Genomic DNA, 60,948 nt, shown 5'->3' on the forward strand with positions numbered 1-60,948 from the left:
CTCATTAATTTCTTTCTCACACACGTTTATAACATCTATTTCAATCACTTTTTTTTTTTTACTCAAGAACCTTCTTGGTAAACCCATTTTCACTCATCATAGCTTTCCACATATTTCCACATACTCAAACCTTATTGTCTAACTTGCTATTTCCATCAAACCCAGTTTTCACTTCTCATATTTAACTCAAATGAACATATAAAATAACAATAACCAAAGATAAGAACAATGGTAAACTAAAACAGTTATAAAAATAATAAACAGATAAGGTACAATCAGTTGGACGTACAGTGGCACGGTGCTCATTCAGTAAATGCACAGCTAAACAGATGTGTTTTGAGTCTGGATTTGAATGTGGCTACTGTTGGAGCACATCTGATCTGTTCAGGAAACTGGTTCCAACTGTGGCTGGCATAATAGCTAAAAGCAGACTCTCCTTGCTTTGAGTGAACTCTTGGTATGTCTAACTGACTTGATCCTGATGATCTGAGGGATCTTTTGGGCTTGTATTTACTCAGCATATCTGCGGTATATTGAGGTCCTAGCTCATTGAGTGATTTATAAACGAGTAGTAGTACTTTAAAAAATTGATCCTAAATGTAACTGGAAGCCAGTGTAAAGACCTTACCTTACTGATAAGTTAATCTAGAGTGTGTCCATGATTGTGTGTGGGTCCATGTTCATGCTGTGTTAAGAACAGTCATGAGCTCTTTTGTTGTACTGGAGTCAGCATTGTCTATGTGAATGTTAAAATCCCCAGCAATAGCAAAACAGTCAAACTCTGAGGAAATTGTTGATAACAGTTCTGTAAAGTCCTCAATAAAGGCTGGAGAGTATTTCGGAGGCCTGTAAATAATTATAAGCAGGATGCGTTGAGCACCTTTTAACACCATACCCAGATATTCAGGAGACAAATAGTCACCAAATGATACTTGCTTACATAGATACATCTTCGAAGAGAGCAGCAACACCTCCACCTCTCCTAACCGCACTGCAGACACTCATAAAAGTAAAGTTAGGAGGGGCTGCGTCATTGAGTGTTGCACTGCAGTTTTCTTCTAGCCACGTGTCATTTAGAAGCAAAAACCTTTGTTCTTAAGTGAACAGATGGTTAAAAGTGCTAACCTAACAGTGTTGTTTTTTTACCACATTAATCTTAGTTTGAAAAAAAAATGTTTTTTTCTCCTCAGATAGATGAACACACACTCACAGATCACTGGGACCAGCTCAGTAAAGACCCATTTCCCATCTACACCGTGATTGACAAACAGTGCAAACAGGATGAAGATGCAGGTCTGTGTGTGTGTGTGTGAGGAAGAAAGTTAATGTGTTAGTTTCAGCTGTTTTATGGACGTGTTTCTGTCTGCAGACCCCTGGTTTGAGTTCACTCCATATGAAGCAGGTTATTCCCTCACTAGAGCGTTTGTGGAAACCTCCAGCTTTGGCAGTGAGTTTGACAATGGCTGTAAGATCAAGAAGCAGCCTGAAATGGACATGCTGTACCTGCAAGGTAACAAACTCTGTTTTAAAGGAGAGTTTACAGGTTTTCACATTTATAACATCAACTTATATTCTACATATTCTCCATTGTACACTCTATATTGACCTGAACTAGAGAATAGTATAAAATATATCAGCAGTTTTTGGGGTTGATCTGGAGATCAGGTCTGTCAAAACTGAAATATAAACCTCAACACAATGAGGTGCTGCTTTTCAGCATAAACCTTCTCAAGCACAGTGATTAAAAAAAGAGCATGTCTGATTAACAATAAGAGCTTAAATCAGGGTGTATTACACATCTTATTGAAAAATGTACACTTTTGGGTTTATTGTAAACGCTTTTAAACTCATATGTGTTTTCTGCAGGTCTGTGTGGCAGCGCTTTAGCTGATGGAGACGAGATCCGTAAATTCCTCTGGGAAAAAATAAAAGGTGCAACTTAATTTATTCTGAAGATTCAATTCTGCCTAAAGCTGACAGTCATTTCATTATCATGTGACCTTTAATTCCCCCCAGATTTCTTTCATCAATTCCTGCTTAAAAGAGAAACAGGGATGTTTGAGAAAATGAGGAAAGGTAAAACATTTCTTTCAGCTTTAATTTGTTGACAAGTCGACCAGTCTTTTGTGTCTAATGATCTATTTATGCTAATAAATAGTTAAACTCTTTAAACACTACAATTATGATTATCACCTGATATCTGAATGTCATAAATTTGAGGATGGATCAATGTGTGTTTTCTACAGAAGATCCAGACTGCTCTCCCACAGACGAGTTTTACCAGTTGCTCATGGATCTGGTGGACATGAATCTCTCTGTTTTGAATGGCATCGATCCATCTGGTCTCGATGAATCCATCAGGACAAAACTGACCAGTAAGATTTTCCTAAAGTGTGCTAGAAATGTATCTTTAATGGCTTTTCAGCAACATTTAAACAAGCTGATTAATAAAACCACAAATAACACAAGATGAAAAAACACATATTAACAGCATCAGATAAAAAAATAACTCAATGTGCACATTCCCCTGTTTTTACAGAGCTCAGTGAAGGCAAACATTTTCAAATTAGAAAACTGAATCTCACTGATAAAGAAGCTGCAAAACAGTCAATGGAACAATACACTGTGGATGTTTGTAATGATTTGAGTCTTCGCTTCAGTTTCTGGTCTTTTGGTAGGTTAAACTGTCTTTACAATGTGTTAATTTGTATAATGTAATACATACTTCTTGTATAATTTAATTTTTAATTTCTAGCCATATTAATGCATGAACCAAAATGTGCCTTCAGGCCGTGTGTACACCAAAGCGTTTTTAGCCAGCTGAAAACGCCTCACTGTGAGCGCTTGAGAGCATTTTGGCAGGCAGCTTTTTTTCTCCTTAGTTGAGACTTGCTTGTTGTTATGATACGGAAAATCTGCAGAGGTCTTTCTAATTTCACAGGTAGTTTGTTCCTGCATTGATTCTATATAAAATTGCAGATACAATGTAAAGTATTTGCTCTGACAGTTGTTTTAAATCATTTTGTTCCGTTATTACTCGCTCGGGAAATACTCGCTCAGCGCCTCGGTGCGCTCCAGGCGTTCTAAAAAAGCGGGGCTCTCATTGAAAACAATTGAAAATGCCAGCCAGCAGCGTGAAAAAACGTTCTGGTGGACACACAGCCTTACTTTAAGATTTAATAAATTATTCCATTATCAACCAACAAAACAGGTTTTATCAGACGGATGCAACAGAAGAACATTTAGGCATCCAATGAAAACATACACAGAATATAAAACAATATCAGAACCATTTACCGAATTTAACCCCCACAGTGTTATGTTTTACAGATATTTTCTTGAGCATTTGCAAGTGCATGGCTCAGTGGAAATGGGGCAGTAATTACGACTTCCTTCACAACATGACAGGTGAGAACAGAAACTCAAATAGACAGGTGATAACTGGGAATTCATTATCATTAATATAATAATGCTGATCTCTCAGATGAAGCAGTGCCCTCCACTCTTCAGAAAAGTGAGACGAGAGACTATGAAGATGGTGGGTTGTTGCTAAACTCACCGTACTTCTCAGTGCTGAGAGAAGAGAGAGACATCGACCTCATCATTTCACTGGATTTCAGTGACGACAAGGATCCTTTCACGGTATTATACATGCTCACTCATAAAAATTAATTCCTGCTTCGCTACAGTTCGGACGCTTTTGCTTACTGCTCCACGCTTTGCTCTATCGCTTTTCATGTTTTATAAACTACAGCAAATCAGCACAGTGCTCGAACGCCAAAGCTTGACACCAACCCTAAAACTAGAAACTTTTGTAACTGGAAGACTACTACAAAAAAGGGGAATTTTTCACTCCCACCAACAGACTGTGACGGATTAGAACTGCTCCAAGAATCAGCACCCAAGGATGACTTTCTGGAAAACAGCCAGGGAAGCCAGGATAATATATTACAGCCTCTGTTAACACCTGAGCAACAGCCCCCCTCTCCAGACATGTTATTCCTCTCCAGACATTTTATTCCTCTCACCAGCATTCCCGTTTCTTAGTTTCTCTGAGTAAATGGAAGAACTGATGTATGCTGGAACCAAACTATCACACTCTATAGCTGCAAGCCCCCAGATGTCGAGCCCAACGACCTCCAAATCCTGTGGGCCCAGCTGAGGGGGACCCCAAAAGGTCTGGGTGAAAGAGGTTGAGAAAAGGAAGAACGATCTTGTCAGCCCTGGAGTTAGGCCAGGAAGCTTTGTCCGCAAGGGTACTGCTTAAACACAGTTACCTGACTGAATTTTAAACTAAAATCCATCTGATGCGAGGACGATCCATTTAGATCTACTTTGACAGATAGATCCGTATAGCCCTGTGTTTCCAGGAAGATTTTTCCATTCCTATGTAAAGCACTTTGAATTGCCACTGTGTATGAAAGAAACTTGCCTTGCCTCAAAGGAATAAATCCCCTAGAAATCATTATTCACTCCCTCTCATGTCGCTCCAAACCTGTGACTTGTTTCTTCTGTCGAACACAGCAGGGTATTTTTTTTAAATAATCTTGCTGTTTTTTTCCTCATGACATTCATAGTGACCACAAGGGTTCAAACTAGCCTTATGTACACAATTTTAAACGCATCGATAATTACAAAGGCTTTATATCTATAATGGTCTTATTCCGTTTTGCCTGAGATCTCTGAGATTGTTAGTTTCCATGATTATTCATCAGTTCCTCTCCTGTTCGTAGTTCATTTGATTGCTGTCTGTGTATTTAAACCCTCAGTTTTCTCTGGTCATTGTTCTGTGTTGTTTTAACTTGGTTGATGTTTATATTTTCCTGCGTGCCCTCCGCGTTATTATTAAAGACTAATTCTAGTATTATCCTGTTTGTGCAACTCACAACAACCAAGACATCTGGCAATATAATTTAAACCATTTCATAAATCATCATAAAACCATTTAAAAATAAATGTTTTGTTTTTAATTTAACCATATCTGTTTGCATTCCCATTAACTTAGAGGGAGGTTCTCATCCCGATGATAGCTACTTGGTCACTTTTAATCTAACAATAATGTGATGCTTTTCCACTGCAGACGGTGAGGGACACTGCAGAGACATGCAGGAAACTAAACATCCCTTTCCCTGACATCAACATTCCCAGTGGAGACGTAAAGAAACCGAAGGACTTCTATGTGTTCAAAGGCCAAAACGCTCCAACCGTGATCCACATCGCTCTCTTTAATGTGGTCAACTGTGGAGGCAAGTTAGGATCTTACAGTAGACCTGATTTAAAAAGGCCTGTACTGATTTAAGTGTGTTGCTATTTCATCAGATGAATTTGAGAAGTACAAGGAAACATATCATACATTTCAAGGTCCTTACAGTGCTGAGATGATCGATGATCTTATGGACGTTGCTGGAAAAAACATCACAAACAACAAAGACAATCTGAAGGAGCAGATTTGTCTGTCCAAGAAGAAAACACAATAAAGAATAATAAATATCAGTGGCGGTACAGCGTTCTGAAATTAGGCGGAAAAGTACCTCAATGTTTGTTTTAAAAATTGTTTTTTAAATGTTACAACTAATGTCGACTAATATGTGGAATGTGCATGAAAATGAAAGGTGGGTCTTATCATGTGAACAGAGCAATAGGCCAATCAGACCTTATTCACAGCAGCACCATCCCGTTTTTAATGTGAAATAATGTGAAACCGAGCCTGTGACAGATCTTCAGTGGGTTGTACAGTTGTTTTTAGATTGTTCTGCAGATGAAAAACTGCAAAATATCTTCCCAAGAAATGTCCTTAGTTAAAAAACTTTAGACAGCATAAGCTGTAGAAAATGATAAGTGATCTAGGAGCTTTATAAAGCTTTTTACAGCAGATGCCATTGAAAGCTCAGCAAGTTTATCCCCTCAGAGCCTTGCTTTCATATCTGTCATTGCACTGCTCTGAATAAGTTACTTTTCTGTTTAATAATGTTAAACATATTTCTGCATATTTCAGTCTGTCCATTAAGCAATACATTACTAATCAGTAATAATCAAATTAACCATAACACAGACAACGATGATTGCTAACTAAAAATTGCATTACTTTGTTTCTGTTCAAATTAATTAATAAACTGTTCTCCCCCCCAAAAATTTTTGTCCTGGTCACTTGATATCAAACAGCACAAATGTTTAATATTATAAAACTGATAGTTGTGGTCCTGGATGCTAATCAAGTGTGTGTGTGTGTCAGAATCACTCTCTTTCCCAATAATCTTTTCACAATGGCAGCTGTTATAGATGTCCAGCAACATCGTAAGACCGAGATAAAGTTCTGGCAAGGAGTGGCTGAGCCTGAAGTCTGGTGGACTGTGGCATTTCCGGTGTGAGTGAGTACCCTGGTGAAGCCTGAGGGATGGAGGAGCCCAACGGAGCCGTAGGGGAACACAGGAACGCAGCAGATTGCCCGGAAGTCTGGCGATGGTGCAAGGCAAGGCAAGTTTATTTGTATAGCACATTTCATACAGTGGCAATTCAAAGTGCTTTACATAGAAATTAATTAAAATAGTTCTAACATATGGATAAGAATGCTTAACATATGTAAGAATGCCAAATAAGATGATTGACCCAAGTGTAGCCGGTGGAACCGATTGGTCGAGGGCTCGGAGTCGGAGCCAGGGAATCCCTATGCAATGCCAGAGCTGGTGACTCGAAGCCTACTCTGCAGTGGGCATGGGCGCTGGGTTTGGTTCTGGGGTGGTGATGGATGGTAAGTGGGACTGGATGTTATTGGCAGGATCCACTTCTACTTTCCCTACTGTTAAAGAATATCCTTCCACCCATAAGCAAAGTTGATATACTCAGCTAGAATCCATCAGGAGTTTTATCTCGGCATCATCATCTGTCTCTCGTCATTGAGTTCAACCCAGAACTCGTCCGTGAGCGTGCAGGTGGCACAATTGCAGATGTCAAAGACATTCATGTTTAATAAAAAAGATTGTGGGCAGACACTCTGTGTGAATGGCCCTGTATTCACATGACATAACTCGAGTTGAAGTTTCAAAAAAGTTGCCTTTTGATTCATTTCTTTTGATTGTAGGCAACAGTGCCTGGGAAGGGACGGGTTCAGTTCACTTCGTTTTCTGAAAGATCGACATCCTATTCATTGTGGCCACTAGTTTTTCTTCCTTTTTTGAAGGAAACTACTTTTCTTGATAGGAATTTAAGATTTAACTATAGTTCTGTATTATGATATTTGTTTTCAGTTTGGCTAGTCATTCATATGTATTAGTAATTATAATTATAAAGATATATAATTAGTGGCATTATCTTATCAAATTAATCAGTGTTTTTAAATTAATCATATGTTGGAGCCATTATATCGAATTGTAATTTTGGTTTGTGACACTAGAGGGCGTAATGAGTATATTTAAATAAGGTGATGATGAGTTACAGGTGCTTATATGGAAGGTCAAACTAACTTTTTGACCGTGTTGTGTTGAGTGTGCTGTGCTAGACTGTGCTTATGACCAACAGATTGGTTTGAATTAAATATCTAAATTTGTTAGTAGTAAGTCAAATAAGTAAAACTTGGAGTATTCATTTAAATGTTTTATTTGTTGTTTGAAATGCCAAATAGACAGTAAATGGATTAGCGTATCCAAATTTATTCTGAAAGTATAGACAATAACTTTTAGTTAAATCACAAATCAGTTTAAGTCAAAAGGTTTGACCAATCGAGCCTGGATGAGACATCAATGACTGAAGTGGATCGAATTAGATGACTACAGGAAAAATCATCTGATCTGAAGTCGAATGATCCTTTGATGGATTTATTTATTGTGGATTATTGCTTTGATTGATTGCAGATTTCAATGGACTACAAACCCGTGTGTGCAAAGCAAGAGAACAGCACAGAAGAATGCCAAAGTCTTTAGCCTTCAGCGCATCTGGAACTGAGGTATAAAAGCAATTTCACTTGAACTTGTGTTGAATGGCCATATATAAACAGTACACACACACACACACACACACACACACACACACACACACACACACACACACACACACACACACACACACACACACACACACACGCACACACACACACAAAGAAAGAAAGAAAAAGCGTTTAATGAAATTAACTGGTTTATCAAAAGCTCGAGTTTGCGCATGTTTAAGTTAATGTTTGGTGAAGTGGAGTGTGAACCCTGCTCTGCATTAGACTTGTCCAAGTGCGCAGACACAGTAGTGAACACACACCCAGAGCAGTTGGCAGCCATAGTCCTGTGGCTTTGGGGGTTCAGTTCCTTGCTCAAGGGTCTCACCTCAGTGGTGATATCAATGGGTGCTGGTTATTCACTCCCCCATCAACAATTCCTGCCGGACCTGAGACTCAAAACTGAAACCTTTGGATTACATGTCCGACTCGCTAACCATTAGGCCACAACTGCCCCTTACAATGTAAAATATGCAGTATTTAACCATATCTGTTTAACCATAAATATGCAGTATTTAAAGGTTTAAAAATAGCGGATGAAAATGAGTTTCATGATTTGGAAATAGAGTAAGATGGGGCTCAGACTCAGAAAGAAGAGAATGTTAAATAGTCTCTACAAAAACGAGAGGTTTAGCTTACTGCAAAGGGTTTGATGGCAAAACTCGATATTTTACAGAAACAAAGAAAGTCAACATTTTACAAAGCTAAAAGTTAATGGGTAATAGAGAATATAAAAATGAGGTCAAATGTATGTTTGAAATGTTTTGAACAATGCAAAGAAGGAAAAGAAGCACTCAAGTTTTTGATTGTTTTATTGCCTGATGAAGAGCAAAAATAACATGGGTTGTAGAATTCAGCAGTTTGGTACATAAAAGCTACAAAAGGAAAGTAATTGTGCTGCCAGTGAAATTGAACCCAGTGATAACGTTTCAAATGTTAAAACATGGGTTAGAAGTCACACTTCAAGCCACAAAAGAAGCCGCGACAGTTTGCACACCAGCAAATCTAATGCCTCTGTGAAACATGCACACCCTCAGCTCAAAGCAGAAAAACCCACTCTTTTCGCTCAAGCAGAGTCTTTAAAGCAGCACTAGGTAACTTTTCAACCTTCATTATATATTTTTTAAGACTCTTGTGATGATACATCGACTTACAATAGGTTGAATGACACGTCTGCCATAGCCTGATGGGGTCTGTATCGTTTTTAATCGTACTTTTAAACTTTGGGTTTCGGGTAGTAATCCGAGAACTAAAAGAACTACAAAATTCGACTGCTTTACGGCATATACGTCACTTCCACCAACACAGACACTTCCTTACATTCGGACGTGCGAGCCCAACTTTGTTCGTCGGATAATATAGTCATATCCGAAGCAGCAGAGACAAATAAGAAAGAAAAGGTTTTGTTGGAGGAAAGCAATAAGAGGAAATGAAAAAATGATGGGATTAAAGGCAGGACGAGGATCAAAATGTGACCAGCGTTTGCTCGTCAGCGTGAGAGGCGTGCCCGACCGATGCTGTCATGCTTGTTACGGTGAGCCACTCAAACATTGAACTGAAGTATCATATAGATTCTGTAAAACGCTAACCAATAGACTACTATAATGACGCTGGCTTGTAAACGTGAGCATCGTGATTATTTGGCGTTTGAAAAAAATAAAACCCATGAAATTATATTCATATGACATGCTGAAACATCTGCCACTGACTGTAACGTTACCTGGGATGAAGACATTTCACACGCGGCGCCAGAAGAACTCCTCCTGCAGTGTTCAGGGGAACTGTTAGTGCTGCACCGACCCGCGGGACGCTTTTATGAAGTTATTTGGCCCGCACCGCACCACTGTATATATTTTTACAACACGCCGCGCACCCGCGACCATTAAATAGACATACGGGGTCCGCGGGTTATGAGACGACCCGCACATCACTAGTTCAGGGCTATCAGGGTTGTCATGTCAACAAATGCACGCGCGATGGCATCCCCTGATGTAGGAGGACAGCTCTTACGACAGTAGTTGAGGACATTATTTTTTCCAAACTGTAGGGGGACCCCAAGAGCAAAAGTAGCCAAGTGGGGCTTTAAAAGCTAAGCATGATATTGAGCAACAGTTTGAATTGTTAGAGAAGTGTAAGGAACTAACGGATATTGATGCAAAAATCGCATCCTCCAATGGAAAGCTATCTGATCTCAGGACTTGTCAGCAAACATGCAAAATCAGTAACTGCATCTCTTCATTCAGAAGTTGAGACAGCCATGGATTAATTTGCAAAGCAGCATAGGTGCTATCTCACATCATCATGCATCTTCAAGACCTAGAGTAACTAATTCAGTAGGTGATAGAAGGTCTGATTTCACACAGAGTATGCTACACAAACATCAAGAAATAACAGAGTTGTTAACACAGCAGCAAAAGTCTCAAAATTTACCACCATGTGAGATTCCACTGTTTGAAGGGGATCCATGGCAATTCATTTTGTTCACTAAAGCTTTTAAACATTGTGTGAAAGGAAAAAACTAATAACAATGGTGATTGCTTGTAGTTCCTCTAAAGATACACAAGAGGGTGGCCAAGAGGAACAGTTTAAAGCTGTATGAATATAGCACCTGATAGAGGTCTAAGCACTGGATCTTTTCCGGCCAATCTTAAAGTGGCTACGGTCACTCATTTGCTCAAGAAGCTTTAAAAGATTACCGGCCCATCTCTGTCCTACCTTTCATTTCCAAGTTATTGGAGAAAATCGTGTTGGACCAGTTCCAACACTTTTTGTCAAATAACTCTATATATGAGGTCTTTCAATCTGGGTTTAGGACTGCCCACAGCACTGAGTCCACTGAGTGCTAAATGACATTTATCTGTCCACTGACTGTGGAGACACTGTGGTTCTAGTTCTTCTAGATCTGTCGGCAGCTTTTGACACCGTTGACCACCCTACTCTGTTAGCTAGACTGGGGACGTGGGTGGGCATAAAAGGCTCTGTCCTGTCATGGTTTCAGTCTTACCTTACTGACAGAAAGTTTTTAGTAAAAATGGGAAACTTCTCCAGCTCCATGGCACCCCTGAGATGTGGTCTTCCACAGGGCTCTATTTTGGCTCCCTCTCTATTTTCTCTTTACATGCTACCGCTGGGCACAATTTTTAGGAAACACTGTGTATCTTTCCACTTTTATGCAGACGACACCCAAATTTACATTTCAATCAAGCGCAATAATCCTGCAGCACTAAACTCTCTTCATCTATGCTTAGAGGAGGTGATGGCATGGCTAGCTCAATTTCCTATCCCTTAATGATGATAAGACCGCAGTCATTGTTTCCAGCCCAAGTGAAAGGTCCCAGTGCACATGTCCAGTCTTGGGGAGTCTATCTCCCTTTAAATCTACAGGAGTGCGGAACGTAGGTGTTCTTGTTGACCAGTCTTTAAAGTTTGATAAAGTTCTGGTTTCTACCAACTTCGCTTACTATCTAAAATCAAAGGCTTTCTCACTCCTATAACTCTGGAAATGGCGGTTCATGCTTTCATCACATGTCGACTGGATAATTGCAACTCACTATATTGCGGTATATCAGATTCTCAAATCTCCCGTCTTCAGTTAGTCCAAAATGTGGCGGCCAGACTCATCCATAATTGTCGCAAATATAATCATATCTCTCCCATCCTCAGATCTTTACATTGGTTACCAGTACGGCAGAAAATAGATTTCAAAATTCTTCTCTTTATCTTCAGATCTTTACACAACCTTGCACCGGTTTATCTCTCTGAACTTATTCATCCGTACATTCCGTCCAGAAGTCTCAGATCCCACGACCAGGCGCTGCTAGTAGTCCCTCGTGTCAGACTTAAGCGTAGAGGGGAGCGTGCTTTTGCGGTGGCAGGGCCTCGTCTGTGGAACACCATGCCTCTGGAGATCAGAACTACTCCAAACCTCTCTGTTTTTAAGTCTCTGGTCAAAACGTATCTATTCTCGTGAGCATATTGATTAATTATTTTAGACTGTTCTTATTATTTTACATTTTCTTCTTGATTCTATTCTTAATCTTAGCTGAGTTGTTCTCTATTTGCTTATGTATGTTTTGCTGCTTTTATTTTTATATGCTTGCTCTGTAAAACACTTTGGTCTGTCTAGCGGCTGTTTAAATGTGCTATATAAATAAATGAACTTGAACTTGATTTGAGCTAAGTTATAGGTGTAACCCCTACTGCTCGGACCGGGACTCGAACCCGGGTCCGCTGGCATGAGAGTCGGACGCTCTAACAAGGAGGCTAAAGGCTGCAACCTCTAGCGTCAGTCGCTAGAGCATCTCTTGAGGTCAGAGGAGTGAGGTTTACTCGCACAGCAACTACTACCAGCTGGCCTCTGTTACACTCACCCCCCTAAACCTCACTCCCATCCGGATCACGGCACCAATGTGACGGTCTTGCCTGGGCGGTCTGCACAATGAGGAAACAACACGTGGAAATGAAGGATCCAAGCAAGAAAGAATAAATCAGTTCCACAGCATATCTCGTTAGTTCTGCTCTTTATTTAAAACTATTTTCTCTTTTAATCCTTTTAAACTCATGCTTTGTGATCGTATAGTGGATTGTTTTAGAAAGAGAGAAGTTATAATAAACATTTTCAATGAATTAATCACAAATCAACTCAATGAAAGACAGAACAATTCAATTAAGTTCCATATAAAGGAAAACATCCCCACCTAGCGGTGAACATGCGCAATACATGAATAAAACAATTAATCCATTAAACACAACACATTTTACAAACATACCTGCACAATGAGGAAACAACACGTGGAAATGAAGGATCCAAGCAAGAAAGAATAAATCAGTTCTACATAAAACACAAGATAATGCACAAATTAATTATGATTGTGCCACGTATTACAAAATAAAAATAAATCATTATAAAACAACACATTCGACGCCAAACACATATGAAAAGTTCCCTAAGGAGTTCATAGAAAGAAACGTCCACAAAAAAAGGAAGTATATGCGTTTTACACACTTTTAACTGATAATTCTCTGCCTGCTCAAAACGTGCGACTTACCCACAGCATATCTCGTTAGTTCTGCTGTGGGCGGTCCCCATTCCACGAGCTAAATGCCATCACGTATTCCTGCAGATGGCGCTGTCCCCATTTATGCATCATTTAACACTAACATTTACACTCCGTTACATAGGCATCTCCTGCGCTGCATCAAGGCACTCTCATAATAACCGTTATCACTCATTAATACAAGGCTCAGATTAACTGTACAACGTGTGTAAGCATCCAATAAATTTATAAAGTAATTATTCCATCACAAATACATCTCTCAATCAAGTGGCTGTCTATTGTATTATACACAACATTATAATATTATTTTCAAATAAATTTTTACATTATTATTATTTAAAAATATTACTGCCCCTTGTTCAGTAATACTCTTGTAATACAGTAGCAGTGGCTGGGACAGATTTTAAGAATCAACTCAAGATGTGATCTAATCCTGTTTACATGAAATACCCCTGAGCAGGTTTAAGCTGACGGACCTGTTGAAGAATGAGAAAAAAAATCCAGAATATCACATTGTCTGATTTTTTTTTTTAGGAATTTATTTGCAAATTATGGTGGAAAATAAGTATTTGGCCACTTACAAAAAAGCCAAATGTTTGGCTCTAACAGACCTGTAACTTCTTCTTTAAGAGGCTCCTCTGTCCTCTACTAGTGATGGGCAGACCGAGGCTTCGTGAAACACTGAAACAGTTGAAGCAAATGTGCCGAAGCTTCGAAACAACACCCGACACCCGTCTCCATGACGCCATCTAGTGGACACTGGCGTGTATTGATCTGAAATAACCTTGACTGTGATCTACTATGTAAAAAAAACAAAAACGTTTTTTTAACATCTGGCTCACAACTACTTGGTTTTGTAACCTGTAGCCTCCTCATTGTAAATAACTTTAGTTTTGTTTTGTTTTTTGAAAAATTAAGATTATTAAAAGAAATAAAGCCACAATGTGTCATTTGTTCCATAACATTTTTATTAAAAAATATGAATTATGACATACAAATGAGTGAAAATTACTGAAAATTAAGTTAATGGATCCTGCATTCTGGGTCAATACAATACACACATCTCACTTTATGTGGTGTTTCCAAATGGAAATGCTCCCACACCAGATGTAGTACGAGATTTCGTTTTTGATTTTAAAAAAGCATTGTCATTTCATCATTGCGATATTTTAGAGAAGCATACATTTTTAAGCTTTGATAATTTTAGGCGTTTAAGTACTCTTGTTTAGTATACAAAATGTGACATAATCTTGCTCTCACTCCACTGCATGGCTTTTTTCAAAGACTTGACAGTGGAGGTTATACACGGGGCTGTATCAAAGGAGACTGCGTGATACCGTTTAGGCGCACCACTCTTGGGCAAAATGTTTTGTCAGTAATAGGTGGTAAACTCTGGAATAGCTTGCCCCTTTCAACAAGAGAATGTCATTTCCTACATTCAACACCTTTAAAACACACTTAAAGCAGTGCTTATTGAAAACCAGAGGTGTACTCATATTTAACTGTCATACATTTATCAATAGTGCATGTACACTTACACTGTAAATCTGAATGTAGTATAGAGGTGAATGAACAATGTCTTGCCATTTGTGTAATTTTTTGTTTCGTTTTTTGGTGAATGATGTTGTATGATTGTTGGCTGTCTTTGTTATTTTTGTTATCTGCCTATAGGGACTGCAGATGAAAAGTAGTTATTTTTACTAATTCTGGCATATTTACATGGAGTATTTTTATACAACAATGTTCATGAATATGCTTGGTCCCTATTAAATAAACGAATAAAATAAAACAAAAATATATATCACCTATGAATATCCTATCTATCTATCTATCTATCTATCTATCTATCTATCTATCTATCTATCTATCTATCTATCTATCTATCTATCTATCTATATATATATATATATATATATAATTCTATATATTCTATATATATAATTCTAACTTAGCCTATATGAATGTGTTACTAGCCTATATCTATCCTATCGGTCACTGATCAGTCAATATAGCCTATCTCATTTAAATCTAGCCTACATATAACTAACCATAGCGCACAATAAATCTCACTTATCTCACAAAATCTCTCTCCTCTCACAAAAACCCACGAGGTGAAGATGGATTATCTTCACTTTTAAACTGTGGGGAATGAGGTTCATTCAGATGTGTGACTGTGTGGTTTGTTCCCGCCCCTTTTAATCAAAGCAGTCTCGACAGGCGCACCTGATGAAACACTTCAGTGCTTCGTTTAGTGGCAGTCACGTGACATGGGTGTGTCGAATCACAGCTCGGAGTATGGCGCTCGCTTTGTGTCATTTCTTTCCTAACCACGCTTAAAGGCGTGTTAACGTGCGTGTGACATGCGTGTGGAGAACGTCTGAACGTCTGCCCGTCTACACGTCTGCCCCTCCAATGCCCGATAATTAAGCTATTATTAAAAAAGATTAAGCAATTTAGATGAAGTAGTAATTATTAAATTACATTAAGTAAAGCACATTCATAGCTATAACATTATAGTAATGAATTGTTCCAATTCTTTCAAAAACACAAATATATATATATAGTTAATAATACCCACACAACTCCTTTCAGACAGGTGCAAGTGTTTTCTATTGACTATGTTTTCATTGACTATTGTGTGAAATCATGCCTGTCCTTAACAGTTTATCTGCAGGCATTCTGCTTTTCTAATGATTTCTTTTTTATAAGCTAAAAAATACACATATTAAACAAATATTTACAAATTTGTTTTACTTGGTATTTTCCCTTAACTTTTGTCTCAATTGGCAGTTAAGTTTCAAATATATATAAATGTATTAAACAATTCTGTCATTATTGGAATTCTTGTAAGAACAGATTGACATTAAGAGAAGTCCAATAAACCACAGCTTTTTGACTGTCTCAATTTGGGTAAATCCAATTGTGGTTAAATTTACTATGGTCTATGGTTAAAAAAATGTTCAGTAATATCTTCCAGATTTTTAAACTTTAGATTTAAACAATATTTTCTCTATATAATATTAATATGGCAACTAGTAAACACACTAAGTTTAATCATCCTAGTATGTATGGAAAGGGGTAAACCATGCGTGTTACATCTAACCCCACATAAGGTTGTGCCCAGCACCCCCCATTGTATAAAAGTCTGACTACAGCTATGGAATAACAGTCATGTTTACAATACTTCAATAATGATTAACCAATATCAGGGGTGGGACCCATTTTCAGCCCGGGAGCCCAAGAACAGAAATGTAAAAGAAGCAAACAATACACACTATAAATAAGATTTTATAAACAAAACAAAAACACAACAACAACATTGGGTGGGCCAGTTGGGTAATGATCAGCCAGGCTTTTTTAGGCTACCCCAAAAACTGGTGAGTGAATAATTACAGAGGTCATGAATTTACAAAAATCTTCATATTCATGCCCAATGGGCAACTTCAATGTAATCACGTTGACACATTTACTAAATACATTTGCACATACTTGCCCTGAATGTCCTTTTTGTTTTTCTCAGTCACTTTGGTACATTTCCTGAATCATCCTTAAGATTTGCAAACCAGTAAATGCATTTCTTAAAATAATTTATTCAAGCAGCAGCAATAAATGGATTACCCGCAAAAGCCTGTAACACCTTCAAAATCCTTCTCAAAGTGAGGGCAGTGATTGTGTGTGTGTGTGTGTGTGTGTGTGTGTGTGTGTGTGTGTGTGTTACATTGTCTTTATAAAGTATATTTACTGTATCATCTAAAATACAAATGGACTACTGCAATACAGTAAGTATACAGTACAGTACAGAAAGCTGTCTGATTATACCCGTTCTGTCTACAAACGTTTGAATTATTAAAGACACTGTTGTTCTCCCAACATTCGGCTATATAACTTTTGACACACCTCAGTTATTTTAGGTCATGGTTGAGAACATAATCTGGAATAGTGTCCCTTATTTCAACATGTCCACAATCTCCACCTCTTCTACTGTTCTGCCTACCCTTCTACCACACATCCTTACTCTTCTTCTTCCCAGCTGTTGACCTGTTTGTTTCATTTGTTGTTCTTCCATTATTTACATGTGTAACACACTCTGTTTATTTATGCTTGCCAAATGAAGCTTCATGAGATGCACTCTGATCTACTTCAGAGAACTGGCTGATCATTGGTTGATTTAATGCTTTGCATTGCCCTTCATTAGTGAAATTCAAAATGTATAGCCGAGAAAAGCTTGCTATCATCAAAACATTAAAATATAGCACGTCATGGGAACCAACAACTTCACATACATTTAGGCTATATTAAAAAGTTTATAATGATTCACTTCTGGGTAATAGAATAAATTATATTACCCATAACTGAATCATTATTTTCATTGTGTGTATATATATATACATACAGTATTGTTCAAAATAATAGCAGTACAATGTGACTAACCAGAATAATCAAGGTTTTTCGTATATTTTTTATTGCTACGTGGCAAACAAGTTACCAGTAGGTTCTGTAGATTCTCAGAAAACAAACAAGACCCAGCATTCATGATATGCACGCTCTTAAGGCTGTGCAATTGGGCATTTAGTTGAATTAGTTGAAAGGGGTGTGTTCAAAAAAATAGCAGTGTGGCATTCAATCACTGAGGTCATCAATTTTGTGAAGAAACAGGTGTGAATCAGGTGGCCCCTATTTAAGGATGAAGCCAACTCTTGTTGAACATGCATTTGAAAGCTGAGGAAAATGGGTCGTTCAAGACATTGTTCAGAAGAACGGCGTACTTTGATTAAAAAGTTGATTAGAGAGGGGAAAACCTATAAAGAGGTGCAAAAAATGATAGGCTGTTCAGCTAAAATGATCTCCAATGCCTTAAAATGGAGAGCAAAACCAGAGAGACGTGGATGAAAACGGAAGACAACCATCAAAATGGATAGAAGAATAACCAGAATGGCAAAGGCTCAGCCAATGATCACCTCCAGGATGATCAAAGACAGTCTGGAGTTACCTGTAAGTACTGTGACAGTTAGAAGACGTCTGTGTGAAGCTAATCTATTTTCAAGAATCCCCCGCAAAGTCCCTCTGTTAAAAAAAAGGCATGTGCAGAAGAGGTTACAATTTGCCAAAGAACACATCAACTGGCCTAAAGAGAAATGGAGGAACATTTTGTGGACTGATGAGAGTAAAATTGTTCTTTTTGGGTCCAAGGGCCACAGGCAGTTTGTGAGACGACCCCCAAACTCTGAATTCAAGCCACAGTACACAGTGAAGACAGTGAAGCATGGAGGTGCAAGCATCATGATATGGGCATGTTTCTCCTACTATGGTGTTGGGCCTATTTATCGCATACCAGGGATCATGGATCAGTTTGCATATGTTAAAATACTCGAAGAGGTCATGTTGCCCTATGCTGAAGAGGACATGCCCTTGAAGCGGTTGTTTCAACAAGACAATGACCCAAAACACACTAGTAAACGGGCAAAGTCTTGGTTCCAAACCAACAAAATTAATGTTATGGAGTGGCCAGCCCAATCTCCAGACCTTAATCCAATTGAGAACTTGTGGGGTGATATCAAAAATGCTGTTTCTGAAGCAAAACCAAGAAATGTGAATGAATTGTGGAATGTTGTAAAAGAATCATGGAGTGGAATAACAGCTGAGAGGTGCCACAAGTTGGTTGACTCCATGCCACACAGATGTCAAGCAGTGTTAAAAAACTGTGGTCATACAACTAAATATTAGTTTAGTGATTCACAGGATTGCTAAATCCCAGAAAAAAAAAAATGTTTGTACAAAATAGTTTTGAGTTTGTACAGTCAAAGGTAGACACTGCTATTTTTTTTAACACACCCCTTTCAACTAATTGCCCAATTGCACAGCCTTAAGAGCGTGCATATCATGAATGCTGGGTCTTGTTTGTTTTCTGACAATCTACTGAACCTACTGGTAACTTGTTTGCCACGTAGCAATAAAAAATATACTAAAAACCTTGATTATTCTGGTTAGTCACATTGTACTGCTATTATTTTGAACAATACTATATATATATATATATATATATATATATATATATATATATATATATATATATATATATATATATACATACATACATACATACATACATACATACATACATACACACATATATATATATATATATATATATATAATGAAAATTAACCGCCAATTGAGACAAAAAGTTGAGGAAAAATACCAAGTAAATCACAAATTTGTAAATATATATATTTTTTTATGTTTCCGTAATAAGCAGTTTTAGCTTAGAAAAAAGAAATCATTAGAAAACCAGAAGAATGCCTGCAGATAAACTGTTAAGGACAGGCATGATTTCACACAATAGTCAATGAAAATATAGTTCCAAACAGCACACCAGTAGAAAACACTTGCACTAGTCTGACAGGAGTTGTGTGGGTATTATTACATATATATTTGTTTTTGAAAGAATAGGTTGAACATTTTCCAGTAATCTTAATAGTACAGTTCATTGCTGCCATCTACTGGAGGTTTTCATTTCGGCAACCCGGTTCAAATGAGCTTTCAAGAAGTGCACGATTTTTGAAAAGAAATTCAGAATATACTCAAGTAATGCATCCACTCTAATATGATTCTTTTTATTTATTATTGGATATAGGCTATGCTAAACCCATGCTAGTTTTTACTGTTGTGATGTTAGTTTTTGTATTTATTATTATTATATATTTTTTTATTAACTCACAAACCAAAAAGTATTTTCTTGATATTCTTCAAGGAAAGATAATTTATGCACTATATGTTAAATAGCAATTAATGTGCTTATCGGGCATCAGACGTTCAGACGTGCAGACGTTCTCCACACGTGCAGACGTGCAGACGTTCTCCACACGTTCAGACGTAATCCACACGTTAACTTCTAACGTGACGCCGCCGTGACGTCTGCATAGATCAACAGCTACACGTTACTGACGTGTCTACGTCAGGTAATATTTGCGTGTACGTCTCCATATAAAACAAATGGAGACGTACACGCACGTATACACGTGTGTTATCTGTCGTGCTTGACAGTCTCGTCGCCGAATGGAACATTACGAGCGCCATACGGAGCAGTGTTTCGAAGCATCCGCGCTTCGGGATCTCGACACAGCGTCGAAACGTCAGGTTCGCGTCAGCCATCCCTATCCTCCACTCGTTACCTGTATTAATGGCACCTGTTTGAACTCGTTATCAGTATAAAAGACACCTGTCCACAACCTCAACCAGTCAGACTCCAAACTCCACTATGGCCAAGACCAAAAAGCTGTCAAAGGACTCCAGAAACAACATTGTAGACCTGCACTAGGCTGGGAAGTCTGAATCTGCAATAGGTAAGCAGCTCGGTGTGAAGATATCAACTGTGGGAGCAATTATTAGAAAATGGAAGACATACAAGACCACTGATAATCTCCCTCGATCTGGGGCTCCACGCAAGAGCTCACCCCGTGGGGTTGTTTTTCTGCAAAGGGACCAGGTCGACTGATCCGTGTAAAGAAAAGAATGAATGGGGCCATGTATCGTGAGATTTTGAGTAAATTCCTCCTTTCATCAGCAAGGGATTTCATTTCTCATGAATGAAATCAGAAACAGACAGGTTCTAACCTGCCCAGATAGTTGAAAAAGCACCTGTAAACTCATTCACATGGCCGCACATAATTATGCATATACAATAACAATAGGCCTACTAATGGAACTTGCGCAGCTGCTTTTAAAGGGAATGTTGGATGCCGCTCTGATTGGTTTATTCACGTTACGCCCAAACCACACCTATGAATAATGAAGCTACTTCAGACCAACCCATTTTAGATTTGAAGAGCCATTTATCCCGCCGGGAAAATAGCAACAGCGCCAAAACCCGCCCACAAAGTTACTTGCGCTTCGCTCTTTGACACTTGCGTTTCAGATCGTTAAAATATGGCCCTTTGTCTTATTGTGTTATATGTAGTTTTTCCTTTTTTTCCCTTTTATGTATAACATCTAACTGTCAAGGGGTATGCAGATGGAAATTAGCCTAAGGCTTTAATCTGGCATATTTACATTTGTTTTAATGTTCATTAATATGCATTGTTCCCCTTTCTTATTTTTTTAATAAATAAATACATTAATTAATTATTTAATAAATCTCAACGCAAAATGGACCATGAGGAATTGGACACACCCTCCCTCCATATATCATTTTCTCTCTTATTCCATCCTGTAATATACAGCACTGTGCTTCTGACACCTGACATGCACCTGTGGCTTGATCTAAAAGAACTACTTCCCAGACTGCAGATCCATTAAGGGATAGACTAAACATCGTAGAACACGAGAAAATTACCCACTCATGTTTCTCGACACAACAATCTGTAGTATAAATCATTGGTGTTTTGTCCTTGTCTCACACCCATTGATTGGAACTGTCTGGCTGTCATTATATTGGGCTGTCCATATTAAAGGGTCATGAAACCCCCCTGTTGCAGCGGTGATTTTTCAAACCTTCGATTTGAAAAGGCTTGATAAAAGGGGAGCGGTCGACTGTGAAAAGGTGTAATGGGTAGTGTGTGGAAAGAGAAAATGGTTTGCAAACGTGATAATTAAACTATATTTGTCCAAATATGCACACTGTTTGGCAAGATGAACAACGCGCTGACGTGATAAGACTACGAGAACATGAACCACTCACGAACATGCTTGCAATGCGATAGAGGTGTAATGCTGCCTTCAGGTGCTCTCGGAATTGTCGTAAATACGAGTTTCCTAGGTAAAAATTGCACATGAACGCTCTCACATTTTGAAACTTAAATGCAATGATTTCGTAATCACGACTTCAGAAGTTGGAATGATACAATTTCCGATGGCACGTGAAGGCAGCATAATTCTAGATCGTTAAAAACGAAGGGGTTTGAGGTTTCATAGTCTTGACCGCGCATCTGAAGCACAGAGTGACGCGCTCGGTTACCGTGACGATCCGCGCTGTCTATCACTCGGCAGCTAAAACTATATTTGTCCAAATATGCAGGACGCTGTTTCACTAAGAGCCCGAACACATGTGGTCTAGTGCATGTCTATGACCACAAATAAAACGAAAAGGTGGCTTTTGATTCTTGTTATTTCATCAAAAATATTGTTCATTAGCCTATAGATCGGTTATTTTGCACTCCTGACAAAAATGAGATGGTCAACGCTTGCAGGTTCGGCGTGCGATTCCTCAAGTTATTTTTACTTTACCGAGCCTTTGTAGCAAAGGCTTCCACAGACGGCGGCTGGTTGCAGCTCCCTCGGCGCCCACTTTGTATCAGCACAAGCGCCTCACTTTCCTCCTTGACTTTTCGTAAGCTGCTTTCAAAACTTCCCTAATATACAATAATGATGGAAGATGATGAGTCTGACAGAAGTGACTGTCTCATGCATATTAACTAAATTATCTTGTATGCATACTACAGCGCAGGGATTGGACTGAATGAGCTTTATGTCATGAATATACATCGAGAATCGCTCTGAGCGGTCATCGTCAGGATGTCCCCACCAGCCCATACATGGACCGAAAAGCCCGCGCTGATGTCAGATTCCGTGACGTTGCTCCGACTAAACTTTTCAAACCGGAAGACAGAAATCGCTCTGCAAAAATGCAAAAATAAATGTTTCACTTATGAATTAGAATAATGAGTACCTTTTTTCAATGATGTGCACTTTGTGCAGCCTATACATATCTGTTTATATCTCAAAAAAAGTGTTTTGGGGTTTCATGGCCCTTTAAGGCCATACCATAAATAAAGGAAATGTGCCAGAACCTGACAAAGAGTCTTCATCAGTGGCAATTTTAACTAATGGAATTTGTTTAGCAGAAGTCAAATTAAGCTGATTACCGAAAAACCACAAACAAAGATTCCACTATTCATTCAGGAATTTGATCCATTCGAATAACTTTGAATCTGATCCTTTAAATTCTGAGCTAAAAATAAACAAGCTGCTCGATGTGTCTCAAAATTCGATGATTGCACTAATGCATCTGCCAATTCCTACGCTGCATTGTTTAGATGCTGACCTGCTGTGTGTTACATATAATACGTAAAGAGCCTCAGTGAATCCTTTTCCTGTCATTCATTCCTCCCACTGAGTGTATTCACTTAACTGAATCATTTGAACAGTATTACTTATTGAATTGACAGAACCAAATACCCCCGCTATGTCTCCCCATATACTCTGAGGTTTACAACTTTGACTAGTCAATGGATCATTAGCGGTATAATATTTTACTTTTCCAACCATTTCCTTATGTGTGAAATTTCCACAATAGGACTGATCAAAAACAGTAAGAAGGGATATCAAATTATAATTGATACGTTGTCGCACCATATGGGCTTCACTTATCAAGGTTTTGGTTTCTTTTGCTAACAAGATACCATGAGCTGGCTTAACAGTTGTATGTGGGCATGTTTTAGCTTTGTTTGTCTTTTCAGCAGAAAGATAAAAACACTGCCCAATTTCACCAGTTACCAGTTCAGTCTCACAATATTAATTTTCATCTTCTGAATGCCATATTCTTACATAATTTTCCTTGAATCTTGTTGTTCTTGAGGCAGTATGCCTTAGGAATCACTCACATGGCAACACTAAGGGATAAATACACTCTAGGGCCAATGAATCCTATATTGTAAGCATGTGAGTACCATTCAAAATAAAGTTAATTTTCACATTAGTAGAAATTACGAGGTCTAACCCCACAACTTCACATTGTTCTCTTGCACAAATCTCTCGTTTTTGACCACTACTAGAGTATCCCCCATCTTTTACTGGCCAGATTACTCTGCTTTGGTAACATTGATGGTGATAGTTACCTCCACCATCGATACCCTCATGATATTTAGAAAGATCTTTATCATTACTTGGCACCCAATCCCATAATCCCCATTTGGAAATAAAGGGTAGAGTAAAATGCTGCCCAGATTTCAGAGTTGCATTCCGAGTGATTCCTTGAACTAGGAGTCCATGAAGCTTGGCTTGCTTGGTAAGGGGCGCGGCACGGCTGCTGACCCAGTGCTTCTCCGTTCGTTTGTTTGTTCTGTGAATTTTCGGCATTTAATCGTGTGTTTACTTATGTTTTGTTAATGTCCTTGAGGCAATCAACATGGAAATGGATTACTTGCGTGCAGTGGGGATCTTATTTATTCTATATGCTGTCATAAGAGAGAACTTTGCCCAAGCCGGGAACAATGAGGGAAGTAAACACCAGATACGAACGTCGCCAGTGATTACATATTCGAGGGATTTTCTTCTTGCCCTACGGAGTGAAGCTGTGCCTGTGGACTTAAGTCATGTATCAGCAATACCTCATGGAAAAGCCCAGGGCAGGAAAAGGAAGAAAAGAGGCTCGAGGGGAGGCGTTCGTAACAGGTTGAGAAGGCGAGGAAACAGACACCCGCTTCCCATCATAACTCTGTCAAACGTCAGATCATTAAATAATAAACTGGATGAGATCACAACACGCCTCCGGTTTGACGAGGATTTTAGGAGGAGTAATTTGCTTTGTTTCACAGAGACGTGGCTTCACGAGGACAGTACATGCATTGACATGGAGCGATTTACAGTTATAAGAGCAGATCGTGATAAGGTGTCATCTAAAAAAATCCATCGGGGGAGGACTCTGCATGTTTATTGACAGCGCCTGGGCATCACAATTTAAAGTGCTCAAGAGAGTGTGCACTAGAGACTATGAACTGCTGTCTGTATCTATCAGGCCATTTTACCTTCCGCGGGAGTTCGGGCAAATCACCATCATCCTTGTCTATGTCCCAGGGCCTAATAATAAAGAAGCAGCGGAAATGATAACTGAAAGCTTCAATGCTGCTCTCTCCCGATCGGTAGATCAGCCAGTTTTTATTTTGGGGGATTTCAACACATGTCAGCTGTCACCTCATCTACCCACTCTGCAGCAGTATGTCACCACGCCCACTCGCTCCACTCGCATACTGGACCAATGCTTCGGTAACATCCCAGACGCATATAAAGCAGTGAGTCGTCCTCCTCTTGGTAAGTCAGATCATAACGTCATTCATCTCCTTCCAACATACAGACAGAAAGTAAGGCGTGAAAAACCACTCCTGAAAACTGTACGTCAATGGACTGAGGATGGGGAGGAGGAGCTCAGAGACTGTTTTGACTCTACAGATTGGCGCATGTTTTTTGACACATGCTCTGATTACCACGAATTAACAGACACAATCACATGCTATATTAAGTTTTGTGAAGAAACTGTTATCACCTCTAAGAAAGTTCAGGTGTTTAGTAATAACAAGCCATGGCTCTCAAAGGATCTTAAAACGTGTCTGAATGAGAAAAGGGCTGCATTTTTGAGAGGAGAAAATGATGTAGTAAAGGAAAAAGAGAAGGAATTTAAACGTAAGGTTTTTACAGCAAAAATAGATTTTAAGAATAAGGTTGAACAAAGATTCTGTACAGGCAATGCAAGACAAGCATGGGAGGGATTAAACACAATAATGGGTAGGGAAGGAAAAAAACAAAGTGTAAATGTGGCAGATTGTGGTAAATTTGTTAATGAATTAAATATCTTCTATGGAAGATATGATGTGAGAGACCCAAAAATCGGCTGCAGTATTACCTGTGATCAGATTGGTAGCTATGAACAGATACAGCTCTCTGAAGAAGAAGTAGCCAGATGTCTCTCTAAAATTAGAACAAACAAAGCCCCTGGGCCTGATGGCCTCCAAGGAAGGGTGTTAAAGGTATGTTCTCAGCAGCTTAAAGGGGTTCTCACTCAGCTGTTTCAAATTTTGCTGAATTGTGGTGTTTTTCCAAATTCATGGAAGAAATCCACAATAATACCTGTGCCTAAGGTCTCTAGGGCTATAGCCCTTGGAGACTTTAGACCAGTGGCACTCACTCCACTCTTAGCTAAGTGTATGGAGAGAGTGGCTAGCACCCATCTTATGTCTTCCGTTAGAAATCAACTTGACCCCCTTCAATTTGCCTATAGGTCACACAGGGGCACAGAGGACGCAACTCTTACTCTTGTAAATCAAATAGCTAAACATTTGCAACAACCAAAGTCACTTGCTCGGGTTCTTTTTATTGATTTTACTTCTGCTTTTAATACTATGCAAACTGACATTCTTTTAGAACAACTTCATAGGATGAATGTGAATGGTGGGCTCATTCATTGGATTAGAAGTTTCTTAACTGACCGCCCTCAGAGAGTCTTAATGAATGGGGTCTACTCAGATGAGCTTGTTATAAATACTGGAGCACCACAAGGCTGTGTGTTGTCACCTTTGTTGTTTTCAATTTATATAAATGATATGACTGTGCACAGCACCAATGTTAGTTTACTTAAATATTCTGATGACATGGCCTTGGTAGGACTCCTCACAGAAAATAATGCAGCACATGAGGAAGCTTATTTTAGCCAAGTCACTTTATTGCAGGATTGGTGTCAGACTGTTAAATTGGAAATTAACGTGACTAAAACAAAAGAACTTATAATACAAACAAAACCAAGAGGGGCCAGTAACATCAACCCTGTTGTACTTAACAGCCAGCCTGTGGAAGTAGTTGAAAATTTTAAGTACCTGGGTACAATTATTGATCGTACTTTAAGTTTTACTGTTAACTCAGAGAGTATTTTTAAGAGAGCTAATCAGCGATTGTTTTTAATTAGAAAACTGAGGAGTTTCAGGGTCAGTCAGCATATTCTTGAGATGGCATATAGGGGCCTTGTAGAAAGTATTTTGCAGTTTAATATAACAGCTTGGTATGGTAACCTGAATGTGAAATATAAAAACAAGCTTTCTAAAATTGTTAGTACGGCAGGGAAGGTGATTGGCAAGTCACAGAGGCAGCTTGGGGATGTATTTGATAAGGCGGTACTCAGGAAGGCCCGACAGATATCAACAGACACCCTACACCCACTAAACTCAGAGTTTGAATTGCTTCCATCTGGCCGTAGATTCAGGGTCCCAAGGGCGAGCCGGAACATCTATAAGAAATCTTTTGTTCCCCATGCCATACAGGAACTTAATCTAAACTGAAATTGTTTAAAAATGTGTTTATTGTAGATCGAAATCTATCTTATTATAATCAGCTGCGCTGTTTTCCATTTTTCTGTTGTTGTATGTTGAGGCGGTAGTATTGTACTCTTAACTGTGTGTATTTTAATGTAAGTTTAAATGTGGTGTCATTGATGTATTTTTGTTCGGAGAAGTCGAAGACAAATTTCCACTAAGGTGGACAATAAAGTCGAATGAATGAATGAAGTGCCAAGTAAAATCAAGCATACCATTGTTGTTTTGATCCAGAATAACTTGCAACCATCTCTAATCAATATCAATGGGAATGATCCCTGAAATGGAAGCAGAAAAATAAATTAAACCCCTCTTTGGTTATCCAGTCTTTAAAGGTAATGGATATTGAGATATGTTTATCAGGCCATAAGTTGTCATTATCATTTTGTTCATTCACTATACAAGGTTTTACTTGTGACCAATGATACCATCTGTTCCTACACCCTTCCCTTTAAGGCAAACTCTTGTATCTGTAGTTAAGAGGATTTCATATGGTCCCTCCATATGAAATGTATAACATATAAAAGTCAACATATGCATAGAATATACTGTATGACAAACTATTAAGTCCACATATGCATAAAATGTATACAAACTGTATACATGTATACAGTTAAGTCTACATTAGCATAGAATGTATAATAAAACGCTGAGTACACATGCATTTAAAACTTAAACTACACACATACATTGGTCTTACAATCCACATCTTCCTACGCTCCATATTCAAGCATAAAAGGATTATAAATGATTTTGAATACTAATAAAAAGTAATAATATTGAATACTAAAAATGTTGTCTACACCCACTCGAATTGTGAGCAAAGATTCTTGGGAAAGAGAGTAATTCTGTCCAAAGTATTAGAAGAAAGATAAAAAATGATAAAGGGTTATGAGGTTGGACACGAGCTCTGGATTGTCCAATCAGCATTTGTGCTGTTTGACATCAAATGACGAGAACAAAACCTTATTTTTAGAGAACTGTTCGTTAATTCATTGGAACAGAAGCAAGGTATTGCAATATTTTAATCAGCAACCAGTGTAATTCAGTCTATGCTATGGTAAAAGCTGTTTATTGCTTAATGAACAGAGTGAAACATTTTAATATTTTAAACAGAAAACTAACATGATCGGCCTATTGTCCTGTTCACATGTTTTCATGTGCATTCCACGTGTGTCAGATATGTGTAACTGGACTTTACATATTTTTTTAAAAAAAAACATTACCAGTAAAACATACAGTGAGGACTTAGATGCCTTATTTCATAATGCGGCACTTCACTGATTTATTATTCATTATTTGTGTTTTTTTATGGCCAGACTAATCTGCTCCTTCAGATTGTCCACGTTGTTTGTGATGTTTTTTCCAGCGACGTCCATAAGATCAGTGATCATCTGTAAGTCTTTGTAAGGAAGTTGAAAAGTGGCATATTTGTTCCTCCAGTCCTCAATTTTATCTAATGAAGCATTAACACACTTAAATCAGAACACAGTTGATATTTCCGTTTTATTCAGGACTACAGTAAGATCATAACTTGCCTCCACAGTTGACCACATTAAAGAGAGGGATGTGGATCACGGTTGGAGCGTTTTGGCCTTTGAACACATAGAAGTCCTTCGGTTTCTTTACGTCGTCAACGGGGACTTTGACCTCAGGGAAAGGGATGTTTAGTTTCCTGCATTTCTCTGCAGTTTCCCTCACCGTCTGCAGTGGAAAAGCATTAAAAGGATAGTTCACCCAAAAACAAAGATAACCTCATGATTTACTAACCCTCAGCTCATCCTAGGTGAATATGACATTCTTCCTGCAGATAAACACAATCAGAGTTATATTAAAAAATGTCTGGGCTTTTCCAAGCTTTATAACGGCAGTGAATGGCTTTTGCTGTTTGAAAGTCCATAAAAGTGCATCTATCATCATAAAAGTGCATCTATCCATCATAAAAGTGCATCCATCCATCATAAAAGTGCATCCATCCATCATAAAAGTGCATCCATCCATCATAAAAGTGCATCCATCCATCATAAAAGTGCATCTATCCATCATAAAAGAGCATCTATCATCATAAAAGTGCATCTATCCGTCATAAAAGTGCATCTGTCCATCATCAAAGTGCATCTATCCATCATAAAAGAGCATCTATCATCATAAAAGTGCATCTATCCGTCATAAAAGTGCATCTATCCATCATAAAAGTGCATCTATCCATCATAAAAGTGCATCCATCCATCATAAAAGTGCATCCATCCATCATAAAAGAGCACCTATCCATCATAAAAGTGCATCTATCCATCATAAAAGTGCATCTATCCATCATAAAAGTGCATCTATCCATCATAAAAGAGCATCTGTCCATCATAAATCATATGTAAGTGTGAACTCGTAGGACAACAAACTCAAGTAATCAAAAATAGTGCAGGATAACAAACTCAAGCTCCTCTTCACTTATATAAAAATTTCTCTTTAAAAATTCTCGCTCAATTGCATGCGTCAAGGGTTCAAGGGTTAATCTTTCACCGTAAATCAATGCATACAGCCGTCTGACGGAAGCAAGTGTTTATAGTTTATAAAGTTTTATGAAGTATTAAGTATGGATTTTTTTTTTCTTACACAAAAAGTATCACTTCGCTTCATAAGGCCTTTATTAAGCCCCCAGAGCCACGTGGAGCAGTTTTATTATGGATACCATAGACTGTAAAATAATATGGATGTAGTGTTCGTGACATCACCTGTAGGTTTAGAAAGAGAAGTTTTGAAGTCTAAAGTCGGCTGTTGCCATCTTGGCAGTGCTTCATTGCACGTCACTCCCGGATAACTGACAAAGGATAAGGAGGGGGGATGTGGGCGGAGCTGAGGTGATGTGTTGGCTAAAGCCGGGTACACACTGTGTGATTTTTGTCCACGATTTGGCCATCTGAGATAAATTTAGCAAACCCTAAAAGATTCCTCTGATCCTAGGCTTAAATCTGTCGTCTTTGATCGTTAGTTTAATGTTCACCAGCAGCTGATTAATGACTGCTGCAATAAATTTTTACCTCAGACGAAATTCTGGCAGTGTCAGAAGTTTTACCGCACAGTCCTGCAGTTTAAATTGTCTTCGTTTTTCAAGACAAACTATGACCAAAATGAGTGCTAGAGATTTCTTTGTAGCCACCATTTAAATTCAGCGTTTAATGCAGCTTCACTGTCACCGAATGTGTTATTCATTGATGATGTAAAACTCTAGACGATTTTCTTGTGTGCGTTGTTTTAGCGTGCCTCAATTATCGTACAGTCTGACATAAATGACAACTTAGATCTTACAGTGTTACATGGCTTACAGAGGGGATCATGTTCGTACAGTCTGACAAGAAACAATGTTAAAGGACTATTATAAATCACAGTATTTACCTGGCTTTACAGACAGCAGACAAATGGCAATCCACATGTCACATTAAAAATGGCCAATCTACTTCGAGTGTATAGAAACGAGCCAATAAACATTGGCATGTGGGTCCCCGGTAGACCTGCAGGAGCGTGATGGCATGCAAAGTTGACGCTGCTTCCCCACAGGCAACGCAAGCCTTGCCCATTAGACTGGACGAGAACCTCCACGGCCGGGAGGGGAGATGCAGATATCCCCGCCAGTCAGTAGCGGTCTTAGGAAATCACTGCATCGCTACTGACCGCTTCACTGGGGGGATCTCCACGTAACCCTTAACCACACCACCATCTAGGGTAGTGAGGATGGAGGAGTCAGCCGATCGGTGTCTCGTGTTATAAGGTGCCACCCACAACTTTGTGAGCTCCTGATGCACTTCTGGAAAGAATGGCACTCGGGCAGGGGTGCTGAGAACCAGCACGGGCTGTCCCGAGATGCCAATCGTCCAGCCGCGAGGGTTCGGGACACAATGGAGGGTTCCACTCGAGCCCCACACTCAAGGCGGCCTGGGAAAGCATAGCCGTGAGCTTGGGATCAGACTCTGGCAACGCTACTACACCCGAAGGGGGCAAAGCAGTCGAATCCTTATCTCCTTATCTCGAGTCCATTAGCTCGTCCCCCGATGCAGCAATCAAAACCATGTCCTCAGTCGGAGCCCTAAAAGTAACGGCTGGTCCCCACGGGAAGGACCAGCACGCTCTTCCGGAAACTCTACCGGCGCAGCAGAGGGGGGAGGGGCCCGAGGAGCATACATTACCCGGCGGGAGTGCCACTGTAACCCTCAGCTCTCCACCAAAGGCATTAGCTAAAGTAGCAGCCCTCTGCTTTGCAGCGGGAGAACCTCTAGATCAGGAGATGCGCAAGGGGATTCCACACTGTTTGAGGTATTCAAGCCTAGACCTTAAGACTGCGATGGTCATATTCCCGCAGTGGGATAATGAGTCATCCACGAAAGCCACCTCAGCGTGCTGAATGCCCAAACACGTAAGACAGCGATCGTGTCCTTCAACAGGGGACATAAAATGACGGCATACAGAAATGCATCTTGAATGACATCCCCAAAGTAGGGTGCAGCTCTTTTAGAAAGGAAAACTGCTCAATTAGCGCTGAAGCGGACAGCGAAGGTGACCACGGCTCACAGCGGTTTGTATGTGCAAGCCCGCTGTGAGCACTCAATGGAATGCCCAGCGAGCTGTGAAAACGGCTGTTGTTTCTACCCGGCAGCTATTCACTGTAACACGCCGTCACACCCGCGCCAATGAAGCACTTTCTGGAACCTTTTCTTGAGCAGACTCGCAAGTAAACACTCTTGTAACAGTTAAAGTTTTATAAACAAATTTCGGGAGAAGCACATTCAGACAATTAAAACTAATTAACTCTGGGTACGGGCAAAAAATTCAGAGCCCATGCCAATATTTATTGCCTCGTTTCTATCCACTCAAAGTAGATTGGTCTCCGAAAATAGATCCCAATTCGTGGGTCAGTCCGACATACGTCGAATGTGACTGACTGAAAGGGAACCGCAATTTGTACCAGGCTGTGAACATGTTTCATTCTGCTGTAAAGTTGGGCATTTTAACATGGAGCTCAATGAGATTCTGCTCCCTTCTGGAGCCTGTCTCTTGTGGCCAGTCGATAAATTGCAGTTTAAGTCACTTCTGTATTGGCTTCAACAGAAACTGGGGGAGGCTGCCATTTGTTGGATAGATGCACTTTTATGATGGATAGATCCACTTTTATGCTCTTTAAAAAAAGATCAGCCATTCACTGCCTTTATCAAGCTTGGAAGAGCCAGGTTATTTAAAAAAAAAAAAAAAAACTGATTGTGTTCGTCTAAGAGAAGAATTTCATATAAACCTAGGATGACTTGAGGGAGAGTAAATCATGGGGTAATTTTCAATACTATCATTGGGTGAACTATATTAAAGTTAGACAGATATTTTTAAGTTTAAATATTCACCAAAATCGTCAGAATGAGAATTTTACAGAAGAAACAAGTCATGGGTTTAGAACGACGTGCAAATAATACCATGAACGGATCACCGTCACTGAAATCCAGTGAAATGATGAGGTCGATGTCTCTCTCTTCTCTCAGCACTGAGAAGTAGGGTGAGTTGAGCAACAGTCCAGCGTCTATATAGTCTCTCGTCTTACTTTTCTGAAGAGTGGAGGGCACTGCTTCATCTGAGAGATCAGCATTATTATATTAATCACAATGAATTCCCAGTTAGCACCTGTCCATTTGAGTTTCTGTTCTCACCTTTCATTTTATAGAGGAAGTTATAATTCCTGCCCCATTTCCACTGAGCCATGCATATAAAAATACTCATCAAAATATCTGTAAAACAAACACACAGTGGTTCTTAAATTCAGTAAATGGTTCTAATATCGTTTTATATATGTTTTAGTTGAATACACGGTTATAGTACATCAATAAATGTCTAAAGGTTCTTCTGTGGCTTCAGACTGTTTTTTTTGGTGGCACAGTAAAGGCACATTTTGGTTTATGCATTAATATGGCTAGAAAATCAAAAAATGAAGTACATTATACAAATTAACACATTGTAAAGACAGTTCAACCTACCAAAAGGCCAGAAACTGAAGATAAGACTCAAAAAATTACACACATTCACAGTGTATTGTTCCATTGACTGTTTTGCAGCTTCTTTATCAGTGAGATTCAGTTTTTTCATGTGAAAATTTTTGCCTCCACTGAGCTCTGTAAAAACAGGGGAATGTGCAGTTTGAGTTCTCTTCATCTGATACAGGTAAAATTAGTGTGTGTGTTAATTACAGTTTTTGTTGGTCAAAACTGATGTTTTTTGCATGATATTGTATTCATATTTGTTGCTTCATCAATTAGTTTGTTTTACTGTTTAAATGTTGCTGAAAATCCAAGATACATTTTGCAACACTTTTTGTTAAATCTTTCTTCAAATCTCACCCTTCAGCTTTGTTCTGATGGATTCATCGAGATCAGACGGATTGATGCCTTTCAGAACAGAGAGATTCATGTCCACCAGATCCATGAGCACCTGGTAACACTTGTCTATAGGAGGGCAGTCTGGATCTTCTGGAAAACACACATTGAACAATGCAGAATGTCTTGAATGCAAGTGCTTTCTATCCGCAAATTTATTTACATTCAGATATCAGGTGTTTTTATTTAAATAAAAGTAATAAGAAATGCTTTACCTTTCCTCTTTTCCTCAAACACCTCAAACAAGAACTCTAGGTGGGAAATCAAATTGAATTAAAGTTCACATGATAATGAAATGACCGTCAGCTTTAGCCAGAACTGAATCTTTAGAATATATATGTCTTATATCTCAATATCTCTTCTATTAGGGAGTAATGGTCAAGATAAGCAGCACAAGACATACATTACAAAAAATAAATAAAAAATAATTGACATTAAACCAATGCAACACATCCATATCTAAAACATATCTAACAAAAACACAGTACAAAACCTATTCAGCCATTATCCTCTTAAACTCTGCAGATCCTCATCAGGGTCCGGAATGACATCATCAAGTATACACTCTAAAAAATGCTGGGTTAAAAACAACCCAAGTTGGGTTTAAAATGCACTAACCCAACAATTGGGTTGTTTTAACCCAATGGTTGAGTTGTTCTTACCCAGCAATTGGGTTGTCTTAAGCAACATTTAACCCAACCACTGGGTTAAAACAACTCAACCATTGGGTTCAAACAACTCAATTGTTGGGTTAGTGCATTTTCAACCCAACTTGGGTTGTTTTTAACCCAGCATTTTTTTGAGTGTATAGTTTACATTTGAAATGTCCGTGGAGGAGCTCTGACCTCATATGTGATACCAATTGAATAAGACTGGCTACTTTCTGGAGATATGCATCACTCTGGGACCATTTTTGCCTGGATTTGGCTGACCCAAATTGAAAAGCTCCCCATACCCACATACAGTCATCTCTAAATACACAATATTGGTGTCATTTTGCAGGAAACCCCGTGAGGTTACATAAAACACTGCAAAATGTGACAAACAGGGCCTGAGATATACACTTTCAAAAATGAATTTATAACCAAAAAAAGCACTTTTTGTGGGGTAGGAGTGGTAGGGGGGTGTTATTAGAGCTCAGACAACATATACTTAAATGTGTATCCCTTTTGGCAGTGTTTTATGAATCTTTAAAGGGTTTCCTTTAAAATGACACCAAAATTGTGTATTTAGATCACTGTATGTGAGTATGGGAAGCTTTTCAAATTGGGTAGGGCAAAAGTGGTCCCAGAGCACAAGTGGTTAAAACTTTATAAAAACAGACTTTAGGATGTTTCATAACAAGGCAAGAGATGGTACACATTTCATGTGTAATTTACCTTAAAGCTCATTCCATGCATATGGAAATTTAGTAATTAGAAAAAGCAGATCTACCTGTTTTTGTATGACAAAAATCACAATAGACTTCATCCAATTTTTCCCAAATATTCAAAGGCACATGCATATATCACCAGTCCAATACTGACAAAAAAAGTGTTTTCCACTAATCGTTTAGAATGAAAATAGAAGCCCAACCTTGGTCTCATTTTGTTTTTAAAAGGCTATCAATAAGAGTACTAAAAGTCAGTTTATTATCAAGCCAGATACCAGTATGTTTGTAGGATGTAACCCTCTAAAGCTGAGTACCATCAGAAGTATTAATAATAAAGTCATTATTGATAATTACTGGTCAAATAAAGTTGTACCTTTTATTTTTTCCCAGATGAATTCAAGGATTTTATATCCATCAGCTAAAGCGCTGCCACACAGACCTGCAGAAGACACATTTAAAAGTGTTTACAAAAAACCCAAAAGTGTTCTTTTTTAAATAAGATGTAAAAGACTATAATACAAACATTCTGATTTAAAGGGTTAGTTCACCCAAAAATGAAAACTAATTAATTATTTGTCACATACACAATTATATAGGCATATATAAGCAGCAGTGAAATGTGAGTCAGGTCCGCTCCATGGACAATGCAATTATTTAAAAAATACAACACAGCTGAAAAAAATACATAAATATAGAAATAAAATGTAATATATATAAACTAAAATAAATTAGTTTAGATTTATATATATAGATTTATACAGCTCTGCTTTTGCAGCGTCTATGGTAAATGTCCTGTAGAGAGGGGAGAGCAGACCCTGAGATGCGCTCAGCTAAGCGCACAATTCTCTGCAGGCCTTTGCGGTCTTTATTTGAGCTGTTCCCATACCACACTTTTTGGACACCTGTCAGACCTCCGTTCATCTTCAGACACAGATGAAGATATTAGTGTTGAAATCCGATGGCTCAGAAAGGCCTTCATTGACACCAATGTCATTTCCTCTCTCAAGACCCATAAAGGCACTAAAGACGTCGTTACAAAGCCCATCTCACTACAGCGGCTCTACAATCATTAATGAAGAGATGAGAATAGTTTTTGTGTGCAAAAAAACTAAATAACTTATATAGTGATGGTCAAAACACTTCTTTGGAGCATTATGAATCAGTGTATTGATTCAGCGGTTCGGACCGTCAGTCACGTGATTTCAGCAGTTTGGCGGTTTGACATGCGTTCCAAATCATGAATCGATGATAATCCTAACCCTAACCCTATGGTACACTGCTATGGTGGAGCTGTTCCATCGCCTATCTGCAATTTACTAGAGCACCCTCAGTGATTTGATTCTGTAACCGGGCCTGAATTCAGCTCAACATACAGTGTACAACAGAGAATTTGTAGAATGTAAGTTGATAAATGTGAATAAACTCTCCTGTAACAGAGTTTGTTACCTTGCAGGTACAGCATGTCAATTTCAGGCTGCTTCTTGATCTTACAGCCATTGTCAAACTCACTGCCAAAGCTGGAGGTTTCCACAAACGCTCCAGTGAGGGAATAACCTGCTTCATATGGAGTGAACTCAAACCAGGGGTCTGCAGACAGAAACCACGTTCATATTACAGCTGAAAAGAACACTTTCTGTCTATCTCACTCAATCACTCTCACACACACACACACACACACACACACACACACACACACACACACACACACACACACACACACACACACACACCTGCATCTTTGCGCTGTTCAGACTGCTTGTCGATCGCTGTGTAGATGGGAAACGGGTCTTTACTGAGCTGGTCCCAATGATCTGTGAGTGTGTCCTCGTCTATCTGAGGAGAAAAAATTATTTTAACAGCTGTTGATTATCATGTTGGTATAGAAGAGATCTGGGACAATTTCTGCAGTCACAAACAAGCTCAAGTGAAAAACACCTGGGATATGTTCTTCGTACGTTGCTAACTCTGTTATCTGGATTTGATCGTTGATGATTTGGCATGATCTTGGATTGTTTGGTTCTTTGAAGCTCACCCTAAACTTGCTATCATAGCAACAGGTCCAAATGATCAAACTTGCTCAGGAGCAGCTTATTTCATGTAAACAGGATTAGATGCATATTTTTAAGTGCCGTTGATATTTAAAATCTGTCCCAGCCACTGCTACTTTATTACAAGAGTTCATTATCGAACCAGAGGTGATAACAGTTCTTAATAATAATATAAAAATGAATTTGTATTAAAATAATATTATAATGTTTTATAGTCTATAATAATATAGACACAGCCCCTTGATTGAGAGATTTATTTGTGATGGAATAATTACTTTATAATTGTATAAATCTTACAAACACACTGTACAGTTAATCTGAGCCGTGCATTCATTTGAGTGGTGACAGATATCATTCACAAATTTGTCTGAAGAACCAAATTAGCCAGATATCAGTTATCACAATTAGAAGATCTGTCATCTATCAAATCATCTCAGATGTATTAAGCGAGGTACGAAGAACAGACCCCTGCTAGAAACAGTTTTTTGTTTGTCTAAATCCTAAAACATCAGTCCTATAATTTCAATGTGGTCTCAGAATCCCTCATATCAATACAGCACTTTCTAAGACTGTGAGCATTTCATTAAGATCATTGAGGGTTGTGGTTGGGATACAGACCTCTTTCACATAATCCGTGACGACCATCGCTGCCCAGAAATCAGTAAAACTGAATTTGTCTTTCTCAGAGTAATATTTCTTCAGTTTGGAAAATGCATCTGTCCAGCTGACTCCAGGACCGGTGAGTCTGTCGATGATATTGTCTTTCACAGTGTCTAGTTTGGTGGACCAGTCTGGTTCCTGATATAAGGAGGCCATACACCTTCAGAAGAACAACATATGCTCTCATTTATGACATTCACCGTGTGTGTGTGTGTGTGTGTGTGTGTGTGTGTGTGTGTGTGTGTGTGTGTGTGTGTGTGTGTGTGTGTGTGTACTAGGTGGATCCAGAGTGTGCCCGAAAAAAGAAAAAAATACAAACCTGTCAATTAGGCCCTTGTGTGTGCCCTTGTTTATATTACTTTGTGGGGAACAAATATCCCCATAACGATAGTAAAACCTGAGATCACCAGCCAGCGGTCCCCACTTTTCGAAAGGCTTATAAATCATACAGGATGAGTTTTTTTGTAGAAAGTAAAATTGCATAATGTTTTCTGTGATGGGTAGGTTTAGGGGCAGTTTGTACGGTATAAAAACAATTACGTCTATGGAAAGTCCCCACAAAGATAGTGAACCAGATGTATGTGCGTGTTTGCGTGTGCGTGTGCGTTTGCGTTTGTGTGTGTATATGTGTGTGTGTGTGTGTGTGTGTGTGTGTGTGTGTGTGTGTTTGTGTGTGTCTGTTGTTTGTACCAGGTGGATCCAGAGACTCCACTTAGATAAAGGATGCAGTCCAGAAGACCTGTTTTCTGGAGCTGATCCAGGGATCCCAGCAAACCCACCATGGCTTTTTCTCCTCCTCCAGAACCCAGTAATGCAATGTTTGGCACCTCATTCTGAAACAAAGATTGATTCAGCAAAGATTTGATCAGATACAACATCTTTTGTAATCCAGACAAATATATTAACTTTAAAATGTTCCCTTTCAGTCGGTCACGTTCGACGTACGTCAGAACTGAACCGACGAATGGGATCTTACTTTAGAGACCAATCCTACTTCGAGCATCTAACAACGAGCCAATGAAATTTGGCATGCGATCACGCATTCCACGCTCCGCCCCGCAGCGCGGGTATAAATAGGAAGTGGAATGGTAGATCAGCGCTTTCTACTTCGGAGCCGAACAGTGTCATTTGCTGTTTCTACGAAGAGCTTTCTGACTACGAGTCAAATTCCTGTGAACGAGAGTTTGCCAGTGCGGGTGATACGGCGCGTCAGCGAGAGACCGTCCACATCAGTGACTGAGTGTGCAAAGAGCTGTTGGTTCGCTGAGCGTTTCCTTACATTACACTACATTACAGTTGGTTCGCTGGGCGCTACACACATATCACTGAGAGCTCACGCAGGCTTGCACTATCGAACTGCGTGAAGCCGCGGTCATCTCCCTGAGTGCTTCAGCACTAAAAGAGCAACTTCCATTCACAAAAGAGCAACACGGTTTGACCCTGCGTCTTTTTCAAGATGTCATTCAAGCCGTGTGTTTCTGGGTGCGGTCGATTTCTGTCTCCGCTTGACGGACACGTTCGTTGTCTCTCGTGTCTGGGCGCACAGCACGCTGAGGCTGCGTTCGTGGATGAGACATGTTCCCATTGCGGGAATATGTCCATTGCAGTGTTGCGGTCCCGTCTCCAATACCTCAGAAGAGGTGGAACGCCATCGTCCATCCCCCGATCTAGTGGTCCTCCAGCTGCAAAGCTACTACTAGTTGCTTCATAAAGCTACTGCTTCAGTAGGGCTACTACTTTGGCTGATGACCTTGGTGGGGACCTGAGAGTGTCGGTCAGGGTAAACCCGACGGGTCTCACGGCTCCTCGGGCCCCTCCCCCCTCCACTGTACCGGTGGAGCTTCCGGAAGGGCGCGCTGACCTCCCACGTGGAGCGCCAGTCGTCTCTTTTGGGGCTCCGGCGGAGGACCAGATGTCGGTTGCTGCATCGGGGGATGAGCTAATGGGTTCCGAGGATGAAGACTCGGCTGCGTTGCCCCCTTCGGGTGTGACAGCGTTGCCCGAGTCTGACCCGGAACTTACGGCTATGCTTGCCCGGGCCGCCGCAAGTGTCGGGCTTGAGTGGAACCCTCCACCACGTCCCGAACCTTCGCGGCTGGATGATTGGTTTCTCGGGACGGGTCGCGCTGGTTCTCAGCGTCCCGCCCCGGTGCCTTTCTTCCCGGAAGTGCATCAGGAGCTCACGAAGTCCTGGGTAGCGCCGTACAGCGTATGCCAGCGATCGACTGACTCCTCCATCCTCACCACTCTCGATGGTGGTGCAGCTAAGGGTTACGAGGGGATCCCTCCAGTCGAGCGGTCGGTTGCGATGCACCTGTGTCCTAAGACCGCTGCGGACTGGAGGCACGCCCCGCGTCTCCCCTCCCGGGCGTGTAAGTTCTCGTCCGGCTTGACGGGCAAGGCTTACTCAGCCTGCGGAGAAGCTGCATCAGCTTTGCATGCCATGGCGCTCCTGCAGGTCCACCAGGCCAAAGCGCTCATGGAACTGCACGAGGGTGGTTCCGACCAGGCAGTTATGCAGGAACTGCGAGCCGCGACGGACCTCGCCCTCCGGGCGACGAAAGTCACGGCCCGCTCCCTGGGTCGGGCGATGTCCACCTTGGTGGTCCAGGAACGCCACCTGTGGCTGAACCTGACAGACATGCGGGATTCGGACAAGGTTCGGTTTCTAAACGCCCCTGTCTGTCAGGCCGGCCTCTTCGGCGACGCCATCGAGGACTTTGCCCAGCAGTTCTCGGTGGCCAAGAAGCAGACGGAGGCCATCAAAAACATCCTGCCCCGGCGGCCCGCTGCTGCCTCCACCCAGCCGCCCGGGGCAGCCCCCCAGTCTGCTCGTCGCCGAGGGCGTCCTCCAGCGTCCGCCTCCGCCTCTGCCAAGCCCAAGCAGCAGCCTCCACCCGCGAAGCAGGGCGCCGGACGCAAGGGGGCCGCCCAACCCGTCCAAGGGCCCGCCAAACCTGCCGGCAAGCGTAAGGGGAAGCGGCCCTGAGACGGGCAGCCCAGGGAGAAGAGGAGCTGCTCTGAGGGAGATGATGTCCGCATCCCTCCCACCCCCCCGGAGGAGGACCGGGGGGGCAACACTGGTTACAACATCTCTGCCGCTGGCTCTCCGGAGTCCAGCGGTACCCACATTTTCACCAAAGAGCAATTTCCTCTCTCTCTGGGCCCCAAGAGGGTCAGGTTGGCAGTGTGCGACGCCCACGGGCCTTGTCACTCCTTTCCTACCCTCCCGTCGCCAGGGGGCAGCTGTGTGGGCCTCGAGGACGCCCCCGGGCCTTCTCACCCACACACTGCCTCTCTCGTGAGCACTCAGTCAACACTCCGGGCCGCCCACGGGCCTTCCGGGTCGGGGCTGAGTGCTTCACTTCCCTGCCTCCGGACAGTGGACAGCAGAGTGGGCTCCGAGGACGCCCCCGGGCCTTCTCACCCACTCTCTGTCCAAACCAGGAGTGCTCAGGCAACACTACGGGCCGCCTCCGGGCCTCCCGAGTCGGGCCAGAGTACTCCGCTTCGCTGCCCCACCCCGGGCACGTCTGTGGTGCCGTTGGTCCCGCTTGTACGGTCTCTGGGGGCCTGGCTAGGTCTCCCCAGGCCGTCTCGCTGGCTCATCCGTACCATCAGACTCGGCTACGCGATTCAGTTCGCACGCCGGCCACCCAAGTACAAGGGCATCCTCTTCACCTCCGTGCGAAGCAGCGATGCTCAAGTCTTGCGGTCAGAGATCGAGGTCCTACTGGCGAAGGACGCGATCGAGCCGGTTCCTCCAGCCGATATGAAGACGGGGTTTTACAGCCCCTACTTCATTGTGCCCAAGAAAGGGGGTGGGTTACGGCCAATCCTGGACCTGCGAGTTCTGAATCGGGCCCTGCACAAGCTCCCGTTCAGGATGTTGACGCAGAAACGCATTTTCCAATGCATCCGTCCCCAGGATTGGTTTGCAGCGATCGACCTGAAGGACGCGTACTTCCATGTGTCTATTCTCCCTCGACACAGACCGTTCCTACGCTTTGCGTTCGAGGGGAAAGCATATCAGTAAAAGGTCCTGCCCTTCGGGCTGTCCCTGTCGCCCCGCGTCTTTACGAAGGTCGCGGAGGCAGCCATTGTTCCACTCAGAGAACGCGGCGTTCGGATTCTCAACTACCTCGACGATTGGCTGATCCTAGCCCAGTCGAAGGACCAGTTGTGCGAACACAGGGACCTGGTGCTCAGTCACCTCAGCCAGTTGGGCCTTCGGGTCAACCGAAAGAAGAGCAAACTCTGTCCCACACAGAGGATCTCTTATCTCGGTATGGAGCTGGACTCGGTCAACCGGACGGCGCGCCTCACCGAGGAGCGAGTCCAGTCGGTGTTGAACTGCTTGAATATGTTCAAGAGCAGGACAGCGGTCCCACTGAAATTCTTTCAGAGGCTCCTGGGGCATATGGCATCTGCAGCCGCGGTCACGCCGCTCGGATTGCTTCATATGAGACCGCTTCAACGCTGGCTCAATGGCCGAGTCCCGAGGTGGGCGTGGCAGAGCGGTCAGTACCGGGTCCCAGTGACTCCTTACTGCCGCCAAACCTTCAGCCCGTGGTCCAGCACTTCGTTTCTCCGGGCCGGGGTGCCCCTAGAACAAGTGTCCAGGCATGCTGTGCTATTCACGGATGCCTCCACCACAGGCTGGGGGGCCACGTACAACGGGCATGCAGTTGCTGGTCTGTGGACGGGGCCGCAATTGCATTGGCATATCAATTGCCTCGAGTTACTGGCAGTACATCTGGCACTCCGCCGCCTCAAGGGGGCGCTGCGTGGCAAGCATGTACTGGTCCGTACGGACAGCACCACGGCCGTTGCGTACATCAACCGTCAGGGTGGTCTACGCTCCCGTCGTCTGCTCCAACTCGCCCGCCACCTCCTCCTGTGGAGTCAGAAGCAGCTGAGGTCGCTTCGGGCCATTCATGTCCCTGGTGTGCTGAACCAGACAGCCGACGAGCTCTCTCGTCAGCCGACACCTCCGGGAGAGTGGCGACTCCACCCCCAGGCGGTCCAGCTGATATGGGACCAGTTCGGAGCCGCACAGGTCGACCTGTTTGCCTCTCCGGACTCGACCCATTGCCAGTGGTACTATTCCCTGACCGGGGGTACCCTCGGCACAGATGCACTGGCGCACAGCTGGCCCCGGGACCTACGCAAGTATGCGTTTCCCCCAGTGAGCCTTCTTGCACAGACTCTGTGCAAGGTCAGGGAGGACGAGGAGCAGGTCTTGTTAGTTGCGCCGTATTGGCCCAACCGGACCTGGTTCCCAGAACTCACACTCCTCGCGACAGCCCCTCCTTGGCCGATTCCCCTGAGGAAGGACCTTCTTTCTCAGGGACGGGGCACGCTATGGCACCCGCGTCCAGACCTCTGGAATCTTCATGTCTGGTCCCTGGACGGGACGCGGAGGTTCTAGATGGACTACCACAAGCTGTCGTAGATACCATCGCTTCAGCTAGAGCCCCCTCTACGAGGCGCCTCTATGCTCTGAAGTGGAACCTGTTCGTTGAGTGGTGCGCTTCCCGCCGGGAAGACCCCCGAAGGTGTTCGATCAGTGTCGTGCTTTCCTTCCTGCAAGATGGGTTGGAGAGAAGGCTGTCTCCCTCCACCCTCAAGGTATATGCTGCAGCATTAGCAGCGTACCATGATGTAGTAGAAGGTAAGTCCGTGGGGAAGCACGACCTAATCGTCAGGTTCCTCAGAGGTGCGAGGAGACTAAATCCTCCTCGTCCATCCTCGATACCCTCTTGGGACTTAGCTCTAGTGCTCAGAGCACTTCAGAGCCCTCCCTTCGAGCCTTTGGCGTCTTGTGAGTTGAAAATCTTGTCAATGAAGACAGTGCTCCTGACGGCATTGGCCTCGATCAAGAGGGTAGGGGACCTGCATGCACTTTCGGTCAACGAATCGTGCCTAGAGTTCGGGCCAGGTAACTCTCACGTCGTCCTGAGACCCCGGCCCGCAGGGACGTGCACAGGGGGGTTGCTCAGGTTGCCCGGGCAACTGCCCATATGCCCTTCTCGACTCACGTTGCCCTTCCGAGGAGGAAAAAAATAAATTAAAAAATCGTACAATGGATGCAGAATTTCATGTAGGCCTAGATACAAAAAAAAAAAATCGCAAAGCCTCGTTCACTTCCATATTCAGGTACACGTCCGAAAGTGAAAGTCAATCAATTGCTTGGGGCACCGAGCTGGCCTGGGGCCTCAAGACAGCGACAGGTTAAGAATAAAATGCAACGACAAACTGCTTGAGCGCCCCTTTGATAGTCAATGCAGTAAAGTGCAATGACACTGTTATCGGAATCCCCCTCAAGGGGGCCCTCTCAGTCGTCGCTGACAACAGCCACCCAACCACGCAATCTCTGCTGCCGGCAAAATACAAAACCTCCTCGGCGATCATGAAGCGGAATTATGCTTTAGGAAGCCAGAAAAGAAAAAAGAGAAAAAACAAGATAGTGGTAAGTGATAAATTACACTATATAAAATAGCTTTATTTGTACAAAAATGGTGTAATTTTGCAGCAGGTAGGCTAGCAAAAATATGTTTATGTTAGCTAACTTTACCTGCCTGGCAAATGCTGCTTGTAACGAACAGTTAGTGCAACTTTTTTTTTCCAAACGGATGGAATATGGTTACTTACTGTAATATGTTTTTTTTTTAACGGGATAAGGAAGAAGCAGATCTGTTCCAGAATAACTGTTTATCGTATTTAATGACATAACATTGCTATAGCTTTGTAATAAAGTTAGGTTTTGATGAAAGTGGCATAGCATGCGCATGCTATACTAACTATTTTTATGCTATTCATAAATAACCTGGAATAGTTAATATAGCATTAACTATTATTATAAACATTATTTAACCAGAAAGAGGCAGAGGAACATGATTTTTTTCATAGCTTATCTTTATGTGCTAGTGTCGGGATATTTGGTAGTAACAGTTTATGCAAATATGATATTATTTTTATAAGTTACCAATGGATCTTGAACAGTTACTTTATTCGGTGTGGCAATTTTTACACTGTTGCATTTTGAAGTACAGTATCAGGACAACCCACATGTTTTACTGTTACAGTTTATTAACTATTTAACAGGTATTATAGTCATCTGTTGCAACTTCATAATAACCATCCAGATAATGTTTATAGACAGTTTACAAACCAACTAGTAACCCTTAACAAAGTGTTAGGAATATTTGGTCTGTCTATCTATGTAATGTTTATAGATGTTTTAAAAATGGTTTCTTCAAGTTTTACAAACATTTTTTAATCATTACCCGTTTATCTGTAGAAAGTTAGCTTGGGGCCCCAAAAATCCTTCTAACCGCCTTGGCTGAGCCTGCATGAGCGGCACTAGAAGGAGATTGTCGCCGTTGTCGGGTGAGACTTAGCGTTGTCGGAAAGGTATAACAAATGGACGATCATAAACTGTTGATGGCAGTTAAATTAATATTGTCTTTTTTTATTAGACTATTGATATTGACTGGTTTGAGTTCTTTATTGGTATAGGCAAGGGAAATGGCCTCAAACGCACCAAAATGCAGGAAATCACATCTACGAAATAAAAAAAAATCTTGGGGGAGAAACCCCCAGACCCCCCTGCAAAAAAATAGCCCCACCTATAATATTTTCCTGAGCAGAACATAAATACCACTAGGGGGCATTGAAATAATAATGATAATGGCAATAACAATAATATGTAATTGGACAGATCATGAGGGGTGGGGGTGGGGTGGGTGGTTTCGGTTGGGGGGGGGGGGTCCCTTTTTTAGGTCAGAGCAACTGCCCCTCAAAAATCCTGTGCACGTCCCTGCCGGCCCGGATATGTGCCCAAGGTTCCTACCACTCCCTTCCGGGATCAGGTGGTGAACCTGCAAGCGCTGCCTTCGGAGGAGGCAGACCCAGCCCTGGCTTTGCTGTGTCCGGTCCGCGCTCTTCGCGCTTACGTTGACCGGACCCAAAGCCTTTGGACCTCAGAGCAACTCTTCGTCTGTTACGGAGGCCAGCAGAAGGGAAAGGCTGTCTCCAAGCAGAGGTTAGCCCACTGGATAGTGGATGCTATAGTCTTGGCCTACCAGTCCCAAGACGTGCCTTGCCCGTTCGGTGTAAGAGCTCACTCCACTCGGAGTGTTGCTTCTTCCTGGGCGCTGGCTCAAGGCGCCTCGCTGACAGACATATGTAGAGCTGCGGGCTGGGCGACACCTAACACGTTTGCTAGATTCTATAGCTTATGTGTAGAGCCGGTATCTTCCCGCATCCTCGCCCCCAGGGGCCAGGAGCGCTAAGTGCCCGTTCTAAGTGTCGGCTTGCGAAACGCCACTCCCGCCCTCTGGGCCGGATACGTGCGTCTATTGTCTCCAGTTGTGTTCCCCGGGAAACCGGCTAACCCTGTCGAGCTCCTCCGTCACCCCTCCGATGTCAGACGTTGCGGACCGTCTGACGCCAGGCCTGCACCCGTATGCTTGTGAAACGTGGCTGTAGGCTGGGTTCCATATGTAGCGGTTCCCTCACGGCAACCCCATATGTGTATTCTTCCACGGTATCAGCTACCCTTCGGGCTAGCCCCGTGTCTTTCCCTCGACAGAGCCCGCTCTGTCGTCTCTGGGCGTGTTCTTCCCCCCCTTCAATCAGGCTGGAACCACCCCAGAGACTGCCATATGTTGCACCTGCCAGGTTAGTCCTTATGTGTACTCTGCCACCTCTCCTTCCCTGAAGGACGTGGCCCCGCAGCGTACCCTCTCTCTCAAGAACGAGGTAGGCACGCTTTCCCAGCGTTATCCAATAGTCATTCTGAGTGGGTCTTGCAGAAACAGCAGTGACTGTACTCCCTGCTTGGAGCCCTGACTTCCGTACCATACTAGACGGTGCAGTGCGCTCAAGCAGGACGCTGGAAGGGCCAGCATCCTGGCGTTTTCCATAGGGATCCCATTCGTCGGTTCAGTTCTGACGTACGTCGAACGTGACCGACTGAAAGGGAACGTCTCGGTTACGTATGTAACCCTCGTTCCCTGAAGGAGGGAACGGAGACGTACGTCCCGTCGCCAGATGCTGTGCTTCCGCTGGGAGTCCGGTCACCTTTCGGCTCCTCAGTAGGAAAAGCGCTGATCTACCATTCCACTTCCTATTTATACCCGCGCTGCGGGGCGGAGCGTGGAATGCGTGATCGCATGCCAAATTTCATTGGCTCGTTGTTAGATGCTCGAAGTAGGATTGGTCTCTAAAGTAAGATCCCATTCGTCGGTTCAGTTCTGACGTACGTCTCCGTTCCCTCCTTCAGGGAACGAGGGTTACATACGTAACCGAGACGTTTTACCTCACTGCAGTGTATCTTCAGTTTTTTCAAACTTTGCTGGATATCTTTTCTCCTTTTGGCTACAAACTCCTCCTCGTTCTTATTCAGAGAGTGATCGATTCTCACCTCATCACTGCAGACACACACACACACACACACACACACACACACACACACACACACACACACACACACACACACACACACACACACACTCTGAATTTAACATCACATACTGTTATAATCCAGTTTGTAGAGGTTAATTCTGATGCAGTTCAGTACTTGAATACACTGCTCCAAAAAATTAAAGGAAAACTTTTTAATCAGAGAATAGCGTCAAGCCAGTTGGGATATTGATCTGGTCAGTTGAGTAGCAGAGGGGGTTGTTAAACAGTTTCAGCTGCTTTGGTGTTAATGAAACTAACTTCAGGTGCACTAGATGGGCAACAATGAGAAGACCCCCAACACAAGAATGGTTTTACAGGTGGAGACCACTGACATTGTTTTCCCAACTCATCTTTTCTGACTGTTTTTCACCAGTTTTGCATTTGGCTAGAGTCAGTGTCATTACTGGTAGCATGAGGCGATACCTGGACCCTACGAGGATGCACAGTCAGTCCAACTTGTAATGGTTTCGGGTAAACCGAACCATTATTATTAGTATTATATATATTTTTATCTATATATCACACATCTGAGAACCAATCAGGTGGACTAATCATCGAGGATCATGAGCGGAAATAAAAGAGGAAGTGGAAGCCGTGGGAAGGAAAGTAACAGTGACGTGTTGACTGGCGGTGAGAGTGCTGACAACAATAGAGGCAGTGAGTTGAGTCGCAGGTTTTTTAAAACAAGTGCACGCCAAGTTTGCTAAATGGAAGTGTGGCTAATGCACTAAATGAGAGTCTGACTGGCACTTACTGAACATTGATGAGTACAGACGAGGGAGAAATTATTTTATTTACATAGTAAAGGTAGCCACCATTACAAACTGCTCCAGGATGGCACATCAATACGTGCCATTGTTAGAAGGTTTGCTGTGTCTCCTAGCACAGTCTCAAGGGCATAGAGGAGATTCCAGGAGATGGATATTTACTCTAGGAGAGCTGGACAGGGATGTAGAAGGTCCTTGACCCATCAGCAGGAGCGGTATCTGCTCTTTTGTGCAAGGAGGAACAGGATAGCACTGCCAGAGTCCAACAAAATGACCTCCAGCAGGCCACTGGTGTAAATGTCTCTGACCAAACAATCAGAAACAGACTTCATGAAGGTGTCCTGAGGGCACAACGTCCTCTAGTTGGCTCTGTGCTCACTTCCCAGCACCGTGGAGCTCGATTGGCATTTGCCATTGAACACCAGAATTGGCAGTTCTGCCACTGGTACCCTGTGCTTTTCACAGATGAGAGCAGGTTACCCCTGAGCACACGTGACAGCCGAAAAATTGTTGGAGAAGCCGTGGAGTTATGCTGCCTGTACATTGTTCAGCATGACTGGTTTGGTGGTGGGTCAGTGATGGTCTGGGGAGGCATATCCATGGAGGGACATACAGACCTCTACAGGCTAGACAATGGCACCCTGACAGCCATTAGGTATCGGGATGAAATTCTTGGACCCATTGTCAGACCCTATGCTGGTGCAGTGGGTCCTAGGTTCCACCTGGTGCACAACAATGCCCAGCCGTATCTGGCAAGAGTATGCAAGCAGTTCCTGGAGTCTGACTGTAGGGTCCCCATGCTCGCCTGACCTCAATCCAAAAGAACATCTCTGGGACATTTTGTTCCTGTCCAACCGACGGCGCTAGGTTGCACCTCAGACTGTCCAGAAGCTCAGTGATGCCATGGTCCAGATCTGGGAGGAAATACCCCAGGACACCATCCATTGTCTCATTAGGAGCATGCCCTGACTTTGCATGCATACAAGCATGTGGGGGCCATACAATCTACTGAGTACCATTTTGAGTTGCTGCAATGAAATTTTGCAATTGAAAAAGGAGTCAGAATTATATACAGTAATAGATATTAGAAGCATGAAGAATTACCTTTCCTGGGGTTTGGATCTCATCTATAAAATAATAGTCAACATTAAAGTAAAATCATTTAATCAACTTCAAAAATCAGTCATACCTCAAATGTCAATTATTGAGCCACAGTTTTTTTTAAATGCAAGTTTGTAACTTTAAAACTAAAAAGTAACTTTAAAAATACTCACTGTTCTTGTATAGTCTTGTACAATCTTGAGACTTCACTGATAGCAACACAGCCGCTGTCGACTCTCAGATCAGACAGAAGAGGCTCTTTTATAGGACTCTGAAGGTTTAGATATCATCGTGGGAAGTGGAGGTGGAGGTGGAGGAACCTGAACTCCAGATAACAGTAAAAGTTTTCCATGTAATTTCCTTGGGGTGAATGTGGGTGTGGAGGGTGGGGTGTACATACCTAAATGCATAAAGAAAATCTAAAAATGTGAACTAGATGGAGGGGTGAGCAGAAAATTAGTTTTAAAATCACAAATCCAATGAATTCAGAAACATATCAAATTAAAATTAAAAAGCCCTTTTTTGTCAGTTTGTTGTGTTGCGGAGACATTACCCCTGCCTCTATACTTCAGAGAGAGTTTTAAAAGTGTTTTACAGTTGTCCTCAATAGATCTGACACACTTCTTCAAACTCAGATCAATGCTCTTAAAACAATTAACAATTGTCCTGAAAATATTTAAGTTTTCATTAATCTCGTACACGTAACAATAGCATAATTTTCACAAAGCATTTCATACAAAATTCTCAAATGTGTAAAACAACATTTCACACAGCCAAACAACATTTTAATATAGCAGAGCGGGAAAATCCATCCATTCTGAGATCTTGAAGCAGCAGTTTGATTTATTGGAGGGTCCTCCAGGACTTTATATAACTTTATTTTAATAATTTGTATGTTCTAGCATACACATTATTATGGTTCAGCAGTGTTTTTGATTTCTTAGCCAATTACAGTTTTTCACAATTACAAAGACACTAAATCCACACCTAATTCTCAATAGTCTAAACCAATTTGTCAAATAAATCACACTTTCTGTAAAACATTAAACCAGTTCCACCGGTAGTCTAAAACATTCGCACATGTTAAAACACGTTTTGCACCGTGATACATTTGTGTCACAAAACAACAAACACAAGAGGTAGAAGTTAAACACAACAAAAACAAAGTTGTCATTATTTACACTCACACAACAAATCAAAACGGTGATAAATAGTCTATAATGCTTATATTTTTGACTTATGTGTATGATCTGAAAGCATGGCTTGATTCTGAGTACAGGTGAAATGTTTTAAACCAATTGTTTGATTTTGCCAAAAGAGTCAGGAGTTTTGTGAGTTTAGTTTGAACATTTGGATTTGTGTTTAATGTTGTGAGAAAATCGGTGAAGGTTTCAAGAAATGTGTTTTAGCAATTGTGAAAAACTAAAAGCAAGAGATAAGAAGAAGAAAAAAACCCTGTCAATTAGACAAAAGTTAGAGAAAACTGGTATTACACTAGACATGTATGTCCCCCTAATCCTGAAATGATGGCTACACTTACAGCTTTTCTCAATTGCTTTGACACAATTCTGGGAACAATTCACCATTTTCTCAAATCTTTACACAAAAAAACTCAAACCCAACGGTACAAACAGGTAACTGAATCCGGTTGTTATCGCAGAATAAACCCCTTCAGAGTGATGCTCTGCTTCGCGTCGGGGTCCTGATCACTCTGTCGGGGTTTATTCTGCGATAACAACCGGCTGGGTGGACATTATCCCTTACATACAGTGCAATGAATGATGTATTTGGCCACTTTTGGGTAAGTTTTTCAGAATGAGTTTTGAATATTGAAGCATGTGTGGAAACAGTTGAATGGTGTTTACAGTTATAGGAAATATGTGTTTGGGAATGACATAAGGGTGTGGGTTCTTGCTACAGGCATAAGTGTAATTTGCAGAGACTTTTTATTTGTTCCGGTGAAATCACAAAACAAAATGCACAAAAACGGTCCTTGCTCTAGATATATAACCACAGATGATATTTGATTAAAAAATATGAGGGTAGATTAGAAATGAGAACTTGTAACAAGCTAAACCAAGGACCATTAGACCACTAGACCATAAGGGATTACAAGCAAAGTTTGCAGATCTATGCCTTTATTCACGTGAAAAATCTTGGCTCTAACGCTATATTGTGTTAAGGTGCAAGAATTACACATGAGATCTACATCAATAAATTAAAGGGATCCCCTGGTGTTGAGACTTATATGGCTTAATATAACATAAATGATGTCTCTTACTGAAATATGTAGTAGAAAACCCATGAAAGATCTACGTTATTTAAAAAATTGATTTTATATTTGGACCATGGGCGACGCCATCTTGTTTGCATTCTAGGTTGATGACGTAGATTGGTTGCACTCCTCAATCAGCTGGCGTTACCCGTAGCTATTTTTACCACAACGCAACTCGAAAATTGTTTCAGAGTTAAACAAAACCAATGAATTGCTTTGTAATTATACTTAAAGGGGTACTTCAGCGCTGGGAAGATGAATCTGTATTTAAACTGGGTCATCAATGCAGTAGAAATGTGAAATTATTTTTGAATTTGGTGTCTTCTAGACTGAGAAAAGACAGAAAATGTATTTTTGTCCCATGGGGATGAAATACTACAATTCCCAGAATGCTTCGCTACCCTGTGAGGCCATTCCCAACACCACCACCACAGAAATAGCTCCCTCTGCTGGCTGTAGTCTTTAGCCTCTGGGCAAACATTCCTCCTATGATGCAAAAATCGTCATTTTGCATCATAGGAGGAATTTTTCCAGAAATAAAATGCATAAATCTCTTGTCTCAGGGAGATATGAGGGGGGAAAGCACAATAATTTGAATATTCTCCAGGGTTTCTACTGATACAAAGCCATATGCTAATCGCTGAAGTAACCCTTTAAAACACACTCAAACATACATGTGCACACAAACTCTCTCTCTCACAGACTTACACACACCCCAACAGATCGGCGCAAACACACACACACACACTCACTGCATGCGCGCATACATAACCCTCAATCACTATTCCCTGTGTTGATATCATAGATAGACTGTTGATTTGCAGTAGATTAACTGTAATGCCTAATGTAACCAGCAGAGGGAAATATCTAGGTAGGACCATGGGATAGGGTAACGTGAGGAAGAGAGGCAGGATGTTTTGGTGATGATGCATGGGATTGGTTTGTTTATTAAAGTTTGAGCACAAGCTCAGTGAATTAACCTCAATCTTTAAACTTTAATTTTTAAGACAAAAATAACATTCCCTACTTTTGTTCACTAATACAACGTGAAGGAGTGAATGAAGACGAGTGCGTGACGTCGGAAAGCTGTTTGTAAATCGGCTGTACACTCGTTATTGCGGTGCAACGTGAGACTGAATGACTGCACTCGAACATGTCCACTATGGTGTCGGACAACACTACAAATGGCCGTCCCTTCAAATAATGCCCTATTTCAGGGTATAGGGGGTCGATTTCAGATTCAGCCCCTGTCGTGGAGACTGAGCAGCCCAACATCTCGATTGAGACAGCGCAGTCTGTCAGGTGTGTGTGCACGCCCGCCGATCTGTTTGTGACTTGTGTAGGTGAGTTTGTGTGCACATGTATGTTTGAGTGTGTTTTAAGTAAAATTACAAAGCAATTCATTGGTTTTGTTTAACTCTGAAACAATTTTCGAGTTGCGTTGTGGTAAAAATAGCTACGGGTAACGCCAGCTGATTGAGGAGTTCAACCAATCTACGTCATCAACCTAGAACGCAAACAAGATTGCGTCGCCCATGGTCCAAATATAAAATCGATTTTTTAAATAACGTAGATCTTTCATGGGTTTTCTACTACATATTTCAGTAAGAGACATCTTTTAAGTTATATTAAGCCATACAAGTCTCAACACCAGTGGATCCCTTTAACTATTTAATTGATTTCTGGAAATCTTAATACTATTTTTCTGCAATTGTTATTGTACATATTTTTCATCTGATATAACATTGTATTAGCAATGCTAACCCCCCAAACACACACCTTTCCAACCCACTTTTTTAAAAACAAAGTTACACCACTGGCTACAGGAACCAGTTTTTGTTAATTCAATCAAGAAAAACTAACTATTTTGAAAGCAGTGGTGTGAGTTTGAAGAAATGTAAAATCAATTGAGAATTGTCACAGACACGCCAGGCTTCCCACGTCACAGTCACACGGTGATCACAATCACCTGAGTTCTAATCACGCACACCTGCAGCCCATCATCACTCCAATCACCAGCAGCACAAAAGGCACACACACAACCAGCCACTGTCCGGTCTCGTTTGCAATAAGGTACTAACCTCTTATGCTTACCTTAAGGACTCCCTCGAAGATACTTACCTGTCTCCAATGTCATCTCCCAAGTCTCCAACAATCTCCTGTGTCCAGCGTGTGTGTGTTCTGTGTTCTCTATCGTTCCTCTCCTGAGCCTCTCCTACGATTCCTGAAGTGCACCCTGAGAACTCAAACCGAAGACATTCACCATCCTGTCAACATTCCGTCAAGTTGTCAACCTACTGGTTGCTCAATAAACCTCACTCACTAACATCTTGTCTCCGTAGTGTCTGTACCCCGTAACACATAGATGTTTGTGTACATTTGATCGTTTGGACCCGATTGTGAATCCAAAAGTGTAATTTGCTCGTCTCGTCGGGGGCTGTTTCGGAGCACGCGCCAACTTGGGAACAATCTCTTGCGCACATTTTTGTGCTTTTAATCGCTCTTTTTATTATTAAACACGTCCCACAATTTACCAACAGTAGCTAGCCTATATTTTACAACAATTACTGATCGTGCTGATTCTGTCATTATGTTTGAGTTATAGGGAGAAATGACAGCGCAGGCTACTGCTGCAAAGGGAATTAAGTTGCGCTAGACATAAATGTTATTATTAAAATCTTTGGAAGCCAAAATATAAAATAAAATCAGACTATCACAGATCTAAAGTGTAGCCAGGCTATGCTTGAATGTTTAGTTCTGTCCTCAGCTGTCGTTTTGCGGTATTTTCAAAACTACCGACAGTACTTTTGAATATATATATATATTCGATATCGTTCGAGCTTATCGATACAACAGTCTTGCAATATTCACCCCTGGGGCCAGTTTAATACCAGGTTTCGATACCCATCCCTAAACTTCAGCATCTCACACGGGAGAAGGAATGATGTCTGTCAGCACGAGAAATCTGCCAAGCACAAGTGCAGGCTAGAGGCATAAAAACATGCCCAGGCGATGTCAGCATTCGTGACGAGAAATGCCACCAAGGCAGACCAGGTCACACATGCAGAGGTAAACATAGAAAGGCAGTGCTGTGTGCCAAAAACAACATTCCTTTCTCCTGCCACGACAACTTCAACAAGTGTGTAGCTGACATGTTCCCGGATTATTGTACGAAAATGCTCAACAGGAAAAACTAAGGCTATTCAAATCATCAAAGGTAAGTTAGCCAGCTATATAGCTACTACCTATCTTTCTTACTGGTGATTTTTTTTTATTATTATTAAAATGGGTTTGAAATGTTTTTAAATATTCTAACATTTGAGCATTAATAACCCATGGCATGGATGTTGTATGCTAACTTACTAGCACATTACTGGACACTCAACAGGTGCCATAGCAGCAGAACTAGTGGACGAGATGGACAAAACATGCCGATCTCAGCCCTCTTCACTGATGTGCGACGGATCGAACAACCTGAAAAACAGACAAAGAATTTGTCATCCTGACTAGACTCTACGATGAGGCCACTCTGCAGGTCGCTATAAGATTCCTGGAGATGCCTATATGCAATATAGGAAATGCTGAAAATCTGTTTGAAAAGCTTAGTGAAGTATTAAGGTAGGGCTATTCAAATCTTACCCTGGAGGGCCAATGCGGTGCAGAGTTTCGCTCCAACCCTGATCAAACACACCTACCTGTGATTTTCTAATGATCCTGAAGACATTGATTAGCATGTTCAGGTGTGTTTGATTAGCGTTGGAGCTAAACTCTGCACCGCATTGGCCCTCCAGGGTAAGATTTGAATAGCCCTGCATTAAGGCAAGGGGAACTGCACTGTGTTGTTGACATGTTTAGTAGTTTGCATTTAATTACAACCTTGCATTTAGTCTGAGACGTTTTGTGGCATGTTTTCAATAGAAAAAGAGGCATCCCATGGGATAACTTGTTTGCCTTTAACTCTGATTATGCGAGTGTTATGAAAGGCCGCCATAAATCAGTAGACTGAAGACTAGCCAGCCCCACGTCCAGGACCTTGGCTGCATCTAACACCTGGTACAGCTGGCCACTGGCATCAGAGCAGCCCAGGTACCAGTGGAAGACATACTGGTGGGGATATACACCCACTTTGATAAAAGGTAAATGCATACATAAAGGCCTGCTATTTCTCTCGCCTAATGTTGTGTGTGTTACAATGTAACAACATTGCATGTGGCTAACTCATGAACAAGGTAGCCTTGTAGCCCTGCAGTTCATATTCTTTTCACTCACTCACTCACTCACTCACTCACTCACTCACTCACAATTCCACCACTAACAGAGTAATTTTCTATCTCTCAGTGCAAAAAGATGCGAAGTCTACAAAGAGTTTGTAGACTTCACTGATTCAGACCACCTGAAGTTCCTCAGGTACTGCATCACCAGATGGCCGAGTCTGTTAACCTCTTAAACTTCAGGGCCAATTTTTGCGATTTCCGCCTGGATTTGGCCTACCCAAATTGAAAAGCTTCCCATACACACATACAGTGGTCTTAGTTCAAAATGTTGGTGTCATTTTACAGGAAACCATTTGAAGTTATATAAAACACTGCTAAAAGTGATAAACATGTAAGTATATGTTGTCTAAGCTGTAATAACCCCCCCCCCCAAAAAAAAAGTAGTACTTTTTTTTATAAATTAATTTTTGAAAGTGTGTAACTCAGGCCCTGTGTGCTCTAGGAACCTGCAGGCAGTGTGGGCTGTTTCCAGTAAATTCCAGAAAATAGTGGAAAAAAGAAGCTTGTCTGTTTCTGTATGCAAGATTTACTCAAATGGGTCTGAAGGGATGACCCCCCCCCCCCCCCAATTGGCAAGATATATTGGCAAGACATCCAATCATGAAGATACTTCTTGTTCCTGAGTGCTGCCCTTAAGCCTTAATCTGAATTGAACATTGCCTTCCAGGTGGGTGTCAATGATATTGATTGAATGCATGAATAATGGTATATAATTAAATGTTTGTGCTCATTGTAGTATTCTTATTTCACGGTTATTTTGTTTTGACCATTGATATTATCTGCAGTCAGAGGGAGTACAACTTCCCAAACTTGAAGAGGAGACTGATGAAGGCTGATGAAGACTACCTCATACCAGTCAGGGCAATCATGGGTGTACCTCTCAGGGAGGTGTAGTATGGAGATGGAAATCAGTTGGCTAATGAAGATCTTTTTATTTGAGCAGACACAAAGACATTCATGAGAAGCGCTGAGTTCCCTGTGTCAGCCGAGAAGAAAATCTTCCAGTGAGTATAATACTCAGTAGTAATATTATGATATCATCTTTTGACAGTATGAAAGTATAGGCTGTAGTGTGCCTAAAACTATTACCACTAATGCATTTTTTCCCACTCTGTTGCTGTTGTAGAACTGTGAGAAACTTCTACGAGGCAGTTCTTAAGACGATGTTCTCCTCCTTTTCCTTGACCATCCACTCCTGAGGGACCTGAAAGTGCTGGACCCAGCAGCTCATCTTAACATAACTCCGGGGGACAGGTAGATAATAGAAACAGTTTTCAATAGGCTTTATGCCCAGCTCCACTACTTACCCTAGCAACCACCCTAGCCATGGTCAGACACACCTGGATTAATCAGTTTGTCCAATAATGTAAGACAGGAAATAAAGGAGCTGGCATAAGTTCAGGAAGTAGTGCAGCTGTGCATAAAGCTTATTGATGTTAGCCAAGACAAGGCTATTTTATTTGTTTAAAGGTCTTTATATTGCATCATAACAACATCCTCTGGGGACAGTTCCCCATTTATAACCAAGTAAATAAATGGTTCAGTAAACTTGATACTTGATACAAGTCAAACACTTGTTTTACTTTACAGTGGAAAGGCTAGGGGCCCTGTTCCCTCAGCTGAGGCTAAAAGAGGATAAGATGAGAGAGGCCTTCAGGTGACAGATAGTAAGGAACTCCCACAAGAAGACAGAATCAACAAATTCTGGGGCATGGTAGGAAAGGACATGAGGTTCAGTTAGCTGCCAAAACTTATGAAGGCTTTACTGTGCATTCCCCATAGCAATGCAAATTCAGAAAGGGTATTTAGCATGGTACGAAAGATTGTTACAGAGAATAGGATGACATTAGACAACAGAACTGTTTGCGCTCTACTCTCATGTAAAATTAACCACTCTGGCCCAGCCCAAAATACACTCCTTCCAAAACAAAGTCTTAAAGAATGCAAAGTCTTCAACAAATTTGTACAATAACTCACTAAAAGAGTAAAAAAAAGTTACGTGAAATGAAAAGAAAAACTGTAAATGAAAAGCAATATGAAATGAAAAGAATCTGTGGAATGAAAATAAAATGTAAAGACAAGCAATGTGTTAAATGAAGAGAAAATATGCAAATAAGCCTTTAAATAAAGGCTCTTCATATACCCGTTTGTGTTTTTATTAGGGCTATAACACCTGTCTTAAAATGTAAGGGATACTGGAGCTTGGTTGGGGTGGTGGGACTGCTTGCGGTGGGCAGCGAAAAATTTCCCTTATTTTCAAATCCAAAAGCTGACAGGTATGGTGCGCACCCTGTGGTCTGTGTGGGTCCTAACACCCCAGTATAGTGATGGGGACACTATACTGTCAAAGAGCACTTTCCTTCAGGTGAGTAGTTAAACTGAGGTGCCGACTCTGTGGTCGTTAAAAATCCCAAGATGCCCTTCGGAAAATGAGTGGAGGTGTAACCCCGGTGCCCTGGCCAAATTTTCCATTGGCCGCTGTCCATCATGGCCACCTAATCATCCCCATATATGGCTTGATCACTCCGTTTTCTCTCCACCATAAGCTGGTATTGGTGGTGGTTGAGGAGATGCCCCCTTCTATATGTAAAGCGTTTTGAGTGCCTAGAAAAGCGCTATATAAATGTAACAAATTATTATTTATTATTTGGTAATGCACATTACCATTCCCATGTACCTGTGAACAACCACACACACACACACACACACACACACACACACACACACACACACACACACACACACACACACACACACACACACACACACAAACAGCAGTCACAGCAGACCGCCACCAAAAATCCACCCCTGCCTTAGGCACGAGGCTCCCATAACAATCAGAAATATGTGTATGTGTGTGTGTGTGCCCTTGTTTATATTACATTGTGGGGACCAAATGTCCCCATAACAAAAGTAAAACCTGAGATTTCCTATATTTCCTACTAGCCAGCGGCCCCCACTGTTCAAAAGGCTTATAAATCATACAGGATGAGTTTTTTTCAGAAAGTAAAAATGCAGAATGTTTTTCGTGATGGGTAGGTTTAGGGGTAGGGGCAGTGTGTGTGTGCGTGTGCGTGTGCGTGTGTTTGTGTGTTTCATATTATAATTATGCAACTAATAAGAGTGCCTGAAATTAAGATGTCATTTACAAACAGGGTCCCACTTTATATTAGATGGCCTTAACTACTATGTACCTACATAAAAAAAATAAGTACAAATGTACTTATTGTATTCATATTGTAATTGTATTGCAAAAAACTTTTGCTGATATTGAGGTGGGATACGGGTAAAGTTAGGGACAGGCGTGGTGGTGTCGGTAAGTTTAATGTGTAGGGTTAGGTGTAAGGTATCCAGTCTCAAGTGATGGGATGTCGACTCTGCGTTCTGGGTGTGAATGAAATGGACACCAAACTTATTTGACTAGTTTCTGGCTGGTTTTTTATTTTCTGGACAAGTGGAAGAACTAGACGAACAAATAATTAATATTAGAAAGCATGTATTGTGTGGCTTCTCAAAAACATAATCTTTGGCTCCGTGAGCCACCAGACATCCTCATCTCAGCGTAGCTTAGCATTAACTGCCTTTATGTAAAACTCATAAAACTTCACATAACAGTTTAAAAAGAAGAATTAATATTAGAAAGCATATATTGTATGGCTTCTCAAAAACTACATCATCTGTTTGGACAGGACATAAGCCACGTGAACATACAACCAATATGAATTTTGACAAAAAAAGCACATCGGTGTAATCCCACATTGTAAATCAAGTTAAGACACTCCTAAGAACAATTTTTGACATGAACGTCAGTTAATATATTGAAATTGAATTACCTTTGACTCCGTGAGCCACCAGACATCCTCATCTCAGCGTAGCTTAGCATTACCTGAGCGAGGAGAGAGCGTGCCCAAAGTTGTGTTTCTTAACCGTTCTCCGGACCTCAGGGTCTTTTCTGACCCCAAAGGACATTTGCTCAAATTATTTTTTTTTTTATCTTTGTCCAAATGGCATTAGCCTTTGTACCATTGTCAACACTTTCTAGACATACAAATAAAAAAATTAATTGGATTGATATCTGTTTTTATGTTTGTGTGACAAAAAAAGTCACACTCAGGGGTAGAAAATGGACAAAATTCATCCTCAAAAACAGAAACAACACAGAACACGCATACAGAAATTAAGTGACACACTTCCAACAATGCATCAAACATCCACAATGCAAAAGGTTCACACACACACACACACACACACACACACACACACACACACACACACACACACACTCTCTCTCTCTCTCTCTCTCTCTCTCTCTCTCTCTCTCTCTCTCTCTCTCTCTCTCTCTCTAAAGACTCCAACTTTTCTCTTCTTTTGGTTTGATGGTAATGATTTTGTAACATCATGAAAAATAACCCCTAACCAATGAAAAAAAAAAAAGTACAAAAAAAAGCTAAATTTGGGAACACTTTACGGCAAGGGTACATTAATTATCATGAATTCTTGCATTAATTCATGCATGACTTACTTGACTTACATGCATTACTACATGCATTAATATCTCATGAATCATCAGGAACTAACAGGAATTGAAACTCTTTCATTCATGACTTCATGGATGAACAACATCTTAATTAAAACATTAACTTAAGTGATACATCATGATGAATTATGGTTTATTACACATGATCATGATGTTTTCAGTGTTAACAAAAAACATTGATCTAACTCATGCATATAAGACTACTTTAAATTATGTTTTATTATATTTATCGGGAGGAGCACATTCAGACAATTAACCTAATTAATTTGCTTTACTCTAGTTGTGTTATGTAAGTGTGAACTTTTATTATTATTAAAGGAATATAATTATTAAAGGAATATAAAAAAATCAACGTTACCTTATGCATGCACAGGCTAGACCAGTAACAATATTAAAGTATAATGAAAGAGTTCAATATAGAACAGCACATTTTACATTACATTTTTTTACATTTATGCATTTGGCAGACGCTTTTATCCAAAGCGACTTACACTGCATTCAAGATACACATTTTAACATTTTTGTCAGGTCTTGCTTTCCCTGGGAATCGAACCCATGACCTTGGCGTTGCTAGCACCATGCTCTACTGGTTGAGCTACAGGAAAGCTGTAGCTCAACCAGTAGACATTTACATTTTACATTTACATTTATGCATTTAGCAGACATGGAAGAGAGTTTTTACCTGTCTTTTGAATGAGGTGAGTGATTCTGTTGTGCGTATGGAGGACGGAAGATCGTTCCACCAACCAGCAACAATGAAAGAAAAAGTTCTAGAGAGGGATTTCATGCCTCTCTGTGATGGTACCACAAGCCTTCGCTCATTAGCGGAAGGAAGGCTTCTGGTGGGGGTGTAGACTCGTAGGAGTGAGTCGAAGTATGCGGTGCTGAGCTTGTGGGAGATCCATAAGCTAGAATCAGGGCTTTGAATTTGATCC

General features: G+C 41.4%; 2 protein-coding genes, 1 long non-coding RNA gene and 1 other non-coding gene across 5 annotated transcripts in view; 2 read left to right on the forward strand and 2 right to left on the reverse strand.

The window, feature by feature from the left end:
- Nucleotides 1-6,316, forward strand: part of LOC137072140 (cytosolic phospholipase A2 gamma-like) — a 26,656-nt gene extending 20,340 nt beyond the window's left edge. The window contains exons 5-14 of one of the 2 annotated variants that reach the window (XM_067440359.1): nucleotides 1,191-1,293; nucleotides 1,370-1,510; nucleotides 1,867-1,932; nucleotides 2,017-2,076; nucleotides 2,247-2,375; nucleotides 2,540-2,674; nucleotides 3,331-3,408; nucleotides 3,485-3,642; nucleotides 5,081-5,246; nucleotides 5,320-6,117. In XM_067440359.1, the coding sequence (XP_067296460.1) occupies nucleotides 1,191-1,293; nucleotides 1,370-1,510; nucleotides 1,867-1,932; nucleotides 2,017-2,076; nucleotides 2,247-2,375; nucleotides 2,540-2,674; nucleotides 3,331-3,408; nucleotides 3,485-3,642; nucleotides 5,081-5,246; nucleotides 5,320-5,477 (1,194 nt within the window). In that variant the 3' untranslated portion in view covers nucleotides 5,478-6,117. Of the gene's footprint in view, nucleotides 1-1,190; nucleotides 1,294-1,369; nucleotides 1,511-1,866; nucleotides 1,933-2,016; nucleotides 2,077-2,246; nucleotides 2,376-2,539; nucleotides 2,675-3,330; nucleotides 3,409-3,484; nucleotides 3,643-5,080; nucleotides 5,247-5,319; nucleotides 6,118-6,270 lie in introns of those variants that run through there. The other variant, XM_067440357.1, reaches the window with a different exon arrangement.
- Nucleotides 6,317-28,160: 21,844 nt separating this feature from the next.
- LOC137071596 (cytosolic phospholipase A2 gamma-like) lies at nucleotides 28,161-50,113 on the reverse strand. The gene is made up of 15 exons (XM_067439734.1): nucleotides 49,101-50,113; nucleotides 48,931-48,953; nucleotides 46,914-47,025; nucleotides 38,279-38,421; nucleotides 37,547-37,748; nucleotides 36,611-36,713; nucleotides 36,327-36,467; nucleotides 35,254-35,319; nucleotides 33,724-33,759; nucleotides 33,473-33,601; nucleotides 33,113-33,247; nucleotides 32,789-32,866; nucleotides 32,558-32,712; nucleotides 28,646-28,811; nucleotides 28,161-28,563 (listed from the first exon to the last, which is right to left on the reverse strand). The coding sequence occupies exons 2-15, from the start codon at nucleotides 48,951-48,953 to the stop codon at nucleotides 28,403-28,405; spliced, it is 1,650 nt and encodes a 549-aa protein (XP_067295835.1). The 5' UTR covers nucleotides 49,101-50,113; the 3' UTR covers nucleotides 28,161-28,402.
- Nucleotides 50,114-56,028: 5,915 nt separating this feature from the next.
- LOC137071597 (uncharacterized) lies at nucleotides 56,029-57,589 on the forward strand. Its single transcript, XR_010904456.1, has 4 exons — nucleotides 56,029-56,143; nucleotides 56,262-56,480; nucleotides 56,603-56,730; nucleotides 57,067-57,589. It is a non-coding gene; the product is annotated as an uncharacterized lncRNA (long non-coding RNA).
- Nucleotides 57,590-60,545: 2,956 nt separating this feature from the next.
- trnaa-agc (transfer RNA alanine (anticodon AGC)) lies at nucleotides 60,546-60,620 on the reverse strand. Its single transcript has one exon. It is a non-coding gene; the product is annotated as a tRNA-Ala (tRNA).
- Between the last annotated feature and the right edge of the window lie 328 nt (nucleotides 60,621-60,948).

This window comes from Pseudorasbora parva, chromosome 3, assembly GCF_024679245.1.
Source record: "Pseudorasbora parva isolate DD20220531a chromosome 3, ASM2467924v1, whole genome shotgun sequence".
Lineage (NCBI taxonomy): Eukaryota > Metazoa > Chordata > Actinopteri > Cypriniformes > Gobionidae > Pseudorasbora > Pseudorasbora parva.

What these genes read in the sequence shown, in the direction of transcription:
- LOC137071596 (XM_067439734.1), bottom strand. Translation starts at nt 48,953, where the DNA reads ATGAGATCCAAACCCCAGGAAAG. An exon ending in AGATCCAAACCCCAGGAAAG is followed by an intron (nt 47,026 to 48,930) that starts GTAATTCTTCAT and finishes GTGTGTCTGCAG; the next exon opens with TGATGAGGTGAGAATCGATC. An exon ending in TGACATGCTGTACCTGCAAG is followed by an intron (nt 35,320 to 36,326) that starts GTAACAAACTCT and finishes TGTCTTCTGCAG; the next exon opens with GTCTGTGTGGCAGCGCTTTA.